General features: G+C 41.2%; 4 protein-coding genes across 6 annotated transcripts; 2 read left to right on the top strand and 2 right to left on the bottom strand.

Annotated features, from left to right (window-relative positions):
• The first annotated feature begins 1706 nt into the window (after positions 1-1706).
• Positions 1707-25995, top strand: znf710b (zinc finger protein 710b). Of its 2 annotated transcripts, none has more exons than XM_068598951.1 (5): positions 1707-1838; positions 18041-19609; positions 22139-22330; positions 22687-22858; positions 23680-25994. In XM_068598951.1, the coding sequence occupies exons 2-5, from the start codon at positions 18083-18085 to the stop codon at positions 23859-23861; spliced, it is 2073 nt and encodes a 690-aa protein (XP_068455052.1). In that variant the 5' UTR covers positions 1707-1838; positions 18041-18082; the 3' UTR covers positions 23862-25994. The 2 variants fall into 2 exon arrangements, with proteins under 2 accessions (XP_068455052.1, XP_068455012.1); XM_068598911.1 differs by lacking the exon at positions 1707-1838 and adding an exon at positions 16235-16279 and having other exon boundaries at positions 23680-25995.
• A 1007-nt stretch (positions 25996-27002) lies between these two features.
• On the bottom strand, positions 27003-32114 carry LOC137801244 (isocitrate dehydrogenase [NADP], mitochondrial-like). The gene is made up of 11 exons (XM_068598681.1): positions 31998-32114; positions 31107-31198; positions 30813-30978; positions 30005-30165; positions 29764-29907; positions 29411-29547; positions 29054-29205; positions 28814-28926; positions 27943-28040; positions 27758-27850; positions 27003-27612 (listed from the first exon to the last, which is right to left on the bottom strand). Exons 1-11 carry the CDS (start codon positions 32104-32106, stop codon positions 27528-27530), a joined length of 1350 nt encoding a protein of 449 aa, XP_068454782.1. The 5' UTR covers positions 32107-32114; the 3' UTR covers positions 27003-27527.
• A 1063-nt stretch (positions 32115-33177) lies between these two features.
• tmed3 (transmembrane p24 trafficking protein 3) lies at positions 33178-36143 on the bottom strand. Its single transcript, XM_068598618.1, has 3 exons — positions 35928-36143; positions 35198-35443; positions 33178-34496 (listed from the first exon to the last, which is right to left on the bottom strand). Exons 1-3 carry the CDS (start codon positions 36069-36071, stop codon positions 34263-34265), a joined length of 624 nt encoding a protein of 207 aa, XP_068454719.1. The 5' UTR covers positions 36072-36143; the 3' UTR covers positions 33178-34262.
• Positions 36144-37177: 1034 nt separating this feature from the next.
• Positions 37178-53333, top strand: si:ch211-107o10.3 (uncharacterized protein LOC407663 homolog). 2 transcript variants are annotated; one of them, XM_068598504.1, is made up of 8 exons: positions 37178-37427; positions 37782-37922; positions 38098-38289; positions 38628-38789; positions 38979-39095; positions 39184-39388; positions 39580-39725; positions 53206-53333. In XM_068598504.1, the coding sequence occupies exons 1-7, from the start codon at positions 37352-37354 to the stop codon at positions 39674-39676; spliced, it is 990 nt and encodes a 329-aa protein (XP_068454605.1). In that variant the 5' UTR covers positions 37178-37351; the 3' UTR covers positions 39677-39725; positions 53206-53333. The 2 variants fall into 2 exon arrangements, with proteins under 2 accessions (XP_068454605.1, XP_068454534.1); XM_068598433.1 differs by lacking the exon at positions 53206-53333 and having other exon boundaries at positions 39580-41062.
• The last annotated feature ends 343 nt before the right edge of the window (positions 53334-53676 follow it).

Raw genomic sequence — 53676 nt, 5'->3', positions numbered from 1 at the left:
TAGATAATCACAGGCTGCAGGGGGGCCGCACAGCCGTCGACGGATATAGCACAGTACAACAGGACTGAAAGGCACAGTTATGACACACATACACATACCCACTGCTATTCTTCACCAATACAAGATAGAAATCCTCAATTGTTTTCTGACTACTGGCACGAAATGAACTTGACCAATCAAGTTAATGTTGAAAAAGTAAAGGAGAGCTAGGCCACTGCACGGACATGCAGTGGCCATGCCTTGATCTTATCTGGCAGTTTATAAGAGGAACACTAATCTGGTCATTCCCACATTAATAGCAATTAATGAATTTAGGAATCATATGAGACGTGAATAATAATTTGGACACCGAAAAGAGGTTTAACGCTCAGTCACACAAATTCAGTGGAGTGCTTGTGCCCTCTAGTGTCAGAGATGTGCATTTCTCGCTGAGGATAATTGAGTCATAGTTTCAAAACACTTACTGAAAATAATTCACAATTTATGAATTTATTCAATCAAAATGTAATCAGCAGCTCAAAATAACAAATAATTTTGATTTGATTTAGTGTAAGAAAGGTTCATCAAAAAGGTTATGTTCTTAATTGAAATCTCCCTTTTGTCCACCTCATGCACTTTCAAGTCTATTCAAATAAATATTTTTAAATTACTTGATGCAAAAACAAACTGACGGTTCTTGGCATAAATAGTCCAAAAAAAAAAATAGTTCTTGTCACATTGTTCTGCTTTGTGTGTGCACTTGTGTTACTCACATTGTTAGGATAAAAACGTGTTCACACAGTCACATTATGGAGACTCACATTTTGGGGACAAATGCTGGGTTCTTAATACTGTTAAGCAATATATTTTAGCATTAAAGCTTATTGTTAAATGTTATGCAAGTCCCGCCAGGATAAATTCCTTATAAAAACATACATGGCAATAAATGGTTCTGATTCTGATTGTTCATTTGAATGTTTGGGCTTCAGAATAATGTCATGAGGCAAAGAGGACATCTGGGGAGTTTCTCTGTGCTCAGCATTTGTATACAAGAAGTATTTTGTGACACCACAACTGGTTTGGAAGCCACTCATGGTCCAACATGCAATTCAAATACATGTGATGTGGATACTTCAACCCCTGGTCCACATAAAACCTTTGAGCTGCATCCAGTAGTGACATGTTTTATTAATATCTGAATTTTTCAATAGTTGTTGTTGTTGAATAAGATAATTCTTAATTGAATACAATTATTATCAATCATAGCAAATTATTTGTACATGTCTTAAAACATGTCTGCAGGGGATCTTAATGGAGTCTAGTCACCATGCCAAATTCAGTCCTGTTGTCAGAATGCAGAGATATAGCGCCACCTGGTGGAATTGTGTTAATACAATACAACAAAAAAATGTGTTTCACAGTAAAAAAATGACTCATAGTTTAAAAAATATACACATATATACATATATTACAATAAAATGACGCAATAACAGAATTGTCGATTGGATTGCCTAAAAAAAAAGTGGGAATGATTAAATTAGCCACATGCTGTGTGCAATAGCTAGGCTATAATAGTCATTATCAAAGATGTCAAAGCTGCTTTAAAACACAAATATTCGCTGATAAAGACCGCATTCAGGGCTTGTTTCCTGGCTGCTGGTGGATTCCACTTAGTGAGCCACATTCCGCCTTTACTTGTGGCGTTGAGGAGGAGCTCAGTTGTTTATTCATTCACGTCAGCCCCTCTCGCCTTCCCTTCCCTCCTTCCTGCTACACACAACGGGGACCCACCAACTGTTTTTTCACATACTGAAATTAACCAACATCACGCCGCCACCATAAACCGATTTTGGAATCAGGTGAGTTGCGATTTTAATGTTTCTCTTCCTTATTTTTTGGGACGACGGTAGAGGAAACGTTTGCGCCGCCGGAGCGTTGACTTGTCCGGCCCGGCGAGGCGGCGGAGGAGGAGGAGGAGGAGGAGGAGTGCTTCAACCGTAACTTATTACATTCCCGGTGACCAGGCGAGGAAATGTACTCTCGTTATGTCTGGCGATGTCACCGCCTGCTCGGTGGGATCCGCTGTCTTTCGGTGCGGTGGTTGTGTTGTGTTGTGTTGTTTTGTGAACGCTTTACTAGAAACAAACGGTCGATGTAGGTCAGCAACTACAGTCAAAATGTCGTCTTTTTTTTTCTTTTTTTTTTACTTCCACATTCTCTCGTGCCACAAACAGATGGCGTCGAGATGGGGGGGATGGAGAGACTGAGGGGGAAAGAGACGCATACAGGAGTCGGGGCTCTCCACCAGGCCACGTTAGCCCGGGTCTGCCCATCACTAATCTCCGCTGCCCTGCAAACACACACACACACACGCACACGCACACGCACACACACATTCACACACACATTGTAACCCACCTCCTCATGCCAGGACACGGGAGGCCGAGATGTCTCGCATAGGCCTGTCTTGAACAAAGTTTTTTTGCTGTTAAGTTGTTGGTCCTTTTTTTTTTAAAGATACAGCGCAAGTTTCGGCAGGAATAATGGTTTATTTTGGCGCAGGCGAAAGTGAACACAGCACCAATGTTAGGAAAAAGCTACTGAGGTGTTTACAGTAGTTCAGACCACATTTTTGGTCACAACCCAGTGCAGAGGGGACGGGGGAAGGAGGGGTGTTTGACACATCAAAGCACCGGAAAGATGCACTGCAGTAGATAACCTGTGGCCCAGGCTCCCTGAGAGGGAGACTAGCCACCACCAGTTGTCTCACTCGTCACTGGGCTGTCAGAGATCATTGATAGGCCACAGGTATCCTGCACTGCTCTAATGAGGGCACCACATCTCACACTTGGCTGTCACAGGATGTGACGGTGCTGTGGCTGTCTGGGTCTGCATATACACTCTTTATTTTTGGACCGCTTCCATCGTGACATTTTGTGTATTTATTGAAGTGCAAGGCCTGCATGAGTAATCACGCCGCTGACCTCGCATACCTGCCGATGCAGAGTCTGATCATGCGATGTGGATGGTGCACTGGCTGCATGCAGCAAGGCGGCTGCATACTGTGCATACCAGTTGGCAGCCGGGGTGGGGGGGCCTATAGATGTGCTCTGATGCAGTTCAGTGTCAGTGCACTTCGGTGGCTGGCAGTAATTAAAAAGACGTCCTCCCCTTGTGGTCTATGGGTCATCTGATTGATGGTCATTCAGATGGAAATATTCAAATGACTCAGAAGTATCGCTGCCGTGCAGATCTCAACCCTCCTCCTGCAGATCTCGCCGAATGCAGTTTTAAAAGTTGACCCATTTCTGCTGTCAGTTTGGGCAGACTTACATCCTGAAATGACACCTTGACTAAACTGATTTAATCATCTTGGTTCTCGAGGGAGTGAAGGGTGTCAACCATCTCTGTCCAACTCGCCCATTCTCCAGTGGTACAGTAAGTAACCTTTTGTCAGGAGATCATATTTCATCGCAGCTCTTAGATTGAGCATCCCCAGTCCGTTGTCAAGTGATGCTATCCTGATATTTTTTTCAGTGTAGACTCCACCTCTGTCTTCTAAATTGTGCATTTATTCCCCACTGAGGGACTAATAAAGGGTTATCTTACCTTATCCTATTGCCACTTGCAGTTCTTTTACCCTGGATTGCCAAGCCACTCCAGTGACCGACCATGTTGGAGTACTCTGCCTCCCTGAATATGCAGCTTTGAGCCTCTCTGCCTCTCACTGTTTGATGATAACCTCTCCAGTCTGTTTTTGCTCAAAGGCATTTTGCCAAATATTAATTTGCAAACTTGCTGTCTCTCAGCTGGCTGCTATATTTGTTGTCTTCAGTGTTAACCTTGTGTTAATGATGTGTCCAATCCGCTCTGAACATAGAAAGTCTTGTGTTTTTCATGTATTGTGCTCAGTGATGAATGGTGCAGGCATTGTATTTGACTTAATTTGTGGTGTTGAAAGTGTGATTGATGGTATAATAGAGTTTTTTTTTTTTTACATAACGTTCAATGATCCAATAATTTCAGTAAAAATTAAATGAAAAAAATGTCAAGCTCAACAAAAAGCGCTGTTGAATTGTCAACAATTTGGGCTTGTACTTTGTTTGTCAATTAATGCCTCTAAGTCTAACAGTACGTTTTTAGTTTTTTTTATTGCTTGGCCAGCTTGAGTTGTGCACTGATGAATGAATTTCCCCAAGTTTAAATCGATAATGTGTTATTACACTGCTGCTGCAAGCTGCTACTACACAATCTGTATGCTACCCAGGGGATCGTAAACCACTCGTCCGTGGATCATCAGCGGCAGGTTGGCCGAGTTGAAAGAGGCCCAGCAGAAAGCACATCAGGACATCCACGATATGCATAAAAAAACTGAACCAATCATCTTAACGGGTGCAGAAAATTAGACACACCTCTTGTAAATGAAAATGAGCTGTTCTCTTTTTTTCCCTCTCTCCATCCTTTCTTTGTCAGGACGTGGGGACAAAGCTGTGGTAAAAGGTTTAGAATAGCTGATGATGGTGTCAGCACATTGCAGCGCTCGGCAGTGCTGCAGGCACGGTTTAAAAAAAAAGAGGCTGATGTTTCTCGAAGCACAAAGGCCTAATGTGTAGGGCCTGTTTGTTACAGCCACGCTGAACGACCTCCAGAGTGTAATGCCACTTTGTTTGTTTGCGTCGTATGAGTGTAATGTCTTTTGTGTAGTCCTATTTGAAAGCCACAATACTTCAGGGCCTTCTGGGAAAAGGATGCCTGCAATTGTTCATAAATTACAACCAAAATTATGCTTCTTGTTGTCAAGTTGGCTAACTACTTACTCTATATGGCTTAATTAATAATACATGCAACTTGATATTTTCTTGTCGTATAACGGATGACCGGTTGGTTGAAGCTTTGGCATGTTTGAATGTTTGCTAATGACATAACTGTCAGTGCACATAACCACAATAGACCACGTGAACATATAATTGTGATTTAAAGCAAAAACAATCTTGTCCCCTGTTTATTATTACTTGTGAGAGATACACGTGGTGTGGTTTTTTTAGAGATGATGCGTAAAATAGGTCTAAGATTTAATCTTGACTTGTCTGTGTCACCTGTATTTCACCTAATTTCCCAGATAATGTCCGGGTACTTGTTTCTGGCATGCCAGTGGATTGGCTTTAGGGGTGGCAGTGTCCATTAACAATCGATTGCTGTGATAAATGACGTTCATTCTCCTCAGTGCATGAATCCTAACTTCGGTGATAGTCCCTCCAGTACAACCAGCGGGTTAAAGTTTTCATTTATTTTGTGAAATATGTCAACATCTATTGGATGGATTGGCACAACATTTATTGCAGACTTTAATGGTCCTCAGAGGATGAATCCTATAGCCTTTTGTCAATTTTCCACCAACATGATGACATTTCTTTGCTTGACTGAAATGTCTCGACAAGTATTGGATATATTGCCATGAACTTATTCATTAACTCTAATAACTTTGGTAATCCCTTAACTTTACATCAAGCTCCATCATTACGTCAAAAACTAATGTAATTCCCCATCAGCCTCAGCTGCACTTTGCAAATGTTGGTAAATGCTAAGGGCTGGACAAAGATGTTGAACAATTGTGATCAAGAATTTAGTCCTGAAATTGAAACGCTTCAAATGAAGTTGTGCTCATTTTCTGTTGTGTCTGTTGGCTGCCGATAAATAAGTGAGGAATTGGAAAAACCTTGATATAAATCCACTGTTTTAGTGCATAATAATACAAAAATAATAATAATTTGCTCTGTGGCGTGTACGCAGAAGGAGTTTCTAAAAGAGAACTGCAGTGTGTACTGCTTATTAGGTGGGAGTCATGCCTGTCAGTTTTGGTCTCGCTGCTGGTCTGGCTAAACGCTGTCCTTGCCAGCTTTTACTGTGAGGTTGTTACTAGTTGTCTGGTGAGTCGGTTTGTCATTCAGTCCTCCCAAATCCAGCCAAATTCTCTGTTAAAAGGATTTGCTGCTGAACTAATTTTGCTGACGTACAACATAACATGATATCGTACAATCTGTTAATTTCTTCATGGCTAAAAGTATTTGTAGTTCAGAACTGGACTATCCTGTTTTCGCATGAAGAAAAAAAAGACTGCTTCTCATCGTTTGCTCCTTTTTCCTCTTTCAATCTGATGAATCCCAATTTTTATCGTTTGTGTTGAGTCAAGATCAGGCCACAATCATCTGGGCTGACAATAATGCTATTGTGTGAAGTAAGCTAACAGTTTAGTTACAACTAACAAATATTTTCACTGACGATTGTAATCTGTCAATTATTTTCGCAATTAATCCATTAGTTCCCCGAAAATGTGTTTATAGTGTCTTGTTTTATATACAACTTAGTTATTCAGTTTTCTGTCATAAAGGAGTAAAGAAACCAGAAAATATTCACATTAAGGAAGCTGGAATCTTTTTACTCGAATCGGTTTAATTCATTATCAAAATAGTTGGCGATTTTGATATTAAATTTGACAAGTAATCGATGAATCTCTGCCGCTCTAAAGGTGAACACATTCAGTTAGCCTTCAGCCGTTATGTCCCTGCGAGCCTCTGTTCACTTAGCTAACGACCACTTTCCTGCACCGTGCAGCCTAGTGGCCTAGATCATGCCCTCTTGAATGTAATTTTATCTGTGTGTGTGTTTGAGAGCATGCATTGTGTGTATCTGCGTACATAGACGCCTCTTTGTTTTGTCTCCTCTTATCGGCTCTGTTTCCCGTCCTCTCGTTCCCTCACTGTCCTCTCGCACTGTTTGTGTCTCCGTCAGTGACGAGGCTTTTGTCATGACACTGTTGGCGTGCAGAGCTCGGGCCGGTGATGCCCGGGTAGTTACCTCAGTAGTTGCACCTCTGAGTGGACAGGTGAGGAAGTTCAAGACGTAACGGACATTTTACAGTTTGATTGACGTCTTCTGTTGCTTAGCCAGTACCTCTGTTATCGGGTTCATACTGAGGCTGTGGTGTGTGAAAAGTAGCCGGATTGGAGAATTACAGAATAAAGTGGAATGTCTGTTGCAGATTTAAATGAATATGGGGCCTTCTAGATTTAATTTTGTATAAAATAAGGAATATTCAGGCGGTAAAACTCAACGAATTAATTACCAGTTTGCACCTGTAACAGTGTGACTATTACATAATCCTCCAGAGAGACACTAACAAGTTTATTTTTACATTGTACCATGTCCCATTTAGTATGTATCTTGGTGGCAACTTGAGAAAAAAAAAACAACTAAGCTATCCATATGAGATTGTTTAAATATGTCACAATCGTAGTTATGTCCTCACAACTCGGTGCCTTGGTGCTCACACACACTGTGTGTGCAAGATGCTGAGAATCAGCTGTATGTGATGGAGCATGTGCTGCAGTGCAAATAAATTCACATTGAACAGACATTCAATCCAAGATGTTGCGAGGTGTAGAACTGCTATAAAACTAGGCTGATGTTGACTTTCCATTTTAAGCTGCCAGTATGCTTCATAGGAACCGCTTGTCGGAGGGTCGAACAGCTTCGGAAACCGGATTATGAGGGATTTTGTCCGATCATTTCTGTAGTTCGAATCCAACATTTAAATCCACTTCCCGATGTGTGATTGGCCCGCTGTCCTAGGGTGATACAGGAGCCCTGGTTTGAATTTCTCTCACTCTCTCTCACTCTCTTTTCAAAAATGAATTCCACAATATATATTTTCCATGTGAGCCACAGACTATAACGTTATGAATATCTATTCCTCCCTTATTCCTCCCCTGTATGCAAGCATGTATAAGGTTACAAAGACAAATGTTGAACAGGGAAGCGGAACATTTTAATCTCCATTTCAACAAATGTCCGCTGTGCTGAAGAGCTCTTGAGCAAGACACCACATCTCCACCTCGTCTCTGGGGGTGCTGTTGTGTAGCTGATCTCCAAAGAGCAAGTGGAATTTATTTCCAGGGATCCCTTTTATACCACAACATTAATCCTGTTGTTTAAAGGAAATTATTGTTCTTTTTTATGTCCTATTTTGTATTTTCACATGTATCGAGGGGGAGGGGATAATACGGGATCCTGATCATCATAGTATAACCACTCACTCAATCTGGAGGAGAGAAACTGGTTGGAGATAATACAAAATAAAAACTAAAAACAATAGAGTGGTGGGGATGTATTGGAAGTTAAGAAGGAAGTGATGAAAAGGAGGAGGAAAGGGGGGAAGGAGTGTATCCATGGAAACATGAGAGAGAGAGGGAAAAAGAGAGGGGAAAGAAATGATGTAGTTTGAAACTGTGAGAGAGCACTGAAAAAAAATTGGAGGCCCACGGCCGCAGAAACGTTTATTGAGACTTTAAATTGTGCCTTTTGCTTGAGAGCTTTGTGCCTATGATGCTATTGTTGGTGAATGTTTAACACAAGGATGACAAATGGTAGGAATACAATTCAGTCTGGGATTGATAATAAATGCTGCTACGTTAGTTTGGATCTTCGTACCCAGACTCATCTCTCTGATAATCAGATCTACATGAAAAAAATAATAATCGTAAAGTGTTTGAGTGTGTAGTTTAGTCACGTTTAGCTGTTTTTATTCACATCTAAGGAGATCGAAGATGAGACAACTAACACATCGTGTGTTGGTGACTTTATTTGCAAAGGACAGCTCTTCATAAATATCTTATACTGTGTGTACTTGCCTCAAGCGCTACACATAGGCTACCGTAAATCTGCCATTTACTCCTGCTGTAAACTTTTGATGACATATTCATAGATTCCAGTTTAATGTTGATTTAAGATTCAAGGCCTAAACCTGTCATAGTATTTAATTGTTTTCCTTATTTAAAAAAAAAAAAGCACAAGTAAAGGAGCACTTCCAACTCTGCTCTGAGACTTTAGACTTCATTGTTTTTCTTTAATCCAGGGGAATTTCAGGAAACGAGTGAGAGGCTTATGTTACCCTGAACTGCAGGTCGACTCATGACTCGTGGTGTTTGACCCTCGACCCTCGACTCTCGATGCTCGCAGCTCCGGCTCGGTGCCAGAGCTGCAGTTGAGGAGGGGGCATCTTCCTTCACGGTGCTGATCAGTGTCAGATCCATCTTCTTCATGAGTGTGCTCTGCAGTCGAATTCTGCCTGTTTAAATACTTTTCAATACTGTATTTTTGAGTAGTTGTTGTTTTTAGTTGAGGATCAAATTTACGTAATCCCCTAATGTCTTTCAGACCAGAAGTCGTTCATTTTAAGAAAGGGCTCGGAGACGTGAGCAATATTTGGGAAGCTATAAAGATGGGATTAAAAAACAAGAATCTTCTCAACAGTCGGTTGCTCTCAAACACGACGGACCAAATTCTCCCTATAAGTGGCGATCATAGCATATGATTCACACAAACTCGGGCCGTCTACGACCAAAGACATTTTTCATTGACGAACACCAACACGATTTTGGCAGTTGATTTGATTGACAGGTCTGTCGAGTTTCTGCACAAAAACAATCACACAAAAGCACAATTTTTAGTCTCATGTTTAAAGCTGTGCTCATGAGCTTCATAGAAATGAGTCATTCAGCCTGGTAAAACAACTAATCTCAGTCGATTTAAGACCAAAACGACCGATTAGCCGACACCCTCCGAGCCCCGTATGGAAGTCCTCCACTGAGATATTCAGGTCTCTCCTTTTAATTTGTCTCTTGAATGAACTTTATTATCAGGGTTCACTTATTTATGAATAATAATTTCAGCCCAGTATAATGTGAGTGTGTCAAAGAGTAGAACCATACATTCTCTCATGCCCCACAACTATTAATGGTGGTGAGCATGCAAGTCCACTATTTAATTACAAGTATTTACTTTTCCTATAAATAGTATATGAGTACACTGTAGCTACATCCTGTAGAACTTGGAACCATAGTTCAAACGTTGTTCCTTTTGTTGGACAAAATGTGCATCGTGGCTAATTCACCGTTTGTAAAAGTAATTTCAAATGTGTTAAAACACATAGGCTCAGTGGAGACACCTTGCAAAAGTTAGTTTTAGGAAACGGCGCCTTATCTAAAAATTGAAAGCAATATTTTGAGGTGCTAGTGCGTAAGGCAACCAGCTCTTTGTTAGACGCGTGCTTTATTTATAGAACCACGGCATAAACACTGAACACCAGCTTGAGGTGCAGATTTAGTCCTCAGCACAGTTACCTTCTAGTTAAATGCTTCAATGAGTAACTGCTGACCAGTTATTTCTTTGTTGGCACTAGTTCTTTGAGGTCAGGACCCACTCACCTTTCACACTGGTCATTTTTAAAGACACATAAGCAGGCAGCTATTGCCATTGGGCTCTCGAACCCAGAAGATAAACTGGCAAAATAATCTGAACTTCTATTCTCACGATTTTAGTTGGAAACATAGCTGTGATGTTACAGCATCATAGTAGTTATGATAGATATATGTATGTACTTTATTCATCCCCATAGGGGCATTTGTTTGTGACAGCAGCAGGCACAAGTTACATAGAAGACACAAAAATATTAGGTATGAAAAATACTCAATATATACAACAGAACAGAACAGCAGAGCGTAATCAATTTAAGAAAATAAGAACAATAAAAGTGCAAATGTATATGCAGTGTATGTAAGTATATACGGTGAAACAAAAGTATGTACAGGGCTATTGATGTTGATGTTATGATGGTGTTTCTTTTGCTAGAGCATCTAAACAAATATATTAAAACAATATTTCTCCCATGAGAAGCTCTGCTTCTCTATTGTCCTGCACTTCCCGAGTCCTGTGAAGGCTTAGAATTACAAAATGTGTCATACATTCCTACTCTAATGTCTAACTCTGTCTTGTGTCTAACTGTATTAATATCACAGACATGCATCACACCTAATTGTTTCCAGAGTACATTGTTTTCACTTGTGTGGTAGTTAAATTGAGTTATTACAGAACTGATGCACCAATCCACAGTGCTCTTTTGACATGATCGTGAGGTGATAATAACTGACCTGCAATGCATGAACGGATGTAACTGTAGGAGGAAACGCTGAATAATGATCACAATGACGACAACAACTTTCATAGATCAGAGTTGTTATTACAGAATTTACCTGAGAATCATCAGGTTTGGAAGTTAATGCCCACATATATATATACACATATACATGTATATGTATATGTGTATATATATATATATATATATATATATATATATATATATATATATATATATATATATATATATATATATATATATGCGTGTGTGTGTATGGGTGATTCCATCTGATGCTGGTTTATTGTCATGTTACTGGTTGAAGTTTGTGTTACATAAATAACTTCTTCTTCTTCTTCTTCTTCTTCTTCTTCTTCTTCTTCTTCTTCTTCTTCTTCTTCTTCTTCTTCTTCTTCTTCTTCTTCTTCTTCTTCGCTGCAGCCATGTTTATGAAACCACAAAATAGAAATGGGTTTTGTGCTCTCTCTCTCTCTCTCTCTCTCTCTCTCTCTCTCTCTCTCTCTCTCTCTCTCTCTCTCCCTCCCTTCCTAATTTTTTTTTCTGCACGCTCTTTCTGTTTTTCTCTCTCAGCTCTCTTCCCCTCCCCCTCCCTCTCTGTTTCTCTATCCTCCTCTCTCGCTCCCTCCTCTCCCTCTTTCTCTCTCTCATTTTATTCCTCTCTTGCTCTTGGTTTCCATCTTGCTTTACCCCTCCCTCTCTCTCTTTGCCTTTCTCTCTCTCTCTCTCTCTCTCTCTCTCTCTCTCTCTCTCTCTGTCTCTCTCTCTCTCTCTCTCTCTCTCTCTCTCTCTCTGTCTCTCTCTCTGTCTGTCTGTCTTTCTCTCTTCCTCTCTCACGTTGCACAGAGCCCCTCCCTCCCTCTCTCTGTCTTGCTCTCACGTTGCTCCCTGCCCCATCTCTCTCTCTCTCTCTCTCTCTCTCTCTCTCTCTCTCCCTCCCTTGCTCGCTCTCCTTTTTTTTCTATGTTTTCTGTCTCTCTCTTTCTCTTGCTACTCTTGCTCTCTCTCTACATCCTCCCCTCCCCCACTGCTGCCTCTCATTTTCTCTCTCTCCTTTCCTCTCTCACTCCACCATTTCACTCACTCACTCACCCGCTCACTCACTTGCTCACTCACTCCCCCTCCCATCCCTGTTCTCTTTATCTCCTCCCCTCCCTCCCCCTTCAATCCCTCTTTCATTCCATGCAATCATCTGTTCTCTCTCTCTCTCTCTCTCTCTCTCTCTCTCTCTCTCTCTCTCTCTCTCTCTCTCTCTCTCTCTCTGCTTCCTCTATTACGCCCCCATTTTGTCCTCTGCTGTTTCCCTTTCTCTCTCTTTCCTCCATGTTCTCTCTATCCTGTTGTTTACCACACTCCCCCATGACATTTATGTTGCAAACTTTATTAAAAAAATGTTTTCTACTGCAGGAAAAAAGCAACACATTTGCAGTAGAAACCGTTAGAATTCGACAATAAAAACATAAAATGTCTTGACTAAAAGCTTTTTGTTTCTTATTCAACCCATCCATCTGTGATGCGATTTACTCTTCTGTGTTATTCATATTAAGTACAACGGCCGGCCTGCTGGATCATTGGGCTTGCTTCTGTGTGTCTATGTTCAACAAGTGGCTAACTTGCCGGGCTACAAAACAACCATAAAAAACAGCAATCTTCCTCTGGTATGAAATGTGAACTAGATGAACCAGGTGACCGCCTCGCCACTCAGGTGAACAGAGACGACGACCTCATACACCGAGCTGCTCCTTCCGCACAGCTGGAAGTTTGCTGAGGTTTTGCTGCAGAGCGTTGCTGCTCCGGCTCGGTGTGAAGCTCCTACAATACAATAGTGCTGCAAGGATGACGTATTTTTGAAGGCCAACCCGAGAGGTTAGCATTGCACCGGTTTCCCCTGAAAAAATGCGATTTTGTCTTTTCATTGAATTTGGGATTATTGCCGAAAATCTGCTCTGTGGCAAACGGCGGTGGAGGCGGACTCGTCGCTTTGTTGACGCTTAGTAGTCTCATTTAGCCGCGGCCTTTTTAATGACACGTACCAAGCCTCAACATCCATTAGTGGTGTACTAACTGGCGTATTTTGTATCGTAGAATGAAACATTCAAATATCTTAAACTTGAGTAAACCGCAGGCCTTATTTCAGTCATCTAACTAAAACCCATTTAAAAAGATGTCAAGACTGGGGAACGTAAAGGACGAACATGCAAACTCCTTTCCTGCTTTTAGGATTCCTGTAGTGCTCTACCCACAGTTTCCCAAAGACAATTTTACATGTTATGTGATTCTTTGATATAAATTAAAGGCCTCTGTACATTGGATATGGGGCAAGAAGTTAACTACAACCCCCAAGGTGCATTTGGGCAAAAAAACATCCATGTCACAGAGCTTAAGGTTATACTTTTGAGACATCTGATTTACAATCTACCATTTCAATCAGTTGTCTTTATTGCAGTGTATTTATTTTCTGTCACTCACAAATCTGAGAAGATTGAGGCTGTCAACCTTTGGTGGGTATTTTCAGGACATTTCAGTCAGGACCAAAATATGTTGAGCACCGTTTCTGCCCTGGCTGTTTGGAGAGGTGCTGTTTATTTATTATTACAAAATCAACTTCACAGAGAAGTCTTGTTTTGTTCGACCAAACATTTGAAAAGCTAAAATAATATACAGTATGACAAGCAGCGCATCCTCACATTTCAGAAGCTTGAACAAGTGAATGTTCGCCATTGTGCTTTTAATTGACGAAATGATTAACTGACTAATTGTTTCAGCACTATGACAAATATATATATCCACATATTGGCATCTCAAGGTGCCTTATGACTTTAATCATACGTTCTGGACATAATGTGGACTGTGTTGGGTTCAATCCCACCTCCAGTGTCTCTTTTTAGTCTGGATGCAGCCGAGACAGACACCTGTCATCAGAATGCATCACGGGCAGCTTCGTTTAGTCCGGTTTCACTTCCCCTCCCATTTGATTTTATCCGTGAAACTGTGACTGCTGCTAAACAGAAGTCACAATGTGACACTTTGCTGTAAAATAGAAACCTTATTGCAACAATAAAGCAGAACTTTATTCAAGTTAAGACACAATTGGGAGTTTTTAAGCTGAATAATGCAAAAGACCATATAGTATTATGAGTTTAATTTCCAGGATTTTTTCACTTTTGCTTTATCAAGCTAAACTTTATTACACAGACTGAACGCAGGGAAAAGCTTGTCTGGGTTGTGATTGACAGGAGGTGGGTTGGTCACGAGTCGTGGAAACATGGAAAATATTGAGGCTCGAAAAGTACAGCAGAAACCGTCACTCGTCACGTCAGGCCTGGAACCAAAATATGCATAGATTATAGAGACTAATAAAGTAATTAATTACATATATATATATATATATATATATATATATATATATATATATATATATATATATATATATATATATATATATACTCATTTATCCAAGAGCCCAAGGTCCAAGAATTGACCACTCATTTGTACAAAGGATTGTTTTTCCTCTAATTCTAATGAAGCAAACCGAACTGATGTCTTTTTAGAACATTTAAAGCAGCAATCATACGCATGTATGACCGAGGAATTACTTTTTATTCCTTTTTAAATTCATTTTCAAGGAATGCTTTCTAGACTAGACGTTTTTCCGATCCTCGGTTTCTCAAAGCGATCCGTTGCGTCTATTCATTTGTTGAACGTTTGGCGGTTCTTCTTCAACTCCAAGTGTCAAAGTGTTTCACTGGAGCTCCCATGAGAGCCATGTGAAATTATAGCTTGAGGAGCGCTGCTAAAAAAGACATTAGTTGTCTCGTGCATTTTGAACACGGCTGTTCTTCGCGTTGCAATGAAGAACGGAGAGCTCAGACTGTGTCACTGTGCGCGTGGTGACACCAAACAAGTGTTGGTTGCAAAATGCATACACAGTGCTGCCACAGTGTTCACTCTGATGTTGCCTCACTTTCTTCACGGGCAGGATGTGCATGACCTTAGTGAACTCTCAGGCCGCCGTTGGCACCCTCTCACGGCTCCATGGCTGTCTCAAAAATAACAAAAAAAAGATGTTGTGAAAAAAGATGAAAGTTCTTCATAGTGGAACTTTGGACGAGTTGCTGTCAATCAGGGGCCCATTTTGTGTTCCTGTGCATGTGATTGATTCGAGGAGAAACGGATACATTGGCCTGATTGCTGCATCATTAAAATATGTGTTCTACCTTTTATTCTCTCCTTTACTCTCATTTATTCCTTTTCTCTCCCTCCATCTATCTTCCATTTCTTATTCTTTTACCGCATTCTGCTCTACTCTTCCCATCCCCCTCCGTCTCTCTCTCTCTCTCTCTCTCTCTCTCTCTCTCTCTCTCTCTCTTTTTCTGTCTCTCCCCTCCAGCCCTCCCCTCTCTTTTCCTTCAGTATTCTCTCCTTCCACTCCCTCTTCCTCTCTTTCACCATCTCTCTCTCTCTCCTCTATTCGCTCATCTCCTTGTCAGTCACCTTCCCTCTCTTTCTCTCTGTCTGTCCCTCTCTTCTCCCTCTCTCCCTATATCACATACTTGCATCCAAGTATGCACGAAACAATCTTCCAACACTTTTCTGTACTCATAAACCTTACTTGATAAATATGAGAGAGAGAGAGAGAGAGAGAGAGAGAGAGAGAGAGAGAGAGAGAGAGAGAGAGAGAGAGAGAGAGAGAGAGAGAGAGAGAGAGAGAGAGAGAGAGAGAGAGAGAGAGAAGGAGAGAAGGAGAGGGAGAAGGAGAGGGAGAGGGAGAGAGAGCTGCATAGAGGATACACAGAAAAGGACTCTGCAATAGATGGAGCTACAGGAATAAGCAGATAAAGAAAGAGAGACAGACAGGGATAGGCAGAAACAAAGACAAAGAATGACAGCCGGAGATGCAGCCTGGTGGATCCATAATTTCTGACTGATATGATGTTGATTTTATTTTGTTGGTGTGTGTGTCTTGTGACTTTGAGGTGACTTAGCCCATTTATCATCCGACTATCAGAGAGCCAGCGATGAGCTATGTATTTTTTTGTTTGTTTGTTTGTCTTTCAAACCCGCTGGCCACACGCTGACTCGTCGGACGAGCGCGTGTTTGTGTCTGGTTTGTGTTTGTGATGGTGTGACCGGAGTCACTATACCAAAACTGTGTTGAAGACGAAGAGGGGTGGAGGCGGGCAATATTAGCCCCGCCTCCCCTCATCCCTCACGTATAAAAAGGAAGAGAACGTAGCCTGTTCTCACTCAACACACTCGCACTGAAGAATGAGATCCTTAAAGCACCTGAAACCTCACAGCAAGAGGAGCGTGGTGAGTTCACTGGTTCTCACTCGTAGCATGTTAAGTGGTAGTTTACTGACGTGTGGGCAACATTGCTCGATTCAACTCACAGCTCAAAGACAGGTAGGGGGCTGCCGGCAGGGATGCTTTGGTTCTTGGTAGGTTTCCTTTGTTTTTAAAGTTGCCATTTGCAGATTACTTATCTTGTCACTCATTGAGTGTTGTGTCTGGCAGTAACTCTGTTTGTCCTCTTTTGAGCTGTTTGTAACTCTTCTTCGTTCCTCTTTTTTCCTCTCCCAATTGTATTTTATCTTTCATTCTGTCCGGCTTTCATTTTGTCATTTTCTTTCTCCTTCTGTCTCTTGGTTGCTCGCTGCATCTCCCTTCCTGCCTCCCTCCCTCTCTCTGTCTCTACATATCTTTCTTTCTCTTTCTTCCTCTTGCTCTCTTTTGACTGCTGCCTTACACTCACTCTTTCACCCAGCTTTACCCCTCCCTCTCCAGTCTCTCTCTCTCTCTCTCTCTCTCTCTCTCTCTCTCTCTCTCTCTCTCTCTCTCTCCAGTCTCTCGCTCTCTCTCTCTCCAGTCTCTCTCTCTCTCTCTCTCTCTCTCTCTCTCTCTCTCTCTCTCTCTCTCTCTCTCTCTCTCTCTCTCCAGTCTCTCTCTCTCTCCAGTCTCTCTCCCTCTCTCTCTCTCTCTCTCTCTCTCTCTCTCTCTCTCTCTCTCTCTGTGTGTCAGCTTCCCTGCTCCCCACCCCTTCCCTCTCCTCTACCTTTAATTTTCTCTTTTTTTCTCTCCCCTCCACTAGACTCTTGCCTGCACTAAGCTCTCTCTCTCTCTCTCTCTCTCTCTCTCTCTCTCTCTCTCTCTCTCTCTCTCTCTCTCTCTCTCTCTCTTTCTATTTCTGCTTCCCTCCTTCTCTGCTCTCTTCTGTTTTGGTCTCCCCTACTGCTTTCCCATTCTTTTAAACAAAATGTCTTTAGCTTGCTCAGTGTTGTCTTCCTCTTTCTCCACTTCTTGTACTTGTATGTGTGCAGATCAGTTAGCCATCTTATCCCTCATCACGCAGACACACACACACACACACACACACACACACACACACACACACACACACACACACACACACCAGCCATACATGGTTACCACGCTGGATTAGGATGGCTCTTTCATAGCTCCTCTGTCTGTCACTAGATTTGGACAGTCTTGATTCAGGTTGACTTCTTGTCCCAGAAACATTGATTTGTGATGAGGCTAGTCTCTGTAGGAGGACATGTGTTCTGTGTCCTTCATATTGGATGATGTAAAGGGCTCTTCAAAAGATAAAATCCTGTTTCTGGCTTTCTCCTGCTATTTCTCTGGACAACCGGCTTATGTGTCAATGAAGGACCGGCTCTCGTCTGAGGACAGTGTGCTGTAGTTTGACTTCATTATTGTCATTGCTTTCTGCTTCAGTTTAGAATGTAGGTCATTTGATTGTAGCCTGACTTTCCTGTATTGATAAACACATGCTGTTTCAACTTATCTTGACCAAACAATTTTGTTCATAAACCAGATTTGAGAAATTGTCTGAAACAACAAACATCCCTTTCCCTAAACTTAAGTTGATATGAGAGAAAAAGTCCTTTGATTCACATATTTTGCCTCACAATATTGCAGAGTAGAATGAGTCATAACAAACTCAGTTTGCTGACTTCATCTCTGTATCTCTCTTTCAGCAAAAATAGTGTATATTTGATAATCGCTTCCCTGCAGTGCTGATGTCTGTGCCTGTGTCTCTTTCTGTTCCAGGAGGAGGCGAGCCGGCGCCTGGGTAGATGTGAGCCCAAGGTAATGGCCAGGCTGGTGGACATAGGCACACAGACAGATCCAGTAGTCGTGCTGTCCCTGGCCCAGGCTGCCGTGCTAGGTCTCATCTCCCAGAATGAAGTGTTCGGCGCGACCATTGCACCCAACGGCTTCTACACAGGCGAACCCAAAGAGTCCCCCGCACCACAAGTAGACGGAGTCGACTACGAATACGCAGACCAGCTTATCGGAGCCAACGGAGATTACCTCGGAGACAATTTGGGCGAAGACGGACAGATGCAACCCAGCTGCAGTCAGAGGAGGTGGCAGCAGGGGCCCCCTCAACATCCGGACACAAAGATGGTCGGCCCCGATCGTCACGGCCTTCAAGGCGGTGACGTGTCCTCATCCCACGTGAAAGGGGAAGTGGTGAACTCTGGAATGTCCTCCTGTGTCCACATGCTAAACAATTTGACTCCCAGAGGTGGTTTAGTACAAGTGGATCCAGCCTCCCTCAGAGCCAACAACAAGAGCTGTGTCGAGTGTGATCGGGACACAACCAACCAGCCGCAAGCCAACACGCTCGTTCACCCTCCTCCCCCCCAGGTTGGCCACAGAGGAGGGGAGCAGGGCCACCGAGGGCTGCAAGGCCAGCGCCCCATGGGGGGCCACGGTCGAGGTGGCAGGGAGGAAGAAGAAGAGGAACACCAGGGGAACAACATGATGAAGCCCACGCAGCAGGAGGAAGCCATCAGCAGCTACTTCCAGACCAGCGAAGTAGGGAGCTACGATTCGGCGGAAATGGGCATGGCGAGCGAGTACGAAGACAGCAGCCAGAACATGATGTGGACAGACGGGAGCGCAGGAGCGCAGCACCCCCAGCCTCCGCACCCCCAGCCCCCTCGCCGGCACGGCGGCCGCAGAGTGGACCGCCTAGATATCAACATCCAGATTGATGAGTCTTACTGCGTAGATGTGGGAGATGGTCTGAAGCGCTGGAAGTGCCGCATGTGTGACAAATCGTACACCTCCAAGTACAACCTGGTCACGCACATCCTGGGCCACAACGGCATCAAGCCACACGCCTGTCCACACTGTGGGAAACTGTTCAAGCAGCCCAGTCACCTTCAAACCCACCTGCTGACCCACCAAGGCACGCGACCCCACAAGTGCACCGTCTGCAAGAAGGGCTTCACCCAGACCAGCCACCTGAAGCGACACATGCTGCAGCACACGGACGTGAAGCCCTACAGCTGCCGCTTCTGCCGCCGCGGCTTTGCCTATCCCAGCGAGCTGCGAGCCCACGAGGTGAAGCACGAGCGTGGGCGATGCCACGTCTGCTCGCAGTGCGGCATGGAGTTCCCCACCTACGCGCACCTCAAACGCCACCAGACCAGCCACCAGGGGCCCCACACCTTCCAGTGCACCGAGTGCAACAAGTCATTCGCCTACCGCAGCCAGCTCCAGAACCACCTGCTGAAGCACCAGAGCCCGAGGCCTTACACCTGCTCCCAGTGCGGTCTGGAATTCGTGCAGCTCCACCACCTGCGTCAGCATTCACTCACTCATAAGGTACTGACACTCCCGCTCCCACCCAGACTTCCTGAATGCTCCAGTTCCAAACACACTATTGATATTTCCCGCATAAATTACACCGTGAGGGTTTTTCTTTTGTCTTGGAAAAATAAAATGAGAATAGAAAGCAAAAGCAAACACTATTGGCTCAGCAGATGGGGGGGCTACCAAGACCTCTGCTCATCTTCTGTCCTTCACCCACTGACACCGGGGTGAAGTAGACGGGCAAGAGCACTTACCTAGCAGGCAGCCACACTCTGTACACTTACTGTCCTTTTGTGGCTTTTGTCTGACTTTGTGACTAAAACTTCTTTGAAACTTCTGAGGTCAGAATGAAGCAAGTAGAAGCAGCAGACTTGAAAAGGTGATGTGACTGTTTTGCATGCTGTCACCCTGCGTACAGTTCATCAGCCATCCTCTATTCAATAGAGCTCGCTCCAGGATGTGTGCGCTTGGGAGAATTGAGTTTTCTGCTTTGAAAAGGTATTATTATTTAAAAAGAGGACAAATCTGTTGCAGGATAATTCTCCTATAAGCTGTAAAAAGAAATCTCTTTTTTTTTAAATATATGTTTTAATCAAGGAATTGAGAAGCAGAATAGATATGTCTGACACAGATTTAATTCTGAACATCCACAATACTGAGCGTCTTCATGTAGTCCTCATTATAATTATAGTCTCCATCTAAATGAAATGTGTGTAATTGCTCAGTGCCTCCACACACAGACACACACACACATACAGACACACACACGCGAGGAAGAGAGAGATGGGGACACAGAGAGATCACAATTAATTTGATATTACCACAAGGCCGTCGTCTTATCAATTCTCCCACCGTTAGAGGCCTTGATTATTAGTTGTGTAAAATATGCCACGTGAAATTAAAAGTGCGCCGTGTGCCAGCCTTATACTTCATACAGATAGCTGTAGCAGTGGATATAGTTAAAATGCTGAATTCCTGAGGATTTACCTACATTTTATTACTCTCAGGGGAACAATAACCCAAAGCCACACTCATGAAAATGAGAGAGGGTATTCTCAGTGGAGAGAATGTTCTCTTTTGTATTTGAGCCTGCTGTCTGTTCACTGCTCCCCCTGGTGGACAACATGTGCACGACACATGTGTTGTGCAGACGGTGACAGTCTGCCAGATTTGTCTGCTTATACAAACAGTCTCTCGACCCACTGGCGACCTTTAATACATATTAGTTCTTCTCAATAAACCAGAACACGGTAATTCAGGCCCACTTGTTTGTCTGCGGACATCGACTGCAGAGTGAAGTGTATAATGCAGCAGCACATTCATTTAGACAAGCCTGGAGGCCTCGGGTGCTGTGAATTGTTTGCTCTTGTGACCTGCTTCTTGATGACTACACATTTCCTGTGGTTGAGGATATTACTGGAACAGAAGAAAGACGGGCAGCGATGGGCTTTTCTCCCCCTTTACTGTAGTAATCTCTTTTGGTACACCCAAAATGGCTGCCGTGGATTTTGATATGGTCAAACTAATGAGCGACATGTCACAGGCAGGATGCGGATGCCGTTCCGTTACCAAACCGACGTCTCGGACAAACCATCACAGCCTTCTGCTCATCGACCTCCCTTGCAGTTTTGTGACTGACAGTAGATTTTAAGTCATAATAGCACAAATTAGTTTTGAAAGTTTGACACTGTGGGTTCCACGACATTAAATAAGATATACCCAAATGAGATAGATCAATGTCACTGTTTCAGAGACATGTTGATATGACATTCCTAATCATATAAAGACAAATATATACATTGGTGAAACAATCGGGTTAGGATAGTCATCTCAATGTTTTGGAACTACAGCTCCCATAATGCTGTGGGGGATGCATGCCATGTATTTAGTTAGCGACGCAGTATAGGCTACAACTATTTGAGCATATATTCGTTTACATTTTGAAAATTTGACACCATTCAACATTTGCTGAGTCAGCCATCAGCAGGTCTTGTTTGCAAAAGGCTCACGGAGGCACAGAAGACTGTTAATGACAAACATGCTGGTTCTCAGGCAGCTTCTGGAGTTGTAATGAGCATACCTTTTAGGATTTACAAGCGGTTTAATCAGAGATGGAGATGTTTTTGGAAAGTGTAAGCTGCACTGAATCTGAAAATATGTATTATGTCTGCATAATCAGATTTGACTTGGGACTCAAACAAGGAGTGTGATTTTTGACACTTATTGTGGCGCTGTGCTGCTGAGGGTTTCAAAGTACCTAAAGTGAATAGCCTCCATGAGCTGTGTGGCATTGCCGCAGCTCCAGTTGCCGACCATGTTGATCAACCGGCCAAATTGGCAGCCAACAAGCACCCCATTGTTCTCCAACAACAACAGCAGCAGCACTTCTCCCTCTGACGTACATTGCCTCAGTCAATTGCTTAGCTTCATCTTCTCAACCCTCTTGCACCTCGCCGCTCACAGTACAATGCCTGAAAAGTGAAACCACATCGGTCTCACTTTTTGATTGATTAACCTGTTCCTTATGTTTGGACTCCAAAGGGAATGAAAGGCCACAAGTGTGACGTGTGTTCGCGGGAGTTCACCCTGTCGGCCAACCTGAAGCGGCACATGCTCATCCACAACAGCGTGCGACCCTTCCAGTGCCACGTCTGCTTCAAGAGCTTCATCCAGAAGCAGACCCTCAAGACCCACATGATCGTCCACTTGCCCGTGAAGCCATTCAAATGCAAGGCGAGTATTTAAATTTGATTCATTTTCTTCATAAAAAAATATATTCTTGGTGAAAGAGGCTAGTGGAAGATTTTTCTAATTAATTTCAGTGTGAAATGAGATGTGATGATGCATTTGAAGTTCAATTTAATGGAACAGGATTATGTGAGGAGGAGAAATTATCGTAAGGATAATACGCTTTGATTTCAGCGGGTTTCTTCCAATGAAATTCACATTTGTAGAAGCTTTGAGGCAACCGTCGTCAGGCTCAGGATGTTGTCATCACTAACTTCCGTGTGCAAGTAGCTGCCTAAACGCAGAACCTTTTAAATGAGTTGTGTTCATCAATGTCTATTTTGTTGTGTTTTTGTTTCCAGGTATGTGGCAAGTCTTTCAACCGAATGTACAACCTGCTGGGCCACATGCATCTCCATGCTGGCAGTAAGCCCTTCAAGTGTCCTTACTGCACCAGCAAGTTCAATCTGAAGGGAAACCTCAGCAGGCACATGAAGGTCAAGCATGGAATGGAAGTCTCACCAGAAGGACAAGGTGAAGCCCGCTGCACATGTTGTCCCACGTTTCCTTTGACTGGTATTTATCCACTGAAGGGTGATCGTCTGAATATAAACCTGGCACAACTTATACACACGTGCCCACAAATATAAGTAATTAACATCGTTCGTGATAAATGTTTAATTGAAATGTTTATTTTTGCTTCAATAGTACCAGAATATTCAATATTCTTGGACCCTGTCGCGCACATTATTTTTCCCAGATACAAATTTCTATTAAAATGGTATTTGTCAAATCAATTTATAGAGGCAACACTAGTATTAAAGGCTATTCTTGTTGTGGTATTCTTGTTTTTTATCAATTGGCTTCTCGTTTGTGCGATACGACCCTACATGATCACACATCTTTCTGCCATTTATTTATTTGGTCTTTATGATCATCTCAATAGTTTGAGGTGGACAAAAAGGTGATGTATTTACTTTTGAATCAGAATCTAATGACAGTTTTGGATTGCCTGCTTATGATGCCAGGCCACTGTCAATCAAATCAATTCTCACCCACGAAGTTCTGATGAAGCAGGTTAGCTGAGTTTTTAAGTGTTAGTCATGTGTATGGCTGCACAGAAACACATCATACATATCTAATGGTATAAATAATAGCTTAGGATTTGAGAGAGCAATTTTGGAGGCTTTAAATTGATGGGACACCATATTTAAAGAACCCATAGATCTCAACGGTACAGTAATAGAACAGTGTGTAACCCTAATAAACAATGTTGTCCCAGGAATTTCGTCAGCATGAAGACACTCACTGTCGCTTTGGAAATGCACTTTATAATGTTTTTTGTTTATTTTCAGACGTTCTTCCAGAAATGAATAGCCAGGGAGATTACGAAGGACAGAACTTCAGCTTTACATCACAAGACAATATGGACAATGGTGGCTCCCAAAACCTTACTAAACTCACTACAGCAAACATGGACGACATGGAGGAGTATTACAATTTTGGGAAGGATACAAGCAGCTACACTACACCTTGAGTGGTGATGGACCGGAGAACATGTTCTTTTTTTTCTTTTTTTTTTTAAGGCAGAAGGAAATTACAGCGTTGTTTTCAAAGCTTTGGGAGACACTGGGGACGGGGTTTTCTTTTAGGTTTTGGCCTCCTTCCAGAAGAGCCAGAACTAAACAGCCTCTGATGGGAGGCCAGGAAGGAGACGCACTTCAAAGGAGACGTTTCAACTCTGTTGCTGATCGCAGAGACGCTGAAGCTGTGGACGCTGGTCTCGAGCTCCTTTTTTGGGATTACTACGCAAAGCGACTCAAAGACTCTCACTGGCGGACAGTCGAATCTGTATGTTGTGTGTATGTATCAGTTATTTGAAGAAAAATGAAAAGGAAAAAAAAAGATAAAAAAGTTGCAGAGCCATCAGTTACATTTGATGTGATAGAAATCTGTTTACCATTTTGCCATTTTTGTCATTCACAACCAATGTATGCCCTTATATTTTCGTCTGAAAGTGCCAGCTAGATACATTTGCAATTAAGCTTCCACCGTGTCAGCTATTTACTCACTGTATATCGAACTTTTGATGCATAGTCGCAACTTATTCATAGGTTTGAATGCTCTTACTAAACGATTCCTAATTGTAGTTACCCATTCCTTCCCCGGCCCTCAGTTTAAACAGGTCGCTCTTTCAATACGTGTGTGTGCTCTCTGCACAGGATGTCATAGCTTTTATCTTCCCGGGGCACTTACTACCAAAGTTGCTACTGTCCCATGCAAGCTGATACCAGAAGAAACAATGTTAGCGACATGTAAAGCCCCGTCACTGTACAGATGATTCGATTCTGCAACAGTGTGTTTACCCTCCGTTTATGTCTCACATGGTTTAGCTTAACATTATTAATCTATCCCGTGTAGTGAATATACTGCTCAAAGTTTTACTGAGTGAACAATACAAAGCACTTTTTCATCGAGACCTGTGAAGGCTGTCTTCAGTATGCTCATTTGCCTCCAGGAGAAAGCTGGGGGAAATAAGATCGGGAATCTTTTATACCCCAATAACGGCAATATTGTTGAACACAAACCAATATGCTTTCTCAGTAGTTTTTATTATTATTATTATTATTATTATTGTAAACTGCAGTTTACTTGATATGGCTATTTCACAGTTGTCAGTTTAAATGTGAATTGAAGAACGAGCAGTTTGTATGGAGAATCAGCAGTGAGGGTTTTTTGTTCGTAGTCTCAGCACTCCTTAATTGCGGACTGTTTTCACTTCACTTTCAATTCGCTAAGATATTTCCCCACTCGACGGGGAACAACACACCGAGAGTGTATATTAAATCTAATCTGTAGATTCAAAAGAAGAAGACAGATCTTGTGGGATTGAATTGAAAGTGGACTGATGCTAGCTCTGTTATTCATAATTCTGTTTTGGGGAAGACAGTTAGCTCCCCCTGTCCTGCCATGCAGGTCAGCCTTGATATGCACACTAAACCAGAGGAACGGTCTGCAGCACTAGTTCTTCTTTAAGATGAGGAATATCAAACTGAGACCTCATGGAACTTGACCATGAATTATTTAATAAAGGTTCTCTAGTTGAAATGATAGGAGACTGGTGTTTTAATCTGTCACTGTTTGGGGAGGTAATCCTCAGAGTATATATTTAGCCATGCTAGCGGCTCTCGGGATGCCAATTGGTCCAGGGTGCAATATCTCTATTAAAATATACTGATATTGAATGGATTGTCATAAAATGTAGTACAGTCACTTTTTGTCACCTGCTGACTTGCGTGATCCCCTGACTTCCTCTAGCGCCACCGCGAGGCTCACATTTCTGGTTTAAAGTGATACGTCTCAACTATTGGATGGATTGGCTCGGTCGTGGTTCACACATTTGTGTTTCCCTTCAGGATGAACGATCACTTTGGAGATCCCCTGACTTTTCATTTGAAGCCATCATCAGGAAAAAGTGTCCAATAATTTTGTTTATGATTAAACACCTGAACTACTGACTATCAAAGAGTACCTGCAACAGACAATTAGGGATTTACTACACGGCAAGATGGCTAGTGACGACACCTAATGACGTCCACACGAATGGGATCCCTGTTTTCCATCCTGTGGATATATGAGGAGCTGTAGTTGGATCAAATGTTGCTAATACAATTAAAGGGAGCATTGATTCCAGTGTGTAGGTACTCTTAATGAATTATATAGATTTTAGTATCCAGCACCCATCCCACTACTCTAACTTTTAAAACTAATATTAGCCTCTGCTGATGTTATCATTTTTGCTAATTAGCAAATGATAGCCGGCTAACATGCTAAACTATGATGTAAACATAATGCTAGACATCAACATGTCAGCATTGCCATTTGTATAATAACACAATGACAAACAAGGGAAATAAGTCGAGATGAAGAGAAACAAACTAATTCAAACACCTTCCTCAGATATTACTCTTTTATGGCCACAGGTCATCTTAAGTGGGAGTAAGGCTGTTCTGTCAGTACTTGTATCTGCATACGCTGCTGTCCTTCATTCACGTCGTTCTTAAAGGTGTGTTGTGCTTGGGTCTACTTCGGTTACCTGGTTGTTATGTGGCATAACAGTGAAAAACCAGCTAATCTAGATGAACAGAGAACTTTTAACCACAGTTGCATCTGTGAGAGTGGCACACGAAGCCTTCGGCACATGGCTGGCTAACTATGTCGACATCTGCTGGTGTTGTACTGTAATTGTCACAACATCAAAAATCGTTGCCAAAGCTCCCATGAGGCCTGTCTGGCCCCCTGCCGGAGCAAACGCCACTCACTGTCATGCACTGGAGGGTGCATTCGACTAAAGGAGCAGACAGCACTGCGTGAATAAAGTCCCAGACAGAGGCTTACATGTGCAAACGCATGAAATTAAAATGTATGACGATGGTTGTGAAATTTAATTGGAGGGGAACCTCTATAGCACCATCTGGAGGAGTTATGGATTTACATTCCTTAAGATGTCTCATTAAATCATTCTTTAAGCTCTTTCAGAGGCTCAATGCTAACACCCTCTGCTGGCAAACAAGTAAAGGTCACACCAATACTATCCATTACTATTCTGACATCTCAAAAGCATACTCCTTAAAAATATGTTGATGAACTGAAGCAACAATGCTCTTGACACCTTACATTTAATAAAATCGCTTTAATTAAATCGGTGAGTATCATTGTAGTACAGGGGATATGGAGAATTAATCTGCCCCTCATCCCCACAAAATTGTGTGTTTTCTGACTAAGCAGAATTAGCCAATTTCATACACTGGAGTTTATTGAGTCACTATTTTTTGTTTTTATATATATTGATGCTAATGGTGCAAAACATGGCATTATTGTTTTTTTTTTGCAAACACTGTTCCCTGAAGAAACCTAATAATAAAATGGGAAGATATCTTCAGGGAACATTGTGTTAACAGCATTAATATTGATTCATACAGCAGAATCACTTAAATTGTGTAATGCATAACTGAACATTTGGCAACAGGAAAGGCGGAGCACCACCAGCACAGTTATGTGTCAGTGAGCTATACAAATATAAAAATAGCAAAGTTGGTTCCTTTAAAATTGGATACAAAGATGTATACACACGAAGGGAAAAAAGGTGGCTAAAAACTTTTTTTTTTCTTCTACATTTGCAAGTTTGTCTTCCAATTGCTCTTCATTTGTTCAAAACTTTGTCCAAGTTGGTCCTTATAGCATCGAGGAAGTCCGTTGTGTTCACATAATGCTCATCCAGCTTGCACCTGCAAGATAACAGTGCAGGGGTTACATTTGTAATGGCGTGTAAAATCTGTTCTTAATGGTAAAAACATTGGCAAAGATTGCCTAAAAACAGATCACACACAGACACACACACACACACACACACACACGAAAATGTAAACTTACTTAGCCAACCCATGGATGCATCCTGCAAGGTCCTTGGTCATCACACCATTTTCCACAGTGGTCACACAGACATGTTCTAACGTCTGGCAGAACCTGGACAGCAAAAAGGCAGAGTGATACACATTGTTTTGCTGTACAATTGTGTAAACATATGCTGCATGAGTAAATTACATCAGACAACGCACTTTATCAAGTCAGTATTTCCATCCAGTTTCCCTCTGTGCTCCAGCCCTCTGGTCCAAGCGAAGATGCTTGCGATGGGGTTGGTGCTGGTTGGTTTTCCCTAAAAAGCGAGGCCACAGTTAAGTTTAGTTTCCAAAAACGTCAACATGTCTTGTGTTTGCTTTGCATTCAGGTGCATTAGTGTTATTATGGAGAGGGATGTTAACCCTACCTCTCCTGCCATAGATTTTGGAACAGATTTCCTGAGTATATAAAGGGTTTAATATGTCGAGTCTTGCCAGTTTAATTCTAAAAGGACTTGCAACATAACCTGCACCAGCATTTACTATTAATGACATTCATCGCTTTAAAACTCATCGTATCTCTGATAAACAACGAAATAACGTAGCCTGTTGTCTGTGAGAAAACACTCTACTCACCTGACAAAAGAATCTAGAAATGTTAAACAAGCTGCAAAACTCTATTAAATAGTTTCTACACGCGCTGAAATTCAAAAATTATATTAACACAATTTGAGCACAATTTATTATCAAACATGCCAAATTAAACATTTAAATCATGCTGCCTTTTACACTTAGCTCAATTAACCGTTTACATGCTCAATTAACACTTGCAATTGAATACTGATAAAACAATAAAATTCAAAAAAAGCCGTGGTCTGGTATTTTAGTCCACTTCTATCATTTCAAGAGCTCATTACTATGAACAGTGTGTATGTTGGACAGTTTACACTCCACCGGCTTCCAACATTTAAAAGTATATGCAAAGAATCACAACTTCAACTCCAACCTTTGTCCTGACTCCATCCTCAAACCTGACACCATGTCCCAGCCCTGAATGAGTCCTAAAGCAGTGCGACCCTGTGGCTCTTACCCTCTGGTGTTCACGGTAGTGCCTGGTCACAGTGCCGTGGGCGGCCTCGGCCTCGATAGTCTTCCCGTCAGGGCACACGAGCACTGATGTCATGAGACCTAGAGAACCAAAACCTGGACACAACACACAGACATGACTTAGCGTCGCAATTCACAAAAAACAAGCCCACACACGTGCCAAATGTAAATAGCGTGTCATTGTGTCTTTGTGGTCGTCACTGAGCAAAGTAGGGGCACCAACCCTGAGCCAGAATGTCTGACTGCACATCTCCATCGTAGTTCTTGCAGGCCCAAACAAATCCTCCAGAGGACTTCAGGACCTGGGCCACCATGTCGTCAATAAGTCGGTGCTCATACCAGATCTTCAGCTTGTCAAACTCAGGCTTGTAGTCCCTAAAAAAGACAGAATAATACTTATGTCTCGGTACAAGTGACAGTTCAATCCAGTGGCCTGACCATTCCACATTAAAATTGGGGACTTTACACTGTTTGATCACCACATGAAATTTTGAAGTCAGCTTAAGAGCCCATTCCTCCGACAATGTAATTGAACAATCTAATGCATTGAGTCTGAATTTTCAGACGTCCAGTATCTTACTTCTCGAAGATGTCCTGGAAGATGTCTTTGAAGCGGCCATCGTAAGCCTTGAGGATGGTGTTCTTGGTGCTCATGTACAGAGGCCACCTTTTCTGGATGGCATACTGGAAGCAGCTGTGAGCAAATCCAGTGATGGACTGTGCAATGAAAATGTATAAGAAGGTCCAGATTTGTATAATAAGGTCCAGATTAAGCAATCCCATCACAGGACTTTACATACCAAAAAGAAAAGAAAATAGAAAATGCATTCCCCAAAAGAATTTTAAAAAGTATCTTTACCCATTCATAATATTGCATTGATTTCTTTTTATACTAATTCATGTAAATAAATGTAACAGCAAGCCCTTTCTTACCTCATCAGTGTTGTACATTCCCAGCCCACAGCCCCCAGCGAGAAAATTATACACCTCCCACTCCTTCTGCTGGCTTCCATCGGCTGGGGCAAACACAATCTTGAACTTGCCAGGCTGGTCCACAACAAAGTCTTTGGCCCTGTACTGTGAGATTAAACATAAAACGCGAGCTGTGCCGTTTTTCCTCAGTCAGTCTGAAGGCGTCTTTGGAAAGAGCAAAACACACGTTTGCATCTCTTACCTGATCGCCGAAAGCATGTCGGCCGATTGTTATCGCTTGTGACCAACCGCTAACAAGACGAGGGATGTTTTTACAGAGGATTGGCTCCCGGAAAACGGTGCCACCCAAGATGTTCCGAATGGTTCCATTCGGACTTTTCCACATCTTCTTTAGCTTAAACTCTGGAGAAAATAGGCATTGAACGTTGTTACCGTTATAAGACCCCCAAAACAGTTAAGAACTCTTCAGGGAACAAAATGAAAAGTATCAATACATGTATTTTTATTAACATACAACCGATTGTATTTCTAATACAGCTATTGGTTAAAAAAAATACTGCAATGCAAAACATTTCTAGACTGGAAACTGTTTGTTGGAGATAGTGTGTGTGTATGTGTATGTGTGTGTGTGTGTGTGTGTGTGTGTGTCCAAATAATAAGACTACAATTCCCACCTGTCCTAGCCAAATAATAGAAACCAGTGTGAACTATTTGAAGCTGGAGACGCCGACGAGACATAGTTCTCGGTGTAACGTAGAACCTCAAGACAATTTAAGTTTGCTTATCATTTAATTTCATTTTCGTAAGGCCTACTTTTTTGAATGTGTGTTGGAGCAACCTTTATTTATTTTGATTCACCACACAAGACATTCAACGTCAAGCCAGCCTGACAACACAAGTAAACGAGCGAGTCAAAATAATGTACTATTTAAGAATGAGAATGTAAATGTATGAATCTATAAAAGTGGACGTAGAAGAAAGTCACGACAACTGTTCTTCTACACAAAGTTGGAATAGTATAGATGGCATAAACACACAGTCAAACTCACCCTCAACTCGGGCCTCATCGGGGGTGATGGTGGCGCACTTGATCGCCACATTGTATTTCATAGTGGCCAGAGCAGAGTCCACGGTGACCTGGTCGTTTGTCTGGTCCCGGTAGGGCAGACCCAGGTCATAATACTTCAGCTCAACATCGACGTTGGGCAGGATGAGCTGCACATGTCGAGATATTGATGCGTTATCAGGGCAACACACTTTAAAAATCATTAAACCCATCCCAATTAGCAATAAGGAGACCTCCAGTTTCTTCATACGCTGAAAGTCTGAATCATTTGATTTACCTTCTCTTTGATGAACTCCCATATGATGCGAGTCATCTCATCGCCGTCCATCTCCACCACCGGTTGGTCCGCCTTGATGCGCTTTGTGGCATCTGATAAGTTCAGTTTCATATGTTTCACAGTGTTAGACAGAAAACAAAATAAACATTTAATTGTGTCTCAGTCAAAATTGCTGCTCGGTTGTTTATCTACTTAACATTCATTTAGATGCAGGGTTATTTTGAAATGGTCATAATTTGTATGTTTTCATTATTCTCACTAAATCCATTGGCTTGTATGCTTCTTGGTTCTTTAATTAATTGTGGATTTCGCAATTTGGAAAAGAGCTTTTAAACTCACATCCCTGTGGAAAAGTTAATCAACAAGTCGAAAATAACTTGAACATGACATGCACTCACTCACTTCACATGTGACACATACCTGCATTTTGGTTTCATATCCCTTTTATTACTTCGTTATAGTCAAGCAGGGTTCATTCTCACTGAGAACTCTGCCAGACATGGTGACCTTGTGATTATATGACCGCTTTAAAAGCAGGTATTACCTGACAAGCCCTTTCTGCACCCGACACCCACGTGGACTCACATGTCAAGATTAAATGATAAAGCTTTTTATAAGTTGCTCACAATTCTGCCTCGAGTTTTTCATACATTGCTATTTGGTGCCAAAATGAAAATACTGCGTCCGCTTTCAGGATCTTATGTATGATTCAGTGATGGCTCTTTGCCAATCAGCCAGATCATCTTGTTAGGCGACTGGTTTTCACTGATAACTCCTAATAAGGCGTGCTCATTAATAAAAAACCAAGCACTTGCTGAAAATGCGCAAAGCTGTAAAAAGAATGTACATTTTGAGTCATATTCGTGTGAATTTAGTCGACGGCTGACTTACAGTTTCTCTTTTGAAGTTGATGGTGGCAGACTGCGGCCGGTGAGAGCGCAGCGGGGGTTTGCGACAGTGCAGCGGCTGTACGTCTCAGAGCGTTAAGGTAACCCGCCATGTTTACTAGGAGTTACTGGAACGGTACCCTCTTTTCTTATGAATGAACGACAGACAGGTAGAGCCTGGTATTACCGGACGTAGGTGCCGGTGAACACCACCACGTCAGCTTGGATAGAGAACGCTTTACTCTGATTGGACAGCCAAATCGGCTCCGGGCCAATCAGATTGTATGCTCGTTGAAGTAGCCTACGGTGCATTCAGTGTGGGTTCAAGTTCACTTCAACGCTCCTTTCCTTGTCCTCTTTTCCTAACCCGCAAGGCAGCCCATCCAGGTAGAAATAGTCTGCTCTCGTTCCCACACGTTCAAGAAGTAGCCGATTTAAACATTGTTCTTGGGTAAAACTAGTAATACCACAGGGAATAAAACCCCCAAGTAAAAGCATTATACATGTTACTCAAGTAAAATAGTCTACAAAAGTAATATCATTAAAAATACTGGCATACTTAAAGTACCAAAAGAACTCATTATGGATAATATTGCACCTGGTAATGGTGGAGCTCATTTTAATTAACATACTGCTGGAGCTTGTGAATTTCACTATGGAGATCAATACAGTTTTAATCTTCCATAATCTTTCCAATTTATTTGCTGATTATATTTTGAAGTATAATTTTGCAAAGTAATTATGTTAAATGTAAAAGAAAAAATAGTTCACATAACATTGTACACCACAAGACGGAGGCCGCTAGTGCATTTTGCTGTTCTCGAAGGGGCAGCTGGCAGCTACTTTGCAGCGCTCTGGAAGCAGTTTAAATGTTTGCTCAAGAGCACTTCAGCACCTCCCCGGCTACCAATCCACACGCCGTACCTTATGTTGCACCAAAACTCCAGTTCTCAAGCAGTACATGGACTGAGCTACTCCTGAAATGATCTAAGAAATGTAGTATAAAGTACAATATTTCTATCAATAAAGGAGTTGAGTTGAAATATATAGTAGCATGAAATTGAAAAACTAATAGTAAGTACGAGTACCTAAAAAGTGTGCTCACATACAGTACTTGGGTAAAAACTGTTGGATGAGGTGTGTAATGTATTGGAAGAGAAAATACATTTTTAATCAGGGACTTCTTCACATGTTGGAGAAAAAAAAAGGTGAGAAATAAAATTAGAAAATTCTCAAAAATGTTCATCAGTCAATTAGAAAACAGAGCTGACAAAGCTGCACTTTTATGTGAGCTACTTATTTTAATAATGAAACATTTTCTGAAGAAAATGTTCAAAATGAAAAAATCACATTACGTGAACCTGGATCTAAGTTGGCATCTTTATACATGTCATAGAAAATAAGAAAATTGCTCAAAATACAAATCATAATATGGAAATGTTAACAAGCTGGATTTTCATCTTTAACAGAAACGGCTTTCATCCCAATGTTTTTTTTCAATCTGTTGACCGGTTTTACAGAAAATTAAGAGACATATAAACAAATTCTGACTGCAAGCATAATTTTGTTGTTGAAAAAGCCATCACAATCGGGTCATTAACCAGTGTTCATTTAACATATCTCTTAATCAAATAACATGGATTTATAATCCACAAGAGTGAAAACTAAGAATCCAATCAGTAACAGGATGGTACATAACAGACCAATTAAAACAAAAACTTTCAAATTGGTAGGAAATTAAAATCAAATGTCTGGAGGCACTTTGTATGGGAAACACAAGGGGTTGAGGGAGACAGAGCTCTTACACTTCATATTTTTCCCACATAAATTAAGGTAACAATAAACATAATACACATTATAAAACACAACCTACATTCAGCAACAACTGATTTGCCAAAACATCATGTGTACTTATCCAGATGAAAACCCATGATTGTCTTATTCATTAATAGATCAAACTAACCCTGCTTTGACTTACCCTGCTAAAAAATATATATATAATAAATAATCTGTGCAAGATTGAAAGTTGGAAAAATCAAATTTTCCAAAACAAGTACAAGAGTTGTTTCTTGTCAAAACTGCTTGTTAAGAACAAATCAGCACAGTCATGATAAAGGCACTCCCAAGTTTGTATGACACTTGGTGAGCAGGGGAAAAAAAAGGTCTCCTGAAAATACTACAGGGTGTGTGATAATCTCCAGATGCACTTATGTGTTCACATGGACACGGTTCCACCCGTCTTTCTGAGGGCAAATCAAGCCTACAAGTTCTAAGTGGCGGCTGCCACAGAGCCTTTCCTCTCACTGAAGAAGCTCCTGAGCATCATGACTTGACCGACGCCAATCACAAACAGCAGGACGGTTTCTCCGATAGACCAGTAGGTCACCCGCTCCAGGAGATGTTCGGCCTTTGTGCGGTCGTGTGCCTCTCTAAGCCTGTACCATGTCTGCGAGTCATCCACCGCCTTCAGAATCTCATGAATGGAGAGGCAGGATGACTCCAACTGAAAGTAGAAAGATCAAAACAAATGAATCCAGAGCACAGGAATGGCCCGGGGCAACGCGTACGCAGGAGGGTCACATATATGCAAACACTATCGAAAACTGGTCCTGGAACTTCAACTTCTCACATCTTCCCACCCCATGTGGGCTAATATGGGGAATCTGAGTTGTATTCTCTTTTCAGATAAACTGTAATGATGTCCAGCATATAAGCTGCAATGAAGATGTTTGGCATTTCTGACTCCAGTTTATGTAAAATTGAAACGGACTGAAGAGGGTGTTAACAAACCGGTACTATGGGTTTGGGGAGTCATACTCGCAAATATGATTCAGCTATGTAATATTTGCAGTACACTGCAATACTTGTCATCTCGTACTTTTATATTTGCACTCTTTCGACTTTATATTGCAACTGCAAGCCAGCAATGTCTCTGGCTAAATTCAGTTTGCTCTCAAGTTAGAACAGCTCTAGCTCCACCTAGTGGGCTTTTAAACTATCCCGCCTCTGAAACTAAACTAACGATGAAACAGCGAAGGTTTTTGCTGGACTTGCAATCTCCACAGCAGCTGATTAGTTAGCCTAACTTACAAAAGACAACATTAGTGGCCAATGATGTTTTTGCTAAATTGTCTCTTTAACCTGGCTCATAACTCTAAATGTGCACATATGGATTGTAGTTGTCTGCTTGTTCCTCAGACATACCTGAGTCAGTGCTGTAGCTCCAGTCATGCTCCGCATGAGAGGTTCCTCGTCTCCGTGGCGGAAATCCAGGTACACAGTTTTATGTGTAAAAGTGGAGAACTCATTGCTGAAGCAGACCTTGTAGACTCCTTCAATAGCCGTGGTGTGAGAGAAGGTGTCATACTGCTTCTTCTTCTCATTATACAAGACATTGTTTTGAGGATCGGTGACGAAGCCGTCCACATCATAGTTGCCTCCTGCGATGACCTAAAAAGAAAAGAAAACATTCTCATACATACGTGGGTGACATGTCTCATCTGCATACCAACATCGTTGAACCATAGTAAAAATAAAAAATAAAAAAAAGAAGAAGTTCTTTTTGTGACATATGGATTGTGCAAGGTTGAACCAGCTCATACTGGTTATGCAAAGTGAGCAAACCAGTTAGGTTGGTAATTATGGAAAAGAAAACCCACTTTTACCAAAACTATTTCTCCTCAGTTTAAGTCTGTAATAAAAATAAAGGCAAAGGAAACAACGAAGGCTCAAATTCAGTTGCCAAACGCGCATTTACGATTAACTGAGGTATTTTGAAACTACAAGAACTAAAATGATACATGTTCTTCTCTTTCCAAGAACGAGACAGAACGAGTTACTAGCAAATTACTCCTGTTTTTCACAATGTGCTGCACAGTTTATATGCAACTCGTGCAGCACCTGTCGAAGTGATGAGGCTTTCAGAGTAACTTACTTGGAAGTCTATTTCAAACTTCACGTCTTTCTGCAGTTCCTCGTAAAAACATTGCTTTTCGTTGTCAGAGAGCTCAAAGGTGAGCTCGGTGCCAAACACCACAGACACGTGCAGCAGCAGACAGCAGAGTCCCAGGAAGAGCATCGCGACCGCAAGAAGAAACAGTTGAAAGCGATAGACACTAGTAATGTAGCAGTTAGTAGAACGGATGATAACAGTTTTGAAGCTCTGACGTGGCACGTCCACGAAGAACTTCCGGGTCAGGTTTGTTTATTTTATGTGAAATAGAATTTTTTTAAATTTTTTATCGGACTTCAATACTTCAAACTCTAAAAAGTCACACGGTGACTCTAAATGTGAGTCAATCAGTTTTTGAAGCAGTTAATGCCACGAGACGACACAGTGTTGTTGCGTTCAAAAGCCGTTTATCTGATCCAATTAGAACAACATGTCGTCATGAAGTTCGGTTTTCAGAATAAATTACCTTTTTTTTTTCTCCAAGTAAGGCAACGTCAACATATATGCTTTGAAAAAAACGACACATTTCATGAAGCCCGTAACAGAGTTTTACAAAGTTCATTTATAAGCAATATTAATCAGCTAAATGAAATGTAATGTAAATAGTATTTTCACGCATTCAGAAAAATGTATCCTGCATTCAAAATCTATTAAGCTAAAAGTGCAGAAATATGTGCAGTTACAGTTGAACTTGTTTAACCAAAATTACATTATATTTTACAAACTTATCATGTTTTGCATGTAGTCTTAATTTAAAATGTAAAACAGTTCAATAATATTAGTACAGAGTATTTGCATCAGTAGTGGAGTGGAAGTACAAAATAGCACAATATTGAAATACTGAAGGAAAGCACAAGTACTTCAACATTGTTTTTAGGAACAGCACTTCAGTACTTGTTTCATCACCAATCGTATCAATTTATAAACAATGATTTCTAATTGATTTGATAAAATAAATGAAAATAAAAAATATGTCCTCAATCCACATCTCTGTAGAAGTGAACACTGCTGCTTTGCTTTGGTTGGACCCGTAATATATTTAAAACCTGTAGAAGAGAGTCTGCCATTAGCGTTGTCATTTTCACGACAGCAAATTGTATTTTCATTGCAAAGCAGCAGCGTATGTAATGAACCACTACAGTTGCCATGACAGCAGAACGTAAACAATAAACATGAGTCTTAATCTGAAAATCTCAGCCGGTGCACACCGCGCCTCTACTTCCGCTCAGGGAGTTGTCTTTAGCAAAAACAAATAAATCGCCTTTTTATACAGTTTGACAGCGTTTGCTGTGGTTTCATCTAATAAGGAGCGCAGTGTTATTGTAAACAAAACAGTGTTTACTCTACATTGGTGATACTCTTTAGCTTGCAGTCATTTAAATTGGTTATTATTAACAGGCTAAAATATGCAAAACTACACGGAGACAATCAGGGATGTATTAGAGAGGCACTCGACCGGTCTCGCTGTTGCTTGTGTTGCAGGTAAATACATTATTGTATCATATGGATATTGTGTGTGCTATCTTTCCTTATATGTCAGTGCAAGAACAGGTGACCATTATTTGCTGATACTGTAAGTGTGGTAATTACCCATCAGTCAGGCAGATGAATACATTTTTCTTAGTTTATTCCATTATTACAGAGATATCTCTTTGGATGTTAAGCCATATTTGAAATACCAAAGCAGTTCAACTAAATTTATTCTCTTGCAAGGAAATGTGTTTTACTGTTTTACTCGCTTTACCAAGAATCTAAAAAAAATCTAAATTGATAACCACAACAGGGTATATATTACACTGTGTTTGCGATGAAAGTTAACATTTGGTTCTCTGTTAGGAGTAGCCGTGCTGGCCTTGCGCAGGTGGATGGCTGGGGGAGTGTGTCGGAGCAAGGTCAGGCTGGATGGGAAAACAGTCCTGATCACAGGAGCCAACACTGGCATTGGCAAGGAGACGGCCCTGGATATGGCCAAGCGAGGTAAGACCCTCCCCTTCGATATGTTGTTGTTATTTTTTCTCAATTTTGTGCAGCACTTCTTCTATTCTTAAAGTGGCTGTGGATTTAGCTAAATCCCCTGCTGCCTTGACTACTAATTATTTGTGACTTAACACTTTTACTGTTTAACATTGACACTGTTTCTTATTTTGTCAAGGAGCCAGAGTGATCCTAGCCTGCAGAGACATGACCAGAGCCTGCATTGCGGCTGACGAGATCCGGCAGCAGAGTGGAAACGGCAACGTGGTGGTAAAGAAACTGGACCTCGCCTCCCTGCAGTCTGTCAGAGACCTGGCCAAAGATATCCAGGAGAACGAAGAACATTTGGACATCCTGATCAACAACGCAGGTATTTTGAATTCTCCGCTGGGACACAATGATACAATACTAATAGTAGTACCAATAGGGGCAAGCAGAATGTCTTATGGGAGGAGAGGGGCAAGTTAGGTCCAGACTTCATGAAATACTGTTTGATTTTGCACTTTTAACAAAACATGTCACAGCTTAACAACCTGTATCAAAATTAGGAGGAATAAAAAAGCATTCTATATGTTTCATATGAGATGTTGCCTTTTATGGCTGGAATTGAACTACTCTGTATTTATAGCCTTCAATTCGGAGTCAACTGATGGTGCACCAAGAGATCGTATATTCACTTTTTATCTTACGTTATCTGTTGACTTTTAGGTATCATGATGTGTCCTAAGTGGAAAACTGACGATGGCTTTGAAATGCAGTTTGGTGTCAACCACTTGGGACATTTCCTTCTCACCAACTGTCTTCTTGACCTGCTAAAGAAGTCAACTCCAAGTCGCATCGTCATCGTCTCCAGTCTGGCACACGAGAAAGGTATAGATGATATTATGTAATTTTTGTTCGTTAAATCTACTCCATAGTTAGACCTACACCTCAGACGTTTTACTCCACTTAAAGTGATATTACACATTGGTTAATTAAGACAGATACAACTTACATGATTGCTTCTGGATTTGAAAATGTAATTTCTGCTTGAGGACGACACTGGACTGTTTCTTGCAGGCAGCATCAACTTTGATGACATCAACCTTGATGCAGACTACCAGCGCGAGAAAAGCTACAGGCAAAGCAAGCTTGCTAATGTGCTGTTCTGCAAAGAACTGGCTTCCAGACTGAAAGGTAGAATCCAATGCTTGCTATGTCTTAATGGCCCTCTGGTGTTTCATGCATTGTATTTGGTTTGATGGATCTCTCTCCCTCTCATTAGACACTGGTGTGACAGTGTACAGTCTTCACCCTGGTGTCATCCGCACCGAGTTAGGACGCCACTTTTTCCCCACTTTAGCTCTGTGGCAGAGGATCCTCATCATGCCAATCATCTTGCTGATCAAAAGTCCCTATGCTGGAGCTCAGACCAGCATCTACTGTGCTGTCGACGAAAGCCAGGCAAATGCCAGCGGCCTCTACTACAGGCAAGTGCAACAAAACAATTCAACTCACCGGACTGTGAAGGTTAACTTTATTAACTGAGTTGATGTTTGCAGTTGTCTGGAATTCAGTTGACTTTGCATGTTTTTTTTTCTCAGCCCATTGTACTTTATTAGTTTATCAGAACACAGGGACTCATAATGATCTTTTCCCTCTATTTTAATTCCAAATGCAGTGACTGTGCCCCCAAAAAGCCCGCACCACAGGCCCTGGATGACGCTGCGGCCAAGAAGCTGTGGGACCTCAGTGCTTCCATGGTTGGTCTGGCGTAAACACAACAGCCTGTTCCTCATGCTGGAGTCAGCTGCCCTGTTTCAACGGGTGAATTAAACACAGCAAATGATGTTATTATCTAATGGGTAGGGGCATTGCATTAATGATTTGACCTGTTTTGGCTCTGAATGATTTGCACTTAAAGATTTGCACTATTTTAATCTCAGACTCCAGTAAGTTCTGTGGATTTTCCCTTCAGGCTTATTGCTTAACCTTTATATTCCGCAAATTCCGAATGATTATTTTGAGCATTATCGTATATCAGTGTGATATTGCTTTGTTCTTATCAAATTGAGGCACTTAATTGACCGTATTGGCTGATTGTCTGGTTGTATGCATTTTGGGGCGGCTGTGGCTCAGGAGAACGAGCGGGTTGTCCTTTTACCGTCAGGCAAATTGTTCGATCCCCGGCTCCTCCTGTTTGCATATCAAAGTGAGCAAGTAACTGAACTCCACGTTGCTCCTGATGAGCAGGCCAGCGCCTTTCATGGCAGCTCCATCATCATCAGTGTGAATGGATCAATGAGCGACACATGTTGAAGCACTTTGTCCGGTAAAGTAGAAGAAGATACACAAATGTAGGCCATTTCAATGAGCAATTGTTGTTGTTTTTTTGCATTTTTTTATTACATTTTTATTTGGAATAGTAAAATGTCTACTTTTCCAAGATAATTTGAAGACTTCAAACTGTTTTTTTTTATTCTTTGCAATAATGGACAACATACAGTAAAATGATTGTAGTAGTTTATTCATTCTGTAAATACATAACAGGAAACTCATATAAAGCAATACCACATTTTCCAAAGATTTATAAGGAAATGTAGTTGACAGTGTACCCGTTCAACCTCTGCGCAAATAAGCTGTCGTCGGAGTAGTGATGAAGTGTTGTATGAAGGCTTGCAAGTGACCATATTTGTCGGCACAGGTGAAAAGATTGTTGTACTTCAGAAGAGAGAGGATCCTTCACCAGGTGTAGAAGGGGAGTTGACGCCTCAGGGGAGAGCAGTTAGGAAGCAGCCGTAGCTCCAGAAGACTCGTCAGCTTTATATGGGCGTGTGTGTGTGTGTGTAAGTGCTGTTTGTTGTATCAAGGTGTGTTTGCTTTCATTCTCTGAGATGAGAATTGAACTGTGTGCCTTCGTTATCCGAATAAACCAAAAAAGTAGTACAACAGGGAAAAAATCAATTATGTTATACCTTTTGCAATAAATGTCTGATTTAAAAATGATTACTTGTCTGGAATATATTTTAAATAGTAGATGCAATCATTTAAACTCTTAAATACTCTCTATATTGATGGAAGATTGATGGCTGTAAATGAGGGGAATAGATATAGACAACAATTGAAACGCAATCTTAAGAGTCACATTGTGAGTTTCAGAAACAAAATGGGAATCAGGCTCTCGCGACCAGCTTATCAGCACATTGAAGATGATGCTGTGTTCAAAAGAGTGAATGCGGCTGCATATTGTGTTTGAGAGCAGTTTATGCATCTTACAAAGTGGGGGTACCAGTCTGAGCAACGCATTGGAAGCTTGGTTATTCAAAAGTTTCCCTAGAACTTTTTAAATAAAGCCAGATGAGAATATAAATTATATAAAAGATAATTAGTTTTAAAAGCTTAGCTTATAGGAGTTCGAAAAAAATAAAGCATTTCTCATCTCTCATAGAATTTAACAAAATATAGACATGAAGTTTTTACTTTATATCAGCAACTTTGTGTGGATACTATTTAATGTTTTGTACCAGGACTTTCTTATCCCGACCCAAAACCTTTTCAAACTGTTTTCCAGCGGTCAACTGTTCTCAGTTTGATGTTGAGATACTTTCCATTCAGTGAGCTGTGAGTAAGAATAGAAATGTCAAAGCTGCATGTTTGTAGGTGTGAACTCATGTCAGTTAGTTATGCATCAAACATTACTCACCGAAGTTTTGTATTTCAGTTCACCGGTTGCTTTGTCATGATTATGTCATGCTGTATCATGTCAGGGTCTCTGAGTTCACTTCTTTCTCACTGGTTTCTAAATGTAATGTCAGGAGAACTGCTACATGCTACATACTTCTTCCGACACATAAACGGTAAACGGAATTAATTTTTTTGGATCATACTGGTAATGTCAAAGACTTAAACAAACTTTTTTTTTTTTTTAGAGAGAAAAACAGTCTTGCCTGAAGCCACACACCACAGTGTGCTTTCTGTCATATATCTGTCATAAAACCAGGTGTGCTCAGAGCTGCCTGAAGGGAATCTGTGTTAATATTCTGCTGTCTCTCATTTTACGAGACAAAAGTGTCAAGTCAACTTCACTCTTTTCAGTTCATGGATGTAAAGTGCAACCCAATTCATCCAGCACAAAATCATCTTCAAAAGGACATCAGATCATTTCATTATTCACAAATCAAAAGGATTACAATGCAACCTAATGTTAGTGTTAGTCACTTCACATAAAACTCTTATTTTCTTAACAACTCTTGAAAATGCAATAAATACCCTCTAAAAAAATGAATTGGTAGCAAAAACAAACAACTAAAGCACAAAAACGAATAAAACACAATCAACAAGTGTACATTGAATGACTGAATTACCCCGAGGCTCTCAGAAGTTGTGAGTGTCTGTAGGTAATGTCATGCACATGCCCTTATCAGTTCTCCGTCCAACGGATACAGAATCTATAGCTGGGCTGGAAAAGTGATAAGGAGATGTGAGCGACCACAGTACCACAACACGTGTGACAGTCTCCAGCAAATTGTGATGGAGGACCTAATGTTCAGAGGCAAAAGTGAGATTCCTGAAAGGTTTCAAAAGTATCCAGCATGGACAATCTTAAATTGCCGTCCCTTCCCTCAAGGTCCTGGTCCAAAGAGAGGAGTTTCGAAGTCGAAGCAGATGAGATCTGTTCTTCTCTTCCATCATTCGGTCGCAGAAGAGGTAAACCTGTCTCTTTTCCTACCACCTCTACCGGGTAAAAACGGCTCAGATCCTCACTCAGCGAGGAACCAGTTAAGCTTTAACCGGTCAGAGTGGGTTCCTGCAGCAGTGGCCCCTCACTGTTCGACTGCTGACAAACTTTTGAGACACACCCCATTGATGAGTTTTATTTCACTGCGGCTCCGCCTGGCTCGGAGGGATTTCTCTGCTGCCATTGGCTCACGCTCAGAACTCACCATACCTGCCCCCTGGCTCTTGTGGACTGGAGCCAAATAGTTCTTCCAGCTGTCACTCATGGTGGAGATCAGCCAGTGGGATGAGAGCGGCCAGGCTTGGTTGGTGTGCTCCCCACAGGTGTGGCTGAGAAGCACATTCCAATATGTACATACCTGTCAGCTCCTCTGGTATTCAGCTGCTCCGAGAAGGTCCTCTGTTGACCACTCGCTCTCCCCTCTCCTCCTCATGGGGCCCATGCAGAGGGAGAAGGAAATAGCTCATTTTTCAGTTGCACAAACAAGCGATTATCCACCTGTGTGTGTCTTCAATTCTTTCTTGAAGCGTACCACTTCATTTAAACTTATAATGTGCCATTAAGGAGAAAACGCCTTGTTTCACTACATCATTGCTCATGCACAACATGTGTGTCATTAATGACACAGTGTATGTATCTGTAGAGTAAAGGGGCTCCCTTTGGTGCTTGGAGGCTGTTTGGAGTGTAAACCCATGGGAGTCACTCTAAGCAACGTGTGAACTATGTGAGTCAACATAGTAAATAAAGGCAGCACTGTATTTTTACATACAGCAGAGTATCTCAGGAAGCACAGTCGAGCATAGGTATATGTCATTTCATGATACACCCTAATATGTGGAGTCAGTTAGCACACAGGTGCAGGCAGTGGCATGTGCTCCCCCCAGCAGAGAACATCAGATCATCTGTGCCTGTTTTCTCCCTCAGGAGATCATAAAGCCTTAACGAGAATGTGTGAAGTGGAGGGTTGTGTTGTTTGCTTCCTCTGGTATGCAGGCCTCTATCTCTTTTTCTGCTCGAGCCATTTTCTATATGTTCTCGACCCTCTCTCTTTCTCTCTGTCTCTCTCTTTCTCTTACCTTCTTCTTCATCTTGCAGTGTATCCCTGACTCTCTCAATTCCTCTCTTTCAGAGTGCAGGAACAAACAAACAGTGTACGCCTCAGGCAGGTGCGGGAATGCCGGCTTGCAGCATTCACATGCCTAAAGCCGAGCCGAGCAGTGCAGTGCAGCCCATACCGTGATTACTTTTCGGACGAGTCTGTGCATGTGTTGAGCTGTATCAGCGCAGCCACAGTGACTAAGCTCCTCTGTGTCGCCAAGCACTTACCTAATATAGTCTAGCTGGTACTCGCATTAGTTGTTGCTTGTTTTATTTCAAAAATAATCCTTAACTCAGAAAGAGGTCTGTAACCCACTTTGTGCCCTCAGATAATAAGAAACTATAATGAGTGGCTATAATATATTATAGTAGTAGCATTAAACTACTGAAATGAGACTGCTACTTCAACCAAAAATAACGATAATGATGTCACAATGTTTACTTCTGATAATGGTCGTTGAATCCAAGTGAAGCAGGAGTTTGCTAACAGAGCATCCCAAGTGGACATTTTCATGGTATTATGAAAATTAGAAGCTATCACACCATGACAATCTGCCTTAGTTTAGCAAAGAAAGAAACTTAAAGTAGGTTAACGACTTCATTTTAAGGGTAGATGTACAAACGCTTTGTTGATTTAAATCTACTGTAATGTTTAAGGACCTAGTTTAGAGTGTGTCACATTATTATAAGGTGTTTATCTTATTTTGACTATTTTATTCTTTTAAAACATATCGTATGCTTGAGGCCCTTGACACCCAGGGTCTATTTAACAGCTCAAAAGACATATTTAACATTGAACCGTCATTACTTTTTCTACGTCAACAAAAATCAAACATTTTCGAGACCGAAAATGATTCTGCTTGTTTGTGTGAACAGAGCGATGGCGCATCCGGATCAGGGGTGTCTGTAAGAATTCCAGGGCCCGTGCCGGGTGGAGGATTTTTAGATGGTTGTGAGAGGCGTTCAGGGCCCTAAGGCTACATTCTGTCGCCAGGGATGAAGACATTGTCGAATGAGCACACAGACAACAGGGGAGGTGCTGAGTCAGCTGTCCTCCTGGTTTAGCACACGCTGCGCTGCTCCGGACTCTTCGCCGCACGGTTCCCATCAGCTCCTCAAGTCAGGAGTCACAAATCCCTTGTTCCTGTCAACGAGACACATGTTTAGATTCTGACTGCTTTCTTTAAACAAACAAATTAAAAAACCTAGCAGCACAAAATATAAGATGGAAGACCTTTACTCCCTCGTACAGGGACTGGTGTATGATGGAAACTAAGGATATATTTTGTATGTTGGCTATTGTGAACTTTGATTACTTGCATTTTTAAATAAGATTGACTCACAAATATATCTTTATAGTAATGTCGTACAGTCAGTAACTACAGTTATGATTTTAGATTTGAATATATTTCACATTTATAGGAATATATACATAGAAATGTTTTTAAAAAGGCACAAATTAGGCCTTTGACACAGCTTTGTCCTGGGATTGCTTAAATGTCTCCTATTTCAAGATTATTCAAATAAAACCATTATTCACCTTTGTTTTGAATACATCTCTTCGTTTGTCATGTCAACATGTAAAGTTGTTAAATCTGTACTTTTTACCTAAAGTTTTCCTTCCACTGACGCCACACAGCTTGAATGTGCCGCCCTCTTCCGCGTGGTTTGACATTCTGCTCTTGATATTTTGTGACGTCTTAGCATACAATCCAGAGAGGAAGGGCTGTAGCCATCTCTGCTGGCATTGTTGTCGATTATTTAGTTGAGTTCCCCTCGTCAGTGGGAAAGTCTGGTGCTAAGCAAACGGGCGTCTGCCGCTCTTTACCCAGTTCCGGAGTTTGTGAGAAAATGTGACGACGGGGCCACTCATGTGGACCAGAGGAGATCTGCTAAAACATCTTCTGTCCCTCATTGGGATTAGTGCGGACACATTCCTGTCCTCTGCTTTGTGGCTCCCACCACTCTGCTTCACGCTGCTCACATGTGTGAATGTCCACGTGTGTGCATTCACACATGGACACTGAGCATGCATTCAAAGACAATGATTGATGACAATTGATCACGGCGATTCAAATTTCAACACATTTGGAATGGCCATAGCAGTACTACCAATGAAAATAGTGATAATGACGAAGTCAGACAAAATCCCTCCCTAATAAGTATCTACATAACAAGTCAAATATCAAAGTGACACATTGTTGACACAAATCCATCAGAAAACTTAATAATGTTTAGTTTAAAAGACATCCTAACGCTTCTTATAATAAACCAGATGTGTCATTGTATATATCTGGACCACAAACAAAAACCAGTCAATCCAGATTTAAAATGCTTTATTTCACGTTGTCAGGCTGTACACTGAACTGATGCTGGGTTAAAACTTAATAAATGATAAAAAAAAAAAATAATAATAAAAAAAAACACCAGTCAAGAGCATTGACCTGCAGTGCTGTAAACAATATTTATTCACATGATATTGTTTTCCTCAGCTTCAAGGTTCTGCCATAAAATGTCATCCACTCATCACGCGCGATGTTCGGTTGGGCCAGGCAGCGGGGGAAGCACCCCCAGGCGCGTCGGATCCTCCCCTGGATGGACTGCAGTGGAATGTCCCAGCATGCCTTCTGCAGCATTGTTTAAGGGTTTCCAACTTGTAAGGAGTCCACTTTCTACAACCAAACAAAACCTCCAAACAACAATGTATTGATCCTGAAATTCTATATGGCTTTTCATTGTTTGGACCTGAGATTGGACTGTTAATTGAGCTCAAGTGTGATGGTTTAGGTTTATTGTCCTGAATGGCAGTCCCTGCTAGATTAACCCCGTGTTCGTCTATCAGCTGGTTTAAGAGAACACATTTTGACATGTCACTGTTGGGAAAGCTCAAGTATTTATGATGTAAAAACCGGGTCTGTCTGGCTTATAATTACTGATCTATGATTTACTGGAACAGGAAGTCAGGAGTCCTGATCTAATCGTGTACGTTATCAGTGGCTCATGTGCTTTTCGGACGAGTCAAAATGCCTGCGGTGACAAAAGTGTCGATGTGCAGCACAAAAGATTAAATATGTCTCGATGTCAGCAAAAAAAATCATACTTTTGGGAAATTTCCATTTTTAATGATTGTTAAAATGATTTGAGAATTAAATGACATCTATTTTAAAGGTGGTTTCTTTTTCTTAAATATTTGTTTCGGAATTTGGCTCATTGGGTCAAAACTGCACACACAAGCCAAATAAGACTCGGAGATAAACATCTCACCTCCATCTCAAAAGGAAACCGCAAACAAAACCAAATCAAACCAAATCAAAAACCTGAAAATTGTTGCAAAAATAAAAATAATTATTGATATAGCACTTTTAAAAACAGAGTTAACAAAGTGCTTTCACAGATTTGCAAAGCATTAACACAACCCAAATGGTGGCAAACAAAAAAGACCATACCACAAAAGCATTTAACATAACCAAACCTAACAAATAGCCAAAAAGAGCAGTAGAAAACAAACAAATATATAAAATATACAAACAAAACCTTGGGGACAAAATAACTGCATAATAGATCATACAAATGATGCACTCATTCACAAACGGGTGATTTGAATATCAAAACAACTTAATATACAATCACTGCTGTCGTTAGTACTTTGTATACCTTTTAACAAAGTATCACACAAGCTTCTGTATAAAACTGCTCCAGTACATCAGCATCTACAGTACTCACATTTCTAAATAAAAAAAAACATATACAACCAGTTTATTTTTATACAAATGGCGGTTTTTAACAACAACAACAACAAAAGCATTAACGAATACAGTGTGTTACTGTAAACATAAAAAAATGGCAAACAAAATAATATTGTTTGGAGAGGTGGATGGTCTTGTGTCGCACCTTCTGTTGGGTTCTCATTCACATCATAAGCGATGCATCCCATGTCACTTCTTTGTTTATGTCCTCGTCCTCCTCTCTCTCTTTTTTCTTCCTCTTCCTCAGCTTTCTTCTTGTCTCACTTCCACCATGTTTGCACACTTTCTCAAAAGAGGTGAGCTTCCTCGAGGTCTGTAGTGCTAATCACCAGACAGATTGCTGTTCAGTAATGTGTGTTTGTGCTATCGCGTGTGTTGGTGTGGGCGTGGGTGTTGCCAGAATCAGGTATGTTTGCATTTTGTTTCTCCCACTGATTGTATGAGATTTAATTTGTTACACGTGTGTGTCTAAGAAACAGTGTGTAGTTGTTTGTAAAATGTGTGTTGCAAAATTGCACACAGAACATGTCTTTCTTTTCGTTTAGACACAGCCATTTTTAGACGTAGTCTTACAAGTTAAGGTTGTGATGCTGCTGTCTCAGCATTCACTTTCAGCAAAAAAGCTGTATTGATTAAAACAATTGTGACGTGGATGACAACAGACATTTTGTTCTCCTCCTCGAAGCCGCTGTCCTTTGGTTGCTTCATAATCACCTGTTCACATTTGTTTCAAAGCAGGCATTGAGACATTGTGACTTGTCATCGCTAACGACTTTAATGATGATTCCAACTCGGTGTCCGTTATAGCAAATAAACGCACAATGACAGGTCTCTGAAACCAGAACAGATGTGCCATCAGTGTTATTAGTAGCACATGTGCTTTTCCCACATGTTTTAAAACCAACCCTTCCATGGTACAACGATGTGATGATCCCATGATGCAATGGGATGCAATTCAAAATGATGCAGGGTGGAGCAGAAAAAAGCTCTGCATGATGTTTAGAGACACACACACACACACACGTTTCACCAGCTGAACCGCACACTCAGATTTTCTGTTGACAGTCATGACAAACTTTACTTGTGACAGAAGAGAACTTCCCTTTCCCAGATTTCCATTGTTAAAAGATTTAAATGAATTTAGATTTCACCGGCGTTTAATCTCATCCATCATGTATCATTGCCTGAGACATCTGATCCATGCTCTCACATATTCATGCGTGAATGATCAGAACATACATGAAGGTAAATTACCTCCATAACATTACGTCCACACCAGTCTCACACAGATCATCTGACATCAGTGAGCAGTTCAGTGAGTTCTTCAATAAACCCATGCGATGATAAAACATGTCATCCTGTGGTGAAATAAGTCAAAATGTCCTCCCGGCATCTTCTTCTTCATTTGGAAGGAGAAGGACACAAAAGGAAGGCAATGCCTCAAAATGAAACGTGAGCTGTTGAAATGATTTACGGTCAGAGTGCAGCTGCATATCCAACGCACAGCAGTGGCCTCTGCTGTGAGACATCGCCAACAAACTGAAGTTGATATTACAGTCGTAAAATTTGTCTCAAGCGACAAATCCGTGTTTTTTGTATTTTTCTAATTAAGAACCCAATTTTTGATATACTACATTTAAATGTTTTTGTGAACTTGTGAAGCCTTATGTCGTGATGAAATGTACAATTATCTCATAAAAGAGAGTCTGATTGTTCTTATAATGCATGTTTGAAGCAAAACTACAGAGGATGCAGCACACACTGTAATATCCTTGGTCCCAATGTGAACTCCTCTAATAACATTTCTCTTATGTTGCCTTGCGGCTGTATTTAATCACAGAGCTTGTTATGTACATAAATATAGGTTACTTAGCTTTGACCTATTATTACAAATATGTGTATTAATCATTTTAACAAATATTTAAAAGACAAAATGTTACATTTATCCTAATCTTGTATCATTGAGTTTAGTTTGGGGCATGTATAACATGTAGTTTGGATGTAAGATTCCCAATTATAGCCCCAATGTGGGTAAAACTGTGTGAAAACTGTGTGATTGCACCCTTGAATCATCTTCAAGGGTGCAATGCCTTCTAGTGGGCAAAAGTGCAACCTGACACAGCGGACTAAGATTTGGCTTTTAAATATAAATGATAAAGAATATATGAAGAACCCCTATTGGTAAGGCGTGTGTGCCACAAACTGTAAGGCAATCGCACACAAGACATTGTTTGGCAATGTCATGGCCAGTAATGGCTGATAGTGTTGAGTGTGTTTGAGCCTTGACAAAGTCTCCACATCTTCCTTTGGACCAGTTAGTGAGAGCTGAAATTTGGATGATGGGTTGTTCTGCTCTGACATATTGAGACACAAGGACAGTGTTGGACTCCCTCAACACATTCACTACCAGCCCTGATGTTTGACCATCTGATGGCATGTGTGCACATTACATTTGTTTTTGAGTAAATGGGGTCACTAGTTGTGAAGTAAGGAAAGGAAGTTAATTTACGGGACACGATGTGTCTCTTCATTTCGGTCTTATCTCAGTACAGTTGGAGCTAATCTCGAGATAGATAAAAGAATCTATGGTAATGTAATATATTGTTGTTTCCATGTAAAGTAAATGCATGTAATGACACGCCAAACAAGCAAAACACTTGAGTCTGTGTTCAGATATGACAATCACACATAATTAAGCATGCAGTGTAGACAGGAGATCATTAAATAATGATGACTTTACTTGACCCAGTGGAGAAACGTTGATTCCACACATGTTTTCACATATGATCCTTGAGTTTTTGGTCACTTCCAGACCCTCCTCCTTTCATTTTGACAGCCTAAACAGCACTCAGTAGCCATGGACACAGATCATGTGGTTTTGAAATAATGTGTCCTTGAAAACCAACTACAGCTCTCTGTTTGTATGTGTGAGTGTGCGCCTACTGTGCCTGTGTGAAAGATGCACTTTAGAGGTGTGTTGGTGCTTCTCAAGGCGCGTGCACTCATGTGACTCATAGCTCCATAACATGATTTACCCACAGGTGAGCATTAGACAGTGCGACACTTTGGGTTGAAATACGGTGTGTTTTTTATTTATTCAACCTTGACATTACAATCTACACAAAGTGCACCAAAGAACAAACAAAGCGATTACAAATTGTGACAGACAAGGGACAACAGATACGTGATACAAATCAAGATTAGAAAAATAGCAATTGCACTCTTTAGATTCATTCATTCTTAAACACACACACACACAAGTTTGATTTCCAGGTAACTACATTCATTCTCATTATGTGACTATGTGGGAGAAACATTGTAGTATACAAGTGATCTGTAACTGATCAACCTCACTGGGACCCGAGCGGATGAGAAGCAACACGGTGGCGCTTCCAGAGCTGCTGCTGCTGTTGTGCTGTGCTACACCCCTGCTGTTCACTGAAGGGTGAAATGTGATCATGGAGGGCTGCCAGCACACATCAGGACCTGGCAGTTGAAATGGCAAGGCCAGCAAACTGAGATCCAACACTTCTCTCCTGTCGCTGGCAGCCTCTGAACACTAGAGGGCAAGCACGCCTCTACTTTGACGACGGTCTGACGGCAGAACAAGACACAGCTTGTCCATTAAAAACATCTGTAAGAAAATCAACTGGTCATTTTCAGTTCTCAAAGCTTTTTAAATGAAGTGATAGAAAAAGGTTGCTGCAAGTCAACAAGAAGAGAGAGACAGGTTGTCCAGCAGGAGAGAGGCTCAACATGTTGTGTGTGCATCTGCCACACAGTCTTTGTTCAGTAGGTCCTCATGTCCCTCAGACGTGTCTATTTTTTTTACAAGGTGATTTTCTACCACTATCATTTGTACCCTCAAAAGTATCCCAACTGCCTACAATATTCTTTTGAACAGCTCTATTGCCATCAAGTGACATTTAGAAAGTGGGGTACAGAACTGAAATAAAACGAAAATGAAAGTTTGAGCAAACTGTTCACTTTGAACTCAATTGATTTTTTACGTGTGGCCCTAATCGTCTACCGTGCCTATCATGGATATGAAATATGTTATATCGTAATTATTTTACAGGTTCGGCATAATATTAGTGTTTAATCCACTTAACGCTCCAGCTGGAGATACATGGCCAGTGGCCGCCTACGGACCCAGGGGGACAAAACACTGAATTGCTTTATATTTGTTTATTAAACATTAAAACTGTCACAATTTGAAATGTAAAGTACTATTGCAAATCAATCTCAGTGATCTTCCTGCTTTTTTTCATAAAAGGTTAATAAGCCTTTTGAATCTAAGTTAGATTAAATTATATATTAAAATTAAAAAAAATCAATATCTCAGTAAATCTTTTTCAAACTTTTCTTATTTTTAAACATTTTGCCTCGTCCAAATAAAATAGAAAACATGTATTGGCCTCTCAGTGTTCCTACTTTTGGCACTTTCATATGGTTTGTTTTAATTTGCCAATATGTTAAGACATCTCTCTCTGAAATGTCTGACTCCATCCTAATTTTGTTTTGTTGGCCTTGTGTTATTCAACAAATGCTTTTCTGCAACAGACCAATATGTTTTATCCAAGAAACAATCCCAGTATCATCCAACCGTTTACAATGTGTTCTGTGTTCAACCCACACAATATAAACAATATCATTTCATTTTTCTGTTGAATATGTGCAGTTAACTCCACTTAGACATATTATACACAACACACACTGCTTTAAACCTCAGTAGATGTGACCTCAACCTTACAAACAGTGACCTGTAGTGTCAATGATAATTTCTGAAAGACACAACGGGTGAGTTAAGGGTAAACAGCTGCACATTGAACTAAAGCTTGAATACACATAAATAAGTTAGCTATGATGAATTTCCCACATGTTTTGAGCTGTATTTTGTTTTAATTTGTTATTAGTTGTACCACAGCTGGCCGATACAATGTGGGCTGTTTCATCATGTCCTTGTTTTCCATCCGCCTATTCCACTTGTTGATCTGCTGGGACTGCTGCTTTGTGATGTGTGGAGAGAGGTTAGCCTCCTTTTCTGAAGAAAAAAAACACGACAATGTGAATTGTCAGCAACTTGCTGTCTTTATTTGTTTTAATTAGTTTGGCAAGTTCTGTAAAAAGGAGTTCAAGTCAAAAGGTTGACAATTCATCTGCCAATGAATTATGTTCATCCTCAGCAAAATGAAAAACATGGATTATTGTACATGCAGTGCTCTCTATATAGCTTGTTAAATTCAGTTTCACAATGGAAAGAATTACCCTGAAGGAGAATGATATGAAAGAGTAATTCATCATGCCTCCAGACGTAATCTAATTATAGACACAATTTAGTTATTGCATGCATTGTTGAAAATAAAAACTATGGTCGATACTACTCATAAGCATATTAGTAATTATATAGGAATTCATCCTTTAACTTGCTATGACATAGCATGAAGGAGGGATATGAACAAACTGCACAGATCAGATAACAATTCCTCCAGTCATGTCGGCCCTCAGCACTGCTCCGATTCCAGTTTATCAGCGTGTTCATGCACTGTTGTGCACTGCAGGCGGTGAGTGCCAGTTCTGCTGCAGTTTTGAAACTAATAGAGGCATACTCTGGGAGGTTTATTAGTCTCTCTCTCTCTCTCTCTCTCTCTCTCTGTCTCTCTCTCTCTCTCTCTCTCTCTCTCTCTCTCTCTCTCTCTCTATCTCTCTCTCTCCCTCTCCTCAGGGCATGGCAATGGCAACTGTGGAGAGACATTGCCACAAATAGACTCTCTAAATATGGAGGGCTTCAGTCAAGAGAGAATGGATGATCGAATGTTGGGCCTCTCCACCCAACGGCTTCTATAAAAGGAACGAGACAGAAGAGAAGCTGAACTGTTGATGACACTTTGTGATATGTATATGTTTTGAGTGTATGTATCTGAGTTCTGGGCATGTGGTCTACTGTGTTTGTGTATCTACAGTAAATGTGCATCATGAGGCTCAGATAAATGTTGTCTCATCATAATAATAATGCTGAGTGTGAAGGCTCTGATGGGTCCACCATGGCAGTATCAGGGTGTTCTGGGTGTCACGCATGCATGTTCAATGAGTCAATAGCAATGGGAAAGTCCCATTACAAATTTATCTGCACGCTAACTAGATTCCAGAAACAAAATAATCTCCCATTTTCAATGTGATTCATTTATTTATTTTG

Source organism: Clinocottus analis, unplaced genomic scaffold (genome assembly GCF_023055335.1).
Source record: "Clinocottus analis isolate CAN_PGR_092001 unplaced genomic scaffold, fCliAna1.0.p SCAF_1, whole genome shotgun sequence".
In the NCBI taxonomy this organism is placed as follows: Eukaryota; Metazoa; Chordata; class Actinopteri; order Perciformes; family Cottidae; genus Clinocottus; species Clinocottus analis.
The sequence above is the reverse complement of the archived record's forward strand: the minus strand, read 5'-3'. Positions and strand labels throughout refer to the sequence as shown.

Coding starts and splice junctions, on each gene's coding strand:
- znf710b (XM_068598911.1), top strand. CDS start 16,235: ATGAGATCCTTAAAGCACCTGAAACCTCACAGCAAGAGGAGCGTG. Junction 19,610..22,138: donor AGCATTCACTCACTCATAAG/GTACTGACACTC, acceptor TGGACTCCAAAG/GGAATGAAAGGCCACAAGTG. Junction 22,331..22,686: donor TGAAGCCATTCAAATGCAAG/GCGAGTATTTAA, acceptor TTTTGTTTCCAG/GTATGTGGCAAGTCTTTCAA.
- LOC137801244 (XM_068598681.1), bottom strand. CDS start 32,106: ATGGCGGGTTACCTTAACGCTCTGAGACGTACAGCCGCTGCACTGTCG. Junction 28,041..28,813: donor ACTACCGTGAACACCAGAGG/GTAAGAGCCACA, acceptor CTCGCTTTTTAG/GGAAAACCAACCAGCACCAA. Junction 27,851..27,942: donor GGAAATACTGACTTGATAAA/GTGCGTTGTCTG, acceptor TTTGCTGTCCAG/GTTCTGCCAGACGTTAGAAC.
- tmed3 (XM_068598618.1), bottom strand. CDS start 36,071: ATGCTCTTCCTGGGACTCTGCTGTCTGCTGCTGCACGTGTCTGTGGTG. Junction 35,444..35,927: donor AGTTTGAAATAGACTTCCAA/GTAAGTTACTCT, acceptor TTTTCTTTTTAG/GTCATCGCAGGAGGCAACTA. Junction 34,497..35,197: donor GAGCTACAGCACTGACTCAG/GTATGTCTGAGG, acceptor TTCTACTTTCAG/TTGGAGTCATCCTGCCTCTC.
- si:ch211-107o10.3 (XM_068598504.1), top strand. CDS start 37,352: ATGCAAAACTACACGGAGACAATCAGGGATGTATTAGAGAGGCACTCG. Junction 37,923..38,097: donor CCTGGATATGGCCAAGCGAG/GTAAGACCCTCC, acceptor TATTTTGTCAAG/GAGCCAGAGTGATCCTAGCC. Junction 39,096..39,183: donor ACTGGCTTCCAGACTGAAAG/GTAGAATCCAAT, acceptor CCCTCTCATTAG/ACACTGGTGTGACAGTGTAC.